General features: G+C 40.2%; 2 protein-coding genes across 2 annotated transcripts in view; one reads left to right on the top strand and one right to left on the bottom strand.

Moving 5' to 3' along the window:
- Positions 1–4,999, bottom strand: part of LOC149289237 (solute carrier family 67 member A2-like) — a 9,379-nt gene extending 4,380 nt beyond the window's left edge. Inside the window, exons 1-4 of the mRNA XM_089490951.1 lie at positions 4,982–4,999; positions 1,480–1,567; positions 479–522; positions 1–26 (exon numbers count right to left, since the gene is read on the bottom strand). The exon at positions 1–26 is cut by the window's left edge and continues 104 nt beyond it. Coding sequence (XP_089347077.1) covers positions 1–26; positions 479–522; positions 1,480–1,549 — 140 coding nt within the window. The 5' untranslated portion in view covers positions 1,550–1,567; positions 4,982–4,999. The remainder of the gene's footprint in view (positions 27–478; positions 523–1,479; positions 1,568–4,981) is intronic.
- A 5,559-nt stretch (positions 5,000–10,558) lies between these two features.
- LOC149289236 (transmembrane protein 182-like) lies at positions 10,559–17,596 on the top strand. Its single transcript, XM_089490891.1, has 5 exons — positions 10,559–10,693; positions 11,210–11,318; positions 15,105–15,212; positions 15,760–15,897; positions 17,373–17,596. Exons 1-5 carry the CDS (start codon positions 10,559–10,561, stop codon positions 17,594–17,596), a joined length of 714 nt encoding a protein of 237 aa, XP_089347017.1.
- The last annotated feature ends 52,984 nt before the right edge of the window (positions 17,597–70,580 follow it).

Genomic DNA, 70,580 nt, shown 5'->3' with positions numbered 1-70,580 from the left:
CTTCCAGCTACATCACTCCAACTTCCCTGCAGAGAAAACAAAAACATGCTTTTGGTTGATTCGCTTTAAACAATATATTATAAATTAAATGCACTCTCCATCCCTATTGATTAATATTTTAAAACAATTATATTCAAGTTTTCCTAAATTTAAGAAGACTTTATGAAATCATGCACCAACCCCAAGCATTTCTATGTTATATATAGGAATTAAATCGAAAAAATCAAAGATGGCAGATGAGCTTGCAAGTGAGCTGTGGTTTCAACATCATGAAGGGTCAAAAAGCAAAAGCAACCTTCTCCTGCTAGATGTGCAGAACTGGCCATGCATAATGGCTAATTTGCTGAATACACATAAGATATATTGTTTATTATTTCCACATATAAAGCACATTATGTCTCGTGTCATGCTTCTTTGGGAAGAAAACATAATGCAGACTACATGAATAAGAATAAATAACTGGGAGCACAAATCTTACCACTATAGAGCTAGAAAACAGCTGCAGTATGCCGTAGCAGGAACCTAAGAGAGGGTAAAGAGTACACATCAACACAGCATAACAGGATTCTATGATGAGTTGTTTTGAGTACTTTACATTAGTTATAAGATCTTTAATAGGCTCAAAATAGTAAACCTTTATGCCAACTGAAGCCTAGAAATCCATGTGCGTCTGTCTGTCAGCCATTTATCACCTGCCATTTCACAATACCATCAAGGTCACTTTCTAGACACTGGACAACTACATAGTCTGCAGGCTTTTGCTTAGCCCCCCTTCAAGAAAAAGACGATAGCAGCTCTAGAGTATACCCCTCTCATCCTGCTGTTTCAGGGTTGCTAGGTTGCACGTGGATATATTTTTGGATGTCTTCAAAATAAAGGTTTGGTCAAGAAATATGTTAGTTCATTTAAACCCAGCTGTTTCTACTTGATAGAATATGGTACGCTCACAAAATACACATTACCATGCTTATTACCATGTTAACCAAACAGGCCTTAGTAATTTGGTATATATGATCTCAAGTATATGTATCTGAGATTGTGGAGATAGAAACAAAAATGTCTGGACAGATTAAAACCGTTCGGCCGATCTAGTCTGCCTGCTTTTTTATCTGACTCAAACCTTAATCATTGGTCTCCTCTTAGATTCAGGATAGCTTTATGGCTATCCCATGCATATATACATTCCCTTACTGTATTAGCCTCTAGCACTTCTGTTGGGAGTCTGTTCCACTTATCTACCACGTCAGTAAAGTAAAAATCATCATCCATCACAAATCAATGTACAATGTACTATATTAAGCAAACAATTGCTTTGGTGTTAGGAGTTGTCAAGAATCACTCTGGCGCCTACATTTATATATAGTGTTTCCCAGATGGAGAGATGTTAGTGTACAAAATTCATACAGTTTCACAAGTTTTCCTCTTTATTGCATGTTGACCACAGTATCAGAAAATTGTAATAGCTGATTATTAATTTACCTATTATCCCTGCTGCAGTGTGGCTTGCTCCAAGTGATTTCACATGATGATTTAACAATGGCACAATCATGCTAACACCAAATAAATCCTATAAGAAAATAAAATGTTATGAGTAGTATACCAACACATCGTCACATAAAAAAAAAGTGTTGTGCCCCCCTCCCAGTAACTCACATAGCTACTGGCTCACTTTTCAAACATACACACTCACTAATACATGTTTATGGTTACACACACAACCACATTCATGCTCACACACAAATACTTACACTCTCAAGCCCACTTACAAAATCATACACACATTCATGCGGACAGTCCCTGAAAGCAGCTCCTTGGGGCCCAAATTTATTCACAAGGAATATGGAGAAGAGAGAACAAAACAGTGACAACTTATCAAAAAACAAAATAATGTATTATAAACATCTGTATCATTTAGTTCAGTTTGTATTTAAATATGTTGCTTGTGACAGGCCTCTAAATGGCATAAAAGCTGAAAACTGTTTTAACAGATTAGAATTCCCTGAGAAAAAAGGGCTGCAGAGTCGTGAAATAGTTGGAAATTAATTCATAACAAGATAACAAGTTTTGTAAAAAGTTATTTTTTTTTGAGTTCAGCAAGCACATTTCATTTTTATGATTATACTTTTCTTAGCGTACGTGTTTTTAACCTTTTTACGATTACAGAGCCCCAATGTGTTGCCCAATAAGTTTCCCATACCCCTTATCATCATCAGTCCTATTAGGTACCATTCTGTCTTCAAAATACATCAATATGAACAGCATGTGATCAGAGCAGACGAGAGCAGTGAATCCAAAATTCTTGCCAATCATACCCCCATACTGATAACAATGCGATGTAATAATCTTCTATAACAATATTTTTTCATTATTCAGAGACTTAGTCCCATACCCCCACTATTTGGTTATTTTATCCCCATTTAAGAACCAGTGGCTTGGAGTGTCTCTAGCCTTGTATTCTGTTAAGTCCCTTAAATAGCATCGCTAATAAAGTTTGGTTTTCATATGACAAGCAAAAAAAATTACAACCAACAGATGCAAGTGGATTTCTCAGACTATGTCCTAGAAAGGGAATAAGTCTAAAAGCAGGGCAACAAGAAAATACCTTTCATGACCTCTGTAAAATGTTGCGTCAAACAGCAAATATAAAAATATCGCTGTGCCAGGTCAGGCACAAGGTCAGGTATGCATACTGTGCCAGACCTTATCCAGCTTGGCACGCGCAAGAGAGGACTGCTTGTTAGTGTGCACTCTTAGTCACGTTCTGGGAACAAGAATGCCATGTACTACTTACTGGCACTCCAGAAGGAAATAAAAAATCATGTTAATTTACAAAAACAAGTATGTATAAGCATGAACCATGTCTTCTCTGTCGTATGAGACATAACAATTATGGATGGGTCAGGTATTTAACTCATATTATTAATAGGATTTACCTATACATTTGGGATACCACAGAATTTATTCATAATCCACTGTGAAATATTCTTATTTTTAATGGGAAAAAAACATCTAACTTCTGTTTAACCTCAAACTGCTGGCACTGTTCCTTAAAGGGGCAGTAATCCCTTTTTATTCTCACTCATCAGTGAAACAGAATACGTGACAGAACTTGTTTAAAGTTGGTTGCTGCCTGCTCCCACAAAGCACCACTGGATTTACCGAGCTTGCCCATTTGGCTAGCAGTATTGCTAATCATGGGCTTGGGCACCATCTGTATGGAAGCAGCAGAGCAAAGAATCTCAGTTTGTTTCTGAATTCTGACCCTTACTGATTTTTGTAACATTGTGAGAGGCCCATTGTGTCTAGTTGAAGCATCCCTGGGAACTTTTGGCCTCTGGCTACCCAGAGCCTTCCCCTGCGGGACACGGCCAGGACAGCTTACTGACGTCAGTGGGCAAGGTCTCGCTGACGTCGCTGGGCGAGGTACTGCTGACGTCTGTTGGAAACATCCCTATTTCAAGGCAAAATGGGTGGGGAGTGGGGCGTGTCAAGACCCAGTTCCTGCGACCTGGAGGATTTGGGTCTTGACCCGGAGAACCAGTGCTTCACCCGGCAATCTCTGGGTGAAAACCTGGAGAGTTCCCAGGTATGCACATGACCTTCCAATGCTCAACCATAGAAGCCCCGGTGGAAGTGCCGGCAGCAGCGGAGGTTGTCTGCACGGATCCCGCAGCCGGTGAACGTTTGCGTGATGTGCGCAGACAACTTCTGCTACTGCCGGCACTTCCACCAGGGCTTCTATGGTGGAGCACCAGAACATCATGTGATGCTGGCGCTCAGTCGTAGAAGCCCCGGTGGAAGTTCTGTCCACCAGCAGCGGAGGTGTGCATCGCACAGACGCCCACTGGCTACCCCATTATACACCAGGAAGCCTGAACATGGGTCACAAGTAAAGGGATGCACTAGTAAGTTTAGAGTGGCATGAGGGTGGGGTTCAATGGTTTTCTGGAGGCAGAGTGGCATATAGGGGGTTAAAAGGCATATCAGGGAGGCAGAGTGGCATATAGGGGGTATAAGGCATACTTGGAGAGGGAGAGTGGCATATAGGGGTTAAAAGACATGTCATGGAGGCAGAATGGCATATAGGGGATTAAAAGGCATATAGGGGGTACAAGGCATATCTGTGGGGCAGATGTACATAACTGGGGCAGAGTGGCAAATAAAAGGAAATACATATTTCTAGCATCCCCTTACAAAAAAACATGGTCTATAGCTGGCTCAAAAAAATCCTTTCTACGTACTTTCTATGCCGGGGGGGGGGGGGGGGTTGTGTCATTGAAGAAAAAAATAGAAAAATTTATATTTTTAGGATTAAATACGTGCAAAGCCTTTGGATACAAAGATGTTAAACTGCAGCTATTTGTGAGCAATTTAGGCTCAGAAAACACTACATTTCTACACTAAATTAGGATTTTAAGGTTTTCCGAAACACCTGTTCCTGTGTGTTTTAAGGCAACCTCCTCACAAATTACACAACATTCTCACAATGACTTACACTTTGTAATCACCAGTATCTGATGCTCTTTCTCTTTGGCTGCACAGATCTCTTTCTTATTTCCAGCACCTCCACCTCTCGCCTGTGTCAGCGCTTAATCACAGATTATTATTGTTATTGTTATTTATTATATAGCACCATCATATTCTGCAGCGCTGTACAATGGATGACACATTACTACCCAAAATGCACTCTCTATAAAAGGTAACCTATGTTAATTGTCTGATTATTAAAGTGGTCCTTTAGCTTAATATATACTTGTCACTGAAAATATTCGAATGGCCTACTAAGGGGATACAACATTAAAAATTAACAAAAAATATGAATTACTTTTTTGGCTAGCCGTAATTGTGACTCTTCTATACCCCTATAGTGACATTGGGAAGTCAATAATACTGATTGTCACCTAGTATTAATATTGTCAATGACAATCATTCATTCATTTACTCATTCATTCATTAACCCTCTCACACTCGACGCCCTCACCAGGAAGCCCACCACGTGTAGGCAGGTCTGCAAGCTCCGCCCACCCGGGCTCACACTCTCCCCTGATGTTTCGGTAGGTGTGGTAGTCCCCATTCTCCATCCTCTGCCACCAAATGCCCCAGTCCGGTGACACCGAGCCCGAGCAGGCGCAAACACGAGCGACCGATCCCTACCGCTCCTGCGCTGTGGTGACTACAGGCTACCGGCAAGGATACATCCTGCTTGCGTAATTGGTGTGTGGTCAGTGTGATGTAATCGCGATCCCGGAACTAGTAGTAACAGTTTATGCAGGAACTGGAGACGTGCGAAGCTTTGGTGTACGAGGTTGCTGGGTGAATGTAATGATGGGTGTATTTTCTGCCTCTGTATAGACATGTATATGAGCTTGGAATAAACCGTTTGCAGCAGCAGTGAAGTGTTTGATCTTTGAAGATTTGATTGAAAGTTTTCTGAAAAGTGTAATCTTAGACATTACATCACTCTCCTGGACCATAGGGCTGCACACCTCCTAATTTCTTCACCCACAGGGGAACATGTCCCAGTCATTTTACCCTACAGAAATAGACAATGGAAGACAGTAAAGATAAGAAACAAAAAACAAATGTGCCCTAAAAATTTAAATATGACAATGACATCATCATTTTAGGTAGTGAGTGTACTCACGTACCTAACTAGAGGGTAAGAGACTAGGCCAACCCTTCAAATCTCATCTTTGTCCATTTTAGAAGAGATTCAGGATTGGTGATAATATAGTAAATGCTTAAAAGGACAGTCTAATGCATGGGTCCTCAAACTACGGCCCGCGGAGCGCATTTACCCGGCCCGCCGGGTGTTTTTGCCTCAGGACATCCATGTGTTCCGAAAGATGCTTTCGGAACACAAGGATGCCTCTGTGAAGTCCCTGCGGCACGCGTTTACTTTAAAAAGTAAACGTCCCATGCGTGCACCCATGGCAACCGAGCGCCGCAATATGCCGGCATATTGCGGCGCTCAGCAGTGAAACAGCCGGCACCAGCAAACGGCTTTTAAACACTGATGTGGAGGAGAGAGAGGGGCGCCTAGCAACCGCTCGGCGCCCCTCGTTCTCCCCCGCATCAAAAAAAAGAAGACAGCCTTTAAAAGCCACTCGTTGGTGCCCGCTGCTTCACTGCTGGGCGCCGAAATATGGCGTCATATTACGGCGCTCAGCAGTGAAGCAGCGGGCACCAGCGAGCGGTGCAGGAAGAAAGAAGACCCCCAGACTTCAAGGTGAGGGGGGGAGGATATATAGTGGGTAAGGGGGGAGAGGATATATAATGGGTAAGGGGGAGAGGATATATAATGGGTAAGGGGGGAGAGTATATATAGTGGGTAAGGGGGGAGAGTATATATAGTGGGTAAGGGGGGAGAGTATATATAGTGGGTAAGGGGGGAGAGGATATATAGTGGGTAGGGGGAGAGGATATATAGTGGCTAGGGGGGAGAGGGTATATAGTGGGTAGGGGGGGAGGGTATATTTGTTGATTTAACTTTACTTGTTCTTCATTTTAAATATTGTATTTATTCCCGTTTTGTTTCTTCACTTCAAAATAAGATATATGCAGTGTGCATAGGTATTTATTCATAGTTTTTTTTTTTAACTATAGTCCGGCCCTCCAACGGTCTGAGGGACCGTGAACTGGCCCCCTGTTTAAAAAGTTTGAGGACCCCTGGTCTAATGTGTCTGACACCCCTGCACCCTGTCCCTATAAAAGAATGTACCCTGTGAGTACTTAAATATGCATTGAGCCGTCTGGCACACCTGACCTGCTGCTCCATACTCGCTGGGATATGCATGGCTGTACGCTGCATGAGCATAAAAATGTGAGCTGCAGCTGCGCATATCCAACTGGCGGCTGCACTTCCATCATTAGGCAGCTGCCTCGTCATCTCCAAGTCGGCCCTGATATCCATACCTGGGAACTTCTTAGCTCTGGCTACCCGAAGCCTTCCCTTTTGGGGGACGCAGCCAGGACTGCCCACTGAAAACACCCTGTTTTAAAGGGGAAATGGGCGGGGAGTGGGGCGTGTCAAGACCCCGCTCCCACGATCCAGAAGGTTCGGGTGTTGAACTGGAGAGGCCGTGCTTCAACCAAAGATCTCCAGGTCAAACCCTGAGACTTCCCAGGTATGCTGATATCGTATAGATTAACTGAAGAGTAAGATGGGATGTCAGAAAAGACCTGACTGCAGGAGTGCGACTAAGAGTGGGGAGGTAGCGAGAGGAGAGTCAATTAGTTAGGTTTCACTGAAGATTTTTTTGAAGGGTAAACTAGGGTAGAGTTTGATAAGCAGACTTCGTTATGTAGCATTCGAGCAGAGGACCAGTGGACATTGTATGTGCAGAAGGAACAAATATGTGAGTATTTGGAAATAAGTGAACAGATGTGGTTCTATGAAGAACTTTAAAGAAGAGATACCATCTCCCTCCTTCCCACCAGCCACCAATTCACATTTTGTTTCATGGCCCCCACTATGAAGTTTGAAGTGTTTAATATCTGTGAACATCATGCGTGTGTCCTTTTTACCCTACATGACTGATATAGTGGTATGGACACCATGGGCGTAGGAACCCCTAAAAATCTGGGGGGGATAGCTTTTTTACTGGTAGGGTATACCTGACCATTTCACCAACAGGGACTTTTATGACATTGCATTCTAAATACATAGACATTAATATGTAGTTGGTCCCCCTTTGCAGCTATAACGGCTTCCACTCTTCTGGGAACGACTTCCACAAGATTTTGGCGTGTTTCTGTGGGGAATTTTTGCAAACCATGCCTTTATGGACCTTGTTTTGTACACTGGGGCACAGTCATGATGGAATAGAAAAGGACCTTCCCCAAAACTGTTCTCACAAAGTTAAAAGCATAGTGTTGTCTAAAATCTCTTGGTATATCACCTTCAGCTCATAAAACGTTCTACTAGATGAATGGGAGAAAATTCCCACAGAAACTCACAAAAAAAGAAAAATCTTACAACCACAGATGGACCCCACTGGACACGGCCACAGAGACTACTATGATGTACTGAAGGAACCATCTAAGACTCCTAATACGTCATGCACACAGGAACATATCCGCACGCTTAAACACTTGAATAACATACACACACACATGCACACACTAACATACACACACACAATGGGTTAAACGTGTTACAGGGAATCATTATCTTCCCTTTAAGTATGACATGCCTGCTCATACACACATATGCACTGCTCTTACGCATGCCTGCCCACAAAAACACACATATACGCTGCAATTGCCTGCAGATACACACTTGCCAGTACTCACACAAATGCACTACCCTTATACACGCCTGCCCAAACATACATAAACTGCTCACAAACACACGCCTCCCCATAAATATACACTGCCCTTGCACATACTAACACAGACGTATACACTATAAGACAAATACACTCCTTATATACACACATATACACTGCCCATACAGACGTACACGTATACAATGCCCATACAGACGTACACGTATACACTGCCCATACAGACGTACACGTATACACTGCCCATACAGACATACACATATACACTGCCCATACAGACGTACACGTATGCACTGCCCATACAGACGTACACATATACACTGCCCATACAGACGTACACATATACACTGCCCATACAGACGTACACATATACACTGCCCATACACGCGTATGCACATACATGCACATATACACAGCTGCCCTATACACAAACACATATGCCTGCCCAAGTGCCCATAAACATGCCTCACCATATGTATATGCACACACAAATCTACCATCAGACCCCCCACCTTCGTTCTCCACATCAGACCCCCCCAAACCTTTGTTCTCCACATCAGACCCCCCCAAAGCTTTGTTCTCCACATCAGACCCCCCTCCACAACCTTTGTTCTCCACATCAGACCCCCCACCCGTTTTCCACATCATACCCCCCACCCACCTTCGTTTTCCACATCATAAGCCCCCCACCCACCTACCTTCGTTTTCCACATCATACCCAAGACAACCTACCCACCTACCCACCTTCGTTTTCCACATCATACCCACCCACCTTCGTTTTCCACATCATAACCCCCCACCCACCTTCGTTTTCCACATCATACCCCCCCACCTACCTACCTACCTACCCACCTACCCACCTGACCCACCTTCGTTTTCCACATCATACCCCCCACCTTCGTTTTCCACATCATACCCCCCCACCTTCGTTTTCTACATCTCTTACCTTTCTCTTCCTCCTTTCTGCTTTCTCTTCCTCCTTTCTGCTTTCTCTTCCTCCTTTCTGATTTCTCTTCCAACTTTCCTTTTTGCCGCTCGCAGTCTGTGCAGTGCGGCTGCGCACAGCTGTTTATGCTGAGCGCCGGGGCTGGATATAAACGTCATATCCCGTCGCCCCGGCGCTCAGTTACAGACAGCACGCTGGTGAATGTGACCTTAGTGCAGCTGCAGCCTGCAGGACTGGTTGGGGAGATCATGGATTTCCCTAACCAGTCCTGCAGGCTGCAGCTGCTGATCGGGCAGCTGTGAGTGCACTCGACTCACGTACAGCCCTGGGGGGGATTTCTATATTATTGCTCCCCCCCTTATGATTTCCTGGGGGGGATCCGTCCCCCCGTACCCCCCGGTTCCTACGCCCGTGATGGACACGTCAACATTGTAACCAAAGTGGTCCTCTAAAACCCTAGATTCAGATTATCCATACCTCTCTAATATAATCACAAGGAGATCCTGGTTCAGGAACTTTCCAAATAAACCAACAAATATGGGTTTATGTCATCATTATTTAAAATATTTCATTTGCAGAGAATGCAACTAAACAGCATAAATTATTCGTTTTGTTGTATATTGTCTGCTAATTTGAATGTTTATTGCAATAACTAAACAAATAATTGCTGAGGATAACAATTTTGAAGCAAAACTGATATTTATTTTGAAATTTTCTTGATGGGCATGTCAAGATTAAGTTATATATGATCTGTACGTCAACGAAAAAACAAAAATAAAAAGTGTTTAACAGCTGCTTGTTTTTTTTTTTATTCGTTTACTGAGAGTTTAAGTGTTCCATAGTTCATAGGCATAAAAGCATAAAGTATGGTTTATCCTTACTGTAAGGTTACTGTTGCTTGCATTACATTTTTTTTTTAATGAAAATGTGCACATATTTTTACAATTCTGCTTGGTGATAATGTAAACACTGTGTACTCCAGATGCTTCTGCATACTTATCTTGGACATTCGAGCCCACCTTCTCCAAGCATGTCCTAGCAACTGATCATCATTCATATCATTCTGTGACTCTTCAGAAAGGTCAGTTATTTTTGACTTGCCACACCCTGTCACAGCAACATAGCAATGCTGCTCAATCAGAGTCCTGAAATAGGTCCCTTTTGGAGTGTGCTTTGACCACTACTTTGTAACAAACAGTTTTGCCCATTTAGTGACTACAACACAGAAGAACTTCCATTACCAGCACTTCTTTGCACTAGCCCAAGGAATTGTTTTTTTTTTGTTGCCTTTGCTTAGCTATATTTGTTATTTTGTGGGTTAAAAATGAAGCTGAGTATTGGTATATTTTTTGGAGGTCTTTTTGGTGCACTAGGAATTTTGATCTTTTTGGTGGCATTTGGAACAGATTATTGGCTTCTTGCCATGGAAGTTGAGAACTGCTCTGAGAATAAAGAAGGGGTTAGTATTTGCTTATCCTTATTTTTTCTTTTAATTCCAAAATACCTGTTATAATGTTGCATTACGTAAAGCAGTACTTTTTAAACAGTGGTCCATGGATTTTAAATTCACTCAAACAACTCTAGGCTGAAGAGTGTTGAAATGTTTTTATTGATTTTGTTGAATGGATACCATATAAGAAGAAAAAAAGAATTCCTTATCTTCCTTATCTTGTATCCTGTAGGCTTCTAAACTATGAACATTTGTTACATATGACCAGTGGCACACAGTAGAGCCTTTAAATCATAATGCCTTTCTAATGTTGGACAACCTCTGGTCTAGTTAGAGACCTCAACCATAGGTAATTTGCAACGCCATGGATTTTCTTACAGCTCTCCAATTTGTGGGAACTTTAAAAAGAGCTTTCTAAGCTTTTATAATTTACGGCTCTTCATTTGTGCTAATCTATGTTTCTGCATTAGAAACTAAATATAGATTGTAAAGCTAATGTTGTTCCTTTTTCTATGTTACCTACAGGTCGATGAAAATCACCCAGTCTTCTTGCACCATGAGGGTTTCTTTTGGAGATGTTGGTTTAGCGGTGTTATTAAAAATGACACAAACAGCATGAAGACTTTTTGGTTCAGTAAGATATTTAGTATTTACCAAAACATCAAAATCGAGTTTAAATAATTTAAACCTATTTTTTGAGACGAACAAATGTCATATTTGCAACAGGAGACTTTAGTAAAATAACAAACCCTATAAATCAGGAGGAGGGGTTTATGTAGGGTAATCACTATATATGTATTTGAACTATTCAAATCTGGGAATAAGAAAGTGGAGCTGATCTTTAATATTTTATACATTCCTTAATAGACGTACCCTTTAAGGATAATGTATACACTTCCTAACAAATGTGTTTACTTTATAAAGTAGCAGGATAATTTTACAGGAATAAGGAAGCTATCTCCTGCAAACACTGTATTTGTTACAATGCTATAAAGTGTTTAGGAAAAGTTTAACCGGGTCCCGAAAACCACATGTTTTAAATTAATTGAGCTTTGAAAGGACCCTTTATGCCAGTTGAACTCACTCAGATTGCACAGCCCCGACATATTACAGCAAGCGTGGAAGTTGCTAATGTAGCTGGAGATGGAAGGGAGTAATGTTTCCCATTAAATCCCTACGGTAGAAGTTGAAATTCTTGTTTCAATTTATGTAAAAAGTGTTAGTCTCTGTTGTAATAATTGTGTACGTTTTTAATTGTGTACTTTTTAACTAGGCTGGCAAAGAATGAGTTTTAAATGTGAATATTTTTAAAGACAAGATAATTCATTATTTGAGGATAATTCTTTTCATAGCCATTACTAGCCAGTCCTTGTATGATGTTACTATTTCTTTTGTGAAAAGTAGTTACAAAAATATAAAAATAACCAAAAGAGGCGTCTGCTTTCAGTTGATTAAAAATTGTGCATATATTATGTTCAATTGCATTTAACCCCATAGTACTATGTCACAAAATTCCAGCAGTTGACCCAAGGGGTCTGAAGAGACATTGATCATTTGAATAATGACTATTATGAGTATTTTACACTTTTATGATAGAGGGATATCCCTATAGTGATGTCATTAAAATATCACAAGGGTTTCTCCTTTTTCAAACCCTTAGGTTTTTAAAGTCACTCTAGTTATGGTGCACTTCTCTCTTCTTGAGAGCAGTAAAAAAAAAAAAAAATCCCCTCTGCCATTCCATACCTCTCACCTAAAAACCCTCCAAAAAAAATACTGCAATATTTTTTAAATGTGCATGTAGTGCATGCCAAATGTATGCATGTAGGCATTGCTGCAGTTGGTGTTTGTTTCTGCAGTTGTACATATTCTGGACAAGATATCCAAAGCAGCATTGTAAAGTGCAAGTGCAAAAAGCAGATTTTTTGTTTTCAATAGCTATCTTTGCATGATATATTTAATATACATCTTTGCATTATAAATATACCTATAAATGTATAAATACATACTCAGATGTCATGGTTTTGTTCGTTAAGCTAATTGGAGATAGGGTACCACCATCATGCAGGATTTGTTTTTGATTGTGTAATGTCTTAAAATACGTCAGTTACCCAAGTATGCTACCGCTTAATACAGTACAGCTGGATAAGCCCTTTTCTTAGTTACGGATGTGATATAAGACTCCCAAAAAATTACCCATTTTATTATATATATTTCACTACTTCAAATAACACAATTTTCCTTATGTAAAAACATTGGGGATCTATATATATATATATATAGTGATTATACTTAAACGTTTGAAGCTCTTTTGATAGCAATCAATGCAGTTCTTACTTGAGTGAACTATTCCACTGAAGGTAATAAGATCACGTTTCAGATAAACTTCATATCTCCATTATGTTGTAATACAAAATGATGAAATTATTTCCTTCTCAAAGTCAACAGGCCTGCAGATAGCAAATTTACCCAAATTTAATATACCCCATTAAGTGAATAGTTGAGCTGGTTAATGGTTCTTTTCACAAAAGTCAAAAAGATTTTCTATAAATTAAAGTACATTGGCTCCTAAAAAAAAAAAGCTTTAAAATGTAATGGACTAAATTCACTGAAGTAAAAGATCTCCATTGTAAAAGACCTTGTTATTTCATTCCCAATGAGATGTAAAAGAAAAGGGCAGGCTCACAGTACCATATAAGCCGCAAGTATTCAAAATAGTTGTGTATAACCCGTATGCATGTTCTGTGTAGGCCTTAGCAAGGACATTGTGGACAGGTGTTTTCATTATAAACATTACAGTGAAGTTATAAAAGTTGCAGATGTCACTCAAATACAAGGTACAATAGTGATCTTAATGTCACAGATTTTACTTACTGTTTTTGTTAAGAGACCAGACCATTGTTAATTGTTTGTCCAAAAGATATACTTTTTTTGAACTTTCACTGATATAATACAGAGTAGTTAAATTAAGACGGGCATAGCTGGAAACTTTTTGGCTCCGGCTACAGGAGCCTACCCTTGCAGGACATGGCCAAGACTCCTCACTGACGTTGGTGACCGGTCCCGCTGACGTTGCGGGTGTTCCCGCTGATGTCAGTGGGAGTTCCTGCCGGCATCAATGGCCATTCCCGCTGACATCCGTAAGGGACCAGCAACCAGACACAAAAAGGTAAAATGCAAAAAACCTTTATTAAGGTACCAGGCAGAATAGCATACTTGTCAACAAAAAGCGAAGTCCAAATAACAAGCCAGAGTCAATCAAGCCAGAGCGGGTAATCAGATAAGCTGGGTCAGCAATATGAAGGTCGGCAAACAGAAAAGAGTAGTCGGGAGCCAGAATAGTAGTCATACAAAGCTAGGTAATACATGGGAACAAAGGAACAATGAAGTGCCCAGAAAACAAACACAAGGGTACGGAGGAAATGGGCCTAGCTGCTAAAATAGCCTTGAAGGGGATGGGTGATAATCACGCGAGTAACCCTGGTAATAAAGAAGTACCGCTGCTCATTAAGCAACAGCTGAGTCAGACTGACACAAAGGAGAAAAATGCTGCTCTTAATCCTCTGCTGAGGAACTATGACAACATCGCGGGGCGGGAGTGGGGCTCCCGCAACCCAGAGGATTTGTGTCTTGACCCAGAGAAGCTTCGAGAGTTCCTAGGTATGATGACGAGGAAGGAAGTGTACTCACTAAAAATTAGTCCAGTCTAAGGCCCGATCTCATCTAATACAAAAGGTCAAAACAGCGTGTATTAACTGCTCTATGTACTAACGCTAGTAAATTTTGCTGCTAACTCTGGGTAAGTGATTTTTTTTTTAGTACTGTGCTGGTGATAAGCAACAAATTCACTAACCACTTTGATGTATTATAGGGGTTAAGGTACATTAAATTTGTAACTGAGGTGGACTGAACTCTTATTTGAGTGACATCCAACAGTGACATAACCTACAATGGGGAGCTGCCAGGTCATCATATAAATTAAACCTGAAACATACTAGACTATATATTTATCACTATTTCTATCATATTCATTATGCCCCATCTTACTACAGTAGTTAATGGTTACAGAAATGGTAATTTCTGCCTCCTCAGGGAAATTGCTGCCACACCTGTGAGTTGGCTTGAAATTTACTTATTAAATGTTTGCATGAATTTTCACAAAAAATAGAACATTTGTAGTAAAAAAAATCTGAAGAAACCGAAAGCATATTAAACTATACATCTTTTTTCTACTTTGGCCCAGCCAAAGATATTGCTTCAACTAATCTAATTTTAATTTTAGTTCAAGGATTCCTGCAAAATGTGAGTCCATCGTTATTCATAAATAAAGCAATACTAAAGGGAATCTGTTTCATGTGCATTATGTTTTACTATTTTTTGAAGAGTGTGCTAGTTGTTTATTTGGTATTCATTTTCTTAGCCAACCAAGCACCAACCAAGAACTGCACCCATGCTTACCTGTCGCCGTTTCCCATGAACAGAGATGATACCAATAACAACACCTCAGCAGCTTATCATTCTGCAGTCGGTATGTTTAGAGTTCCAATTACCTGTAAGCACATGATAGTTGTATTAATACTTCGACCAATCACATACATATCCATAATAATACAATGTCTTCTGTTAGTAGTCCTAGGTCCTAGGTACATCTCTGCACTAATTTTCCTTCCCTGCCATTGCTCCATTTTCTTTACTCCTGAATTACATCATCAATACTCTGTCTTTCTTGACTATAAAACTTTACACCTGTTACATACAGTATGTTAATGCCATGTATCACTTCATCAGACCCATTTATAGTGTCACAACATACAGTTGGCTCTCTGACTCACTCTTCACTACATATTAACTTAATATGTCACTAAACCACCATAGCTACTCTCGTTGACATCCAAATGTTTTTTAATATCACCCATAGTGACAATACGATAAGAAAACCAGAATATTAAATGAGATCAAAAGTATTTGAAAGGCATTGTAATTTGTGTTTTTCTTTTTTATCAGTTCGAATGTATTTAGATTCTATAACTTGTCTTGGTTTAGGTACTTCTGAAAGTAATTTTATTGTCTTCCAGTGTACCGTGGGTTCTGGACAGTATTCATGCTTCTTGGTGTGGTCACTGTTGTAGCAGGAGGTTTCTTTATTATTTGCGCAGCTCCATTTACAAATCACAGACTCTATAAAGCAGGAGGAGGCCTTTTTATCACGTCGGGTAGGTGACTATTTTGCACATTTCAGTGAAATAAAACTAATTATTGTTTGATGTCTTGAATTCATCTACTTAATTTACAAATAAAACTTATAATGATTCTTCTTCAAAGCCCACTAGTGGTTCTGGATTTAGTGGTTACCCAGTTGCATTCCAAAAAGGATATAAGCAAAACCAGAGGCATTATAGCTCACTAATGGCAAGCTGTAAAGACACTTGTATAAAGACTACAAATTATGTGCTTATTGGAATAACCCAAAAGCCCCTGGTAGGCTATTGCCTAGGGCTCCTAGCCATCTGTTGCTAACATGGCAGTCCCTAATTAGGTACACTATCTAGGACCATGAACGATCTTTGGAGTTGGAGTACAACTCTAAGCAGTGCCTTGCTATGGTCAAGTTCTGCCCCTACAAATATTATAGATAGTTATAGAAGTTTGTATATAACAGGGAAAGCAATGGAATGATCAATTGGAGTTGCCATACCAAAGGAATGCAAGGCATTTGTGAGTGTTTGCTGGCAATAAAAATACAGATTTCACATGTTGCCTCTAACACACACAGGTATATATGACCACTTAAGATAACAATCCAGACTGGTATGTTAAATCACAAAATGAAATAAAAAAACCCAGACCATTTTGGATGTTAAATAAGAATATCTTTTTTGAGTATATTTTGTGTAGTTATACATTTATTTTTTAGATATTTGTATATTAACACCAAATACCTAAACATTCATCTTGAGGACTAACGTCAGAAATTGATTATATGCTCTTAGATTTAGGTCTTTATTTTTAAAAAGTGACCATTTTGGGCAAACCCATTTAAGTTCGCTTAAAGTCACTGTTATTATCTACTTTAGGTGCTCATAAAATATAAATGACATTAAAATAGAGCGAACAGGAGGTGAGACATTGGTTTTAAAACTGAGAATCTAAAGTTCACACTCATTACTTCATTTAAGTCTTTAACATTTCATGAAAGATCATTAATGAATTATCTGTTTACATCTTAGGCCTTTTTAATGAAATGTCAACATCTTTTTGGGGTCTCGGCTCATTAGACATGTTTCCACTAGCTTTGGCAAGACAGGATAAAACATTTTACAGTTAGTGATGTTTTTGAAAGGAAACCCACTAACAAGTATATAAAAAGAAATGTATTTAAAAGCCATACTAATTAAACATTTCATGCCTTCTTTTTGAAAACATTTCAGACTTCCTCTGTCGTGTGTGTTCAAATAGTCCATTTGATTACTTTTTTCTAAATATCAATCTTAATTAATGGTGATGGCATTAAGAAACTCAAGAAATTATTGGGTCACAAGAAGGCTAACACTCTCCCCTTTTGCCTTACAGGGAGGTAGCCATTTAAAAAGGCAACTTGAAAAGAAATGATATTTTTATGGCAATACTAATAAAAAAAAATTTTGTATGGATTACCTAAAGCTGATCAGTATTCATTTTTCTATTTTAGGTATATTGTTCACTCTAGTTGTTGTCATGCATGTGATTTGGGTCCAGAGTGTGTCAGATTTGAAAAGTTACCAGGATACAAGACAACAAGACTGCTCCCAGTTTACTGTCGTTACCCGTTACGGATGGTCCTTCATGTTGGCTCCAGTCGGAATTTTTTTCTCTATTTTTGCAGGAATGCTCTTCTTGTTAGTTGGGCATACCATATTGGTGCATGCCAAATAATGCTTGAAATTGAAATCTACAAGACCTCACATCCTCTGGACACTAAAGCACACAGTCATCATTCGACATAAAAAAAGGTTGCCACTACCCAATCATTTATCTATGTGTATGTAACCTAAACTATAAATACAATCATATACTTTTTTAATTCTCTAATTTTATTGGAATTAGACCAAAGCATATAATATATATAATATGATTCAATATACATGTTAATGCTCTTTTAAAAATGCAGGATAGAAACCGTGTCTTTTCATATGGTCATTTGTTACTAGCCAGTCTGTTAGCCTGGTTCTTGCCATGGAATTCACATAAACCTACACAGTGCTTAAAATAGAATACAGTTGTTCAGCTGGTCCCTGTGTCAGCAAGAATGAATCACAAGTGTAATGGTTCTGAGGCAGGATGCCTATGTATAGTTAGTATTTAAGTTTGTCTGGTAATGCAGAATTAAAGAGACTTACATTAGTGTAGTATTAGTACTGTAATTTTCTGTTTGTTCATGAATACAATTTTAATATATTTATATTGAAAAAGTAAATTAGATGTTCAAAATAATTTTCTTTTGGCATAAATCTTACCTAAGCAGAATACTTTTTAATACATACATTAACTTGCAATACATAATATTTGTTAAGTATTAGTTGTCTGTACAAATTTTTTGTCATTGTAAAACCAATATTTAGCGATTACTTGTAGAATATTGTAGTCTTTCAAACTAATTAGGTAGAAATAGGAATGCTTTTGAAAATGTTACTTTAAAGTGGATCTGTCTCAACAGTTTTCCACATTTAGGGCTCTACATGATAAATAAGCCCAAAATGGTTCACAAATATTGAAATAAACAGTATGAACAACATGCATACCATGGGTTAAGTTATCTTCTTGTTCTCAAGCTCTCCATGATTATTTTCCCTATGAAGTTACCTCTACCTTATTGTTAAGTTGCTGAGTGTTGCCAATTGGTTCATGAAGCCTTTGTAAAGGAAGGTGAAGGGAGAGGAGATTGGGAGTTGTTTTAAGGACAGGAAATAATGCAGACTATACCTTTGGCTGTCGCTGATCCTGTTTTTCATTAAGCTAATATTAAAGCAAACATTTCTAAAACAATTAAACTGATTGACAAACAATACATGCTATGGGCAGCTTCAATTTAGTACATTTAGCTATGCTGAAAGCTTTGAAAGTTTCCATTTAAATCTATCAGCAAAAACCATTATTATCTCACCACTTAAATCTGAGAATATCTAAGGAATAATATATGTGTAACTGGAACGAGGGGGTCTAGTGGGACGTCTCTGGCTGCTGCTGCTGCCTTCCTTGTAGTGATAGATGGCTGTAAGATGGGTAGCAGCTCCGGTTCTTAGAGTAAAGGTGATCCTCAGCTCCACCAGCCCTGACACACACCAGTCAGAATGCAAGAGAACGCGCTTTATTGGGCTTGGACATAGTTTATATAGCTACTATACCAAAGGAGGGGAAATTGACAAACAGGAAAGGATTAATACAATCAACACAACACAATGTAGGATTATACAGACAACATCAGCTACAAACTATTCTCCTCAATCATTCTACTGGTGAATACACAACAGAGGTGAAGGGAGTAGGGAATTACAACTAAACCCTGTAAGTCAATGTAAAATTGCAGTCCCAATAATTTTCAGAAAATGGTCCAGCATAATTTACAATATGTATAAATTATATTCTTGTTTCAGATAGGTCTGTATATTGAATATTGAATGTCTGCTGTATTCTGCTGTAAACATGATTTCTGATAATAAAAAAAGGGTTATAGTCCTTTTTGTGTTAATCTTCATCTCTTTAGTTCATTTATGCTAGTTTTTATTAGAATCAAGTAACGCAAATGATCACATTTGAGAAAGTCCTCCTAAAAACAATGCTGAACAATTCATGTAGGCCTAAAGTGTTTGTAAGCCATGAATGCATTTTCAAACTCCCTAAACAATCCCTAGAAAAAGGGGTGCCCAGGAACAAAATCAGAGCAGACAGTGTGCCACACCATGTATGCAAGGGGTTAATTTATTAAAGCCTGGCAATTGCAACCCCCTATTCCATAACATTAAAATAAACCCTACCATTACATATTGAAAAAATGCTCCTGCTGGTCCCTCTCAGTTTCATATGACCTCTGTGTCAGTCATGTTACCTTACAATAGTCCTTGGACTCTTAAGTATAGCAGAGTGTTATACATTTGCTCAAAAGAACTGACACTCTGCCTATAAGGTTATGTAAAATATTCCTTTTGATTTTCTGCATTAAAATATGTCACATCATTGTAGTAATATATAGAGGAAGTCTGAGAAAACACATGACACCAAAGTGTGTTGGTTGTTCATTAACGTGATAAACTGGAAACTTAAATATGCAATACTCACGTGTGAAAATATATAACCCCCCTTTCTTGTAAACTCAATATGGCTCGTTTTGAGAATACACAAAGTTCCATAGCCACATCATGCAATGTTCAAAAGACTACTCGTATCTACTGTCAGAGCCATACTGACCAAATGGAAAGTATTTGGGGCATTAAGAAACTTGCCATCAGCTGCATTGAAAGAACCCATTTGCTGTCAGAGAATTCTTAAACATCTGGCCATTCCACTCTTTTCTGAAGTGCAATTACATCACACCGCAAAACTAGCTAGTGTGCATTAGAAGGTTTAAACAATATATATATTGAAATAAGAAGTTTTGGAGTAGCCTATTCAAAACCCAGGCCTAAAGCCCTTTTTCAAACAGCCACACTGGATGTAAAAATTGTGCATTGTTTCTTTACTTGGGTTTTGGTTGAATGATTGGTTGAATATCCACTAACCTTCAATGCCAAAAAAATGCAGCAATGTCAAAACATTTCCACACTGCTGTATATATGCAGGGCCGGCCTTAGGGGTGTGCGACCTGTGAGGCCGCACAGGGCGCCATGGCAACAGGGGTGCCTGCCCGGGACTTAAATTAAAGCATCGTTTTTTTTTTAACATCCTCCATATTAAATAAAGTTGTTTCAATTTAAGTCCCGGGCAGGCCGGGGGGCCGAGCGGTCGCTCGTGAAGTTTTCAGCGACTGCTCGGCGCCCCCCACTCTCCGTGATCGGGAAGACGGGCGCCTCCGACTCCCACCGCAGGACTCCGGCAACGAGGTAAGTAAGGATAGGGAGAAGGGGCAGAGGGGAGAGGGCAGGGAGAAAGGGCAGAGGGGGCAGTGAGAAGCAGCAGAGGGGGGGGCAGTGAGAAGGGGCAGAGGAGGGGGCAGTGAGAAGGGGCAGAGGGGGGAGGCAGTGAGGAGGGGATGGGATAGGGGACGCCAGAGGAGTAGTTCGCACAGGGCGCCAGAACACTTAAGGCCGGCTCTGTATATATGTACTACATTTTCAGTGATTAATATAAAAAAGAAAGCAAATTTGAATAATGCAAGTGAATTCTGATTAGGCTCTTACAAATGGGCCTTTTTAGATCTCCATTTGTCAAAAAAGTATTCCATTAATCATATAGTTATTGATGGGAATCTCCAACTAGCCAATCATAGGAGGAAAGAGGTCATTCATCCACCCATAGGAAGGTACAGAAGTCCTTGTTTGTCTGACTGATGTATATCTCCTAGAAACTTGTAGAGACATAAATAGCCTTTATTCTAATAATAGGCACCTAAAAGGCATATCTTTGAACCTCCAGTCTTACTTCAAGGAAACAGTCCAGGCATGCATTGCTGTAAAAAGCATTTGCCCCTTCCCTATTTCTTCTTTTTTTGCATATTTGTCTCATTTAAATGTTTCAGATCATGAAACTAATTTTAATATATGACAAGGACAACATGAAGTAACAAAGTGCAGCTTTTAAATGATAATTTCATTTAGTTATGGTAAAGGGTAATGCCCTAATAACAATCTGTTCCTTAGCATCTCTAAGAATGAAGTAAATACAACCTAAGATGTAAAACAACACAAGACATATTACACCATGTCAATGTGTCCAAAAATAAGTACACACTTACTGCTTCCATAGGAAAAAAGATGCTACGTAGAAGACAGGTGCTGCTAATCAAATGCCAAGAATAAAATGCATCAGCAATGATCTTAGAGAAGCAATTGCTGCTGCCCACAAATCCAAAAAACTTAAAGTCCATCATTCTACAGTCAGAAAGATTATTCAAAACTGGAAATACAGTTGCCAATCTTCCCTGGAGTGTGGACCAGCAAATTACCTTTTGCAACAGCATTGTGATTGTTTAATGGGCGTATTCAGTAAAGATGTGAAAGATTATCATTGTTTTTGTGTTATTAGCACATTGTATTGTGTTTGCCTATATTTCTGACTTATAGATATATAACATTGAAGCTGTAAAAGTAGCAAAATACAATACTCAAACACTTTCTATGTATTTTAATAATAACATCAAATTGCACAGTCGTAGAAAAGCTTTATTGCAGTGTTTTCTATTTTTCCACTAGGTGTCACTCTTGCATGATGAAATGCATTAGTATGCTTGGTATTGAAAATGAATTGATTTTTAAGTGATGAGTCTTGAACCATAAACTACAGCTATTCCTATTCAGAATATACATCAGCAAAGTCATAAAAATAACATAGCTCTAACATTTCAGAACTTTTACTATTACTAATTTTGATGCATACATAATTTTACTTCCCATTTGCACATAAAGTAGCAAGGTTCATTGCACAGAGCTTTTTATCATTCTCTAAATGAATTAGAAGAACCAGATGGAGTGCTGCAGATTCTATAGATTGTTCACCTTAAAAATTCAATTTCTAAGCTATTAACTCATATAAAAGATACAACTGTGATGATCAGTTCATTCTTCTTTTAAGGCATATCACCTGTGTTTGCTCAGTAGAAATAATTTGTGCTTAAGTCGTAATATATGATGTCAATATTGAAAATGGGTATAATTGGAAACTTCAAAATATTACATTCAGCGTTAACATGAATCTACACTACTGTGAAAAAGTGCTAGGTGTACTAACTATTTCAAACCTGGGCAAAATTAAGTGTATAATGGTATTATAGAATAAAGTATGTTTTTTTTCTTTTTCAATTCAATGTAGCCCTATGCATGGAAAGTTTATATGAAATATTTAAAATCTGAGCACGATATTAAACTGGGCTATATACTGTATTTGCTTGGTTATAAGACGACCCCCCAAAATCTGAATATTAATTTAGGGGAAAAAAAAGGAAAAAGCCTAAATATAAGACGACCCTATAGGAAAAAAGTTTTACTAGTAAATATTACTTCATGTAAACTATTTTTTCATATTTAATGCCCCCAGGCTTGCCACTATGCCCCCAGAAATGCCTTATACCCCCCTATATGCCACTCTGCCTCCCTGATATGCCTTTTAACCCCCATATGCCACTCTGCCTCCAGAAATGCCTTCTACCCCCTATATGTCACTCCCCCTCGACTTACCAGTGTTTCTGACTCCCTGGTGTCTAGTGGGGCAGCGGGTGGAGGCCGGCATTAGTTCTGCCGGGGCTTCTATGACTGAGCACCGGAAGGTCATGTGACGCTGGTGCTCTGTCATAGAAGCCCCGGCGGAAGTGTCAGCAGTGGCGGGGGTTGTCTGTGTCCATCAAGCAGATGTTCACCGGCTGCCAGAGAAGAGAATTCTCCGGTGATAAAAGCCCCGGTGGAAGTGCCGGCAGCAGCTGAGGTTACCAGACAGGAGAATCCAGGTTCCCTGCAGTGCTGCGAGGGATCTGGATCTTAGTCTCATAGTCAGACCTCTATTTGCAGTCTGATTATAAGACAACCTTGATTATACAGTATTTTAGTATTGAGTGACTTTTTCTGCAGGGAAAGATTTTATTATAAGCATTAAATAAGGTGTGAAATTATTGGATGGGTTTTGTTTGTTTTAATATCAATCCTTCCTTTTGTATTATATAGTTGAATGTAAATAATGCTTATTCTCCTCTATTTATTAAATTAATGCCTGCCAGTTACTGCAAAAAGTTATCTTATTTTCAAAATTTTCAACCTATCGTGATGAGCAGATTGGTATTTAATGTACCAAAGCATACTACAACTGTTTGCGGCAGGGGGAAAAGATGTTATTTTGTACTATATAAATAATCGTACCTGTTACTTCGGGACCTAGACAACACAGGTAATGGAACCACCATGCAGAGACGTATGCACGGCACGGAGCGTACAGGCAGAAAGTCCAAGGCGGAAGAACGATACAGGGCCAGAGGCAGAAAACCGCGGTCAGGAGATATTGAGGTCGGGGCAGGCAGCACGGGAGCGAGGTCAAGAAACAATCCAAGGTCGGGGCAGGCAGCATGGGAGCGAGGTCAAGAAACAATCCGAGGTCGGGGCAGGCAGCATGGGAGCGAGGTCAAGAAGCAATCCGAGGTCTGGTACACAATTATGGCAAATGAGATATATAGCAGTGAGCACAAACACCCAGAGTAACATACAGTGACTCTTTGAACGGGCACTGTGAGAACCAAGGAGTCGGTTTAAATAAGGAACAAGGGCGGGAAAACAGACTGGGGACCAATGGGAGAGGCCGTGACGTCATTGCGACCGGCGCCAAAGAATGGCGTCGGTGCAATAAACAAAACACGTAAACGAGTGCTAAACCTGCAAGTACCGCGGGTCTGGCACCCATCAACATTTCAGTCTGTAATATAGAATGTACTGTATATAATATATGACACATTTTGCCAAACAAGACAGACTGCAAATATTTTTTAAAGGATAATAATCATGTATTTGAGAACTATTACATTTTAAAGTCTAGATTTACAAATTGAAAACAACATTGAATAATCCCCTTTACTAACCCTTGCTTTAGAAAAGTCAAAAGCTGACTTGTGGAAGAAGACTTTTATTAGCGATTCCATTTGTGCATTTACAAATGACGTACTAAACTCACCAAATGTTCCGTTGCACTTAATCCCATTAAAGGACTAAGTAAATGATTTTATTAATAGTACGACATCAATCTAACATCCTAGACGTTATCCAACTGAATGAAAGGTCCTGCCCTATAATGAACACACATCTGCTTCTGGGAGATCAAGCATGCCCCTCACCTGGCAACACCTGGGGCAACTGCCACTTTTGCCCCATGGAAGTTATGGCCCTGCCAACTGCAGAAAATATATGTTTTGAACTACCATTCAAGAACGTTTGGGATACGCAGAATGTTGTTTTTGGTAGAAATTAGAAAATTAGACTTGTGCATTCGTATTCGGGCGAACATTAAAACGAACACGAAGGGTACGTTTTCGCTGTTCAGCCCGAATACCGAACATACGAACATGGCGGCGTCAAAACGTAGACGAAGACACACAACACGAAGAATCTTTGTCTTCATCTTCGTCTACTAATCTCCCTGAAGGCGAACCTATGGAATTCTTGACAGTGGTGGAGGGGCTAAGAATGATAGTGAACAAATTGATCTTCTTTAGAGCAGTGTACACTATTTTCAGCTAGAACATATTATACTTGCCACTAATACAACTCCCAACTTCATCAATGGCACTACACCCCACCTCCTCTAGATTGTAAGCTTATGAGCAGGGCTCTCTTTACCTTATGTATCGGTTTGTGTTAGTCTGTCAATTCTAGTTTTGCAATACCTTGAATGTTTGTACTGTGACACACTACATAAATTGTTGATGAAAATCAGTTCTTCTTAACAGCATGGTAACATTCCAAATACTTTTGTGCCCCACACACCTGATCATAAACCTCTCTGTATATTGTGGAAGTAATCTGAAGGACGGTAGCAGGAAGTTTCCTCTAATGCTCTTTTTTTTGCTGCCTGGCAGTCTACATGTGTGGAAACTGACAGTGTTTGGTGATTGGTTTTAACCTGTATCGATGAATCTGAGCAATGAATATGTCCCCCAGTTAATGCCTTTACATTGCAGTATACACAGCTACTGCTGTGGCTCTTGACTTGATCCTGTTCTTATGCTAGAAACTTCCTACCTGATTGTGTTCTTCTGTTAATGTCCCGTGTGCCTTGATGACTTGGTTGCCTGAGGGCTTCCTACCATGTGCCTTGCCTGAGGGTCTCCAGTCCCCCGCCAGTACGGCTACAGAGAGCGGACCCCCCATCAGTCTGGCTACACAAAACAGGCCCCCGCCAATCTGGCTGCAGAGTCCTGTCCAAGGTATCTGTCCCCAATTATGAATCTGAGGTGCGATCTTGCCACAATGGTTCTCAGAATAGTTCAGCTGTGTTCCCAGCCACATCGGCATTTCAAGAGATTTTGCAACCTGTGTTACATACAGACTGTATCCTGTTTGTGCCACAGCGCCCTGTCAAGAGACTTTCCAACCTGTGTGCTGCCTTCAGCCTGTATCCTGTTTGTGCTTTGTTCTGCTGTATTAACTAGTCCCGTTTGTATTATCTGATCAGTCAGCACTCATCTGTATAGTCTTTTCTTGTAAACCAGCTGTGTGTGTGTGACCTTAGTCTCTTATCTGCTGTCTTACCTGTCTGTCTCTATGCATCATGGGGTACAGATGGAGCCTCAGGTATCCCCTGCAACTGTGATCCTACCCGACCTGCTTACCTAAGCTTTGCTACTGTGTCACCTGAAACACAGGTGCTCCTGTTCTCCCATTAGACAGACAGAGGTAGAGGCCTCCAGCCTACCAGGTAGAGAGATTGCTTTTGCATATGCCAGCATTCTCTGTACCTTACATCAGTAAGAATTTAACTTTTGGCATTGTTCATGCTGCATGAATAATGGATTGCAAACTTTGCCTAGGCAAAGACTTGGAGCCCAAGAATTGAATATATATGAAGGTAACATGTGGTTCTAAAAAAAAAACACACTTAAGCACAAAAGTGTGCAAATGGTTTGAATAATCAGTCCAATACTGGTTTACAGCATCCATGCCATGGAAGAAGGTACCAATGGAACATGTTTGTGTCTTACCTACATCGCTTTACACCACAAGGACATGGAATTGTGGCCTGAATCTGTGGAGTTTTGTCTTTTAGATATAATCCCAGGACATTGAAAGAAGCATTGTTACAACAAAATATTCAATATATTTTTGTTTGTTTTGCTTACTAGTAAACAACAAACTCTAAAATAAAGAATCCCTTGTTCTTAGCTGTGGTATTATCACAGTCAATGTAATGCTGTATGCCATTGCTCCCTTCTGCCAGCCAGTCATTCATTAATTACAAGACAAATTTGATATTTTGGATTAAGCGTTAATACATCATCTGACTTCTGCAATCACTGATTTTATAAAACTCTTCTGACAGATTTATTACTGAATGATATTCAGAGCTGCCAGAATATTTTCTCTTCAAATATTACCAATTGTATTTTTCTCTAGTTGTCTTTATTTTAATCTATTTTTTCATGTGAGAAAGACAATGTCTATTGCAATTACATTATTATCATGTAATATAGCACTAGCCGTGAATTCTACGTATATTGTACCTATGGCTAAATTATTAACTGTCATCTTTATTAAATGAAATTCTGTTTCCTTGAGTGAAAACCATCCTTTGTTTCTGCTGGCATATAAAAACAGAGGTACCAAATGAGAATTTATATGGTTCAATAGCAAGTTATTTTGCAAGGGAAACATTGATTGCATGCCTCCATGGCTTTCTTTACCATGGCAGCAGAGGCAACTGAAATGGCACCATATACCATAAGCTATCCTTTTCCTTTGCTGTACCAGTTAGATGTTCACTAGTTTCGGTGTAATTTTTAATGATTGGGGTGGTAGAATCTGGGAACTAAATGATATAATAGAGTACATGTGTCGTGCTGCAAGTGAAAGCTTGCAATCTGTTCTTGACAATTTGAATAAAACAGTTCTACTTTTTGTGTTCTACTAGAAAAAACAGCCTGACTTCATATTATACTGCCTGTGGCAAATAATAAAATGGCCATAAAGAATGAGATCAGTGTGGTGACTGAGCAGGGAAAGTCACTAAAAATATCACATGGCTGACAACAATGATGGCATCCATGTCTGGGGATAAAATAAGTTAATTGAAACAAAATGTGCTAAAACCATGTCAACCTCTATTACAATATACAACACCGTATTTTATATTCAAGGATATATTTTTCCCATGGGGACTTATTTGGTAAAGATGGTCTGTATTGTAATATATATATATATATATATATATATATATATATATATATATATACAGTATCTCACAAAAGTGAGTACACCCCTCGCATTTTTGTAAATATATTATTATATCTTTTTATGTGACAACACTGAAGAAATGACACTCTTCTACAATGTAAAGAAGTGAGTGTATAACAGTGTAAAAGTGTACACCCCTAAGTGGAAATGTCCAAATTGGGCCCAATTAGCCATTTCCCCTCCCCGGTGACATGTGACTCGTTAGTGTTACAAGGTCTCAAGTATGAATGGGGAACAGGTGTGTTAAATTTGGTGTTATCACTCTCACACTCTCTCATACCAGTCATTGGAAGTTCAACATGGCACCTCATGGCAAAGAACTCTCTGAGGATCCGAAAAAAATAATTGTTGCTCTACATAAAGATCGCCTAGGCTATAGGAAGATTGCCAAGCCTCTGAAACTGAGCTGCAGCACGGTGAGCAAGACCATACAGCGCTTTCACAGGACAGGTTCCACTCAGAACAGGCCTCACCATAGTCGACCAAAGAAGTTGAGTGCACATGCTCAGTGTCATACCCAGAGGTTGTATTGCTGCAGAGGTTGAGAGCAGGTAGGGTCAGCCTGTCAGTGCTCAGACCATACGCCGCACACTGCATCAAATAGGTCTGCATGGTTGTCGTCCCAGAAGGAAGCCTCTTCTAAAGATGATGCACAAGAATGCCCGCAAACAGTTTGCTGAAGATAAGCAGACTAAGGACATGGATCACTGGAACCGTGTCCTGTGGTCCGATGAGACCAAGATAACCTTATTTGGTTCAGATGGTGTCAAATGTGTGTGGCAGCAACCAGGTGAGGAGTACAAAGACAAGTGTGGTTTGCCTACAGTCAAGCTGCAGGGCAGTATTCCAACATGATAACGACCCCAAACACACCTTCAAGACGACCACTGCCTTGCTAAAGAAGCAGACCTAAACCCTTTTGAGCGTCTGTGGGTCATCCTCAAATGGAAGGTGGGGGAGCGCAAGGTCTCATCCACCAGCTCCGTGATGTCGTCATGGAGGAGTGGAAGAGGACTCCAGTGGCAACCTGTGAAGCTCCATGCCCAAGAGGGTTAAGGCAGTGCTGGAAATAATGGTGGCCACACAAAATATTGACACTTTGGGCCCAATTTGGACATTTCCACTTACGAGTGTACTCACTTTTGATGCCAATGTTTATACATTAATGGCTGTGTGTTGAGTTATTTGGAGGGGACAGCAAATTTACACTGTTATACAGGCTGTACACTCACATTACCTTACTTAATACACTAGCCTATAGAAAATGTATTAACAGTCTGTATTATAATGCTATATTAAAGCAGCAGCTAACTCCAGAATAAACAAAATATGCTTTTCAAGTAACCATTCTGAAAATTACTATCTTGGAATCATTTTAAGTGATTTTTGTCATTTTAAAAATGTATTTCATACATGTTAAAGTGAAATTCCCATAAATCATGGTAACTTTTGACTGGTAGCATCTGACACATTTAAAATTATATTCTCATGTTTTTTATGTTATGTTTAGTTTTATGTTATGTTGCAATACATAGCAATGCTATGATATTTAACATTGTGGGATGACTAAATGTCTTGTCTAAATCAAAACATATTTTGTTGAAACAATGAATTTGCCAGTGAGTAGTATTAATATTCAAATACTCAAATACGTTAAAGGGACAATTTAGTGTCCAAAGCAGCCTCTGCATATTAAAGTAATTTCATATGCAATAATCTAATCTGCCAAAAAAAAGCACTCACTATAGAGAGAAGCTGCAGCAGAACACCCTCTCTTTTGTCTGGAATTTCACAACACTGATTGGCTGCTTAAACCCACCATTTAGTGGCGTGAAACTTCTTGCGTTGAATTCAATGGGCGCTCTTTCGACGCATATACACAGGGGTCCAGGGCCGGACTGGGAGTGAAAAGCAGCCCTGAAAACATTTGGACCAGCCCCATATATTTTATCTTGTGCTCGAGCTCTTGTACCCACGCACACCCCTCATACATACCCGAGTCACACTATTTGCCATCCAAATAACTATAAATCATTCTATTTTATCACATTATTTATATTAAAATCCCAGAAACCAAAAGTGTTAAAAGGCCCAAATAAAAAACATTTGCTACTGCAAAAACTTTTAGATGAAAAAGTTCCAGTACTGCCAGTCTGTATGTAAAAGGTTCTCCCTTAAGGGGAAAGGACTGTAAAACCAAAGCATGGGAATTGTCCAGTGTAGAGCTTAATGAAATCAGGCCTTAAGATCTGCTTATTGAAATAGAGTAAATAACACAAAACCTTTCCTTTTCCTCTCACTGATTTCTGGGCCTAGGAAGTTTTGTCCTCTGAAGTGACTACAAATTCAGGAGGGCGTTTTATCTCCAGATAACTAAAAATGCAATAGTTCAATTTATTCCTACAGTAAGTAAACTGCCAGGAAACAGATGACCAAATACACACACACCTGGACAGGCTCTGCCACACCGACACCCAAACACACACACCAGGACAGACTCTGCCATACCAACACCCAAACACACACACCAGGGCAGGCTCTGCCACACGGACATGCAAACACACACCAGTACAGGCTCTACCACATCAACACCTGCACACACACCAGGACAGGTTCTGACACACCGACACCCATACCAGAACAGGCTCTGCCACACCGACACCCAAAAACACACACGGCAGGACAGGCTCTGTCATGCCAACACCCAAAAACACACGTCAGGACAGGCTCTGCCACACAGACACCCAAAAACACACATGCCAGGAAGGCTCTGCCACACTGACATCCACAATAGGACAGGTTCTGCAACACCGACACCCAAAAACACACACATGCCAGGACATGCTCTGCCACACTGACACCCAAAAACACACACATGCCAGGACAGGCTCTGCCACACTGACACCCAAAATCACACACCAGGCCAGGCTCTGCCACACCGAAACCTGATGCCCCAGCCATGCCCCCCTTCAGTATTGATTATTGTGTTCCCCCACAAGCTTGTGTATTGCCCTCCTTTGTGCATTTATGCCCCCACACCCTTGTGTATTGATTTATGTGATGCCCCAGCCAACCTCCCTCTCTTGTGTATTAATGCCCCCACCCCTTTTGTATTGGTTAATGTGATGCCCCCACACCCTTGTGTATTACCCCCAGCAACCCACCCCCCCTGTTTATATTGATTTTGTGATGCCAGCCACCCCACTTTTGTATTATGTAATTATTAATGATGTCCCAAGGGAATTCCTTCCCCCCTCCCTTTACTATGTGTCCACTTTCCTCTAACTAGTCTTTGGAAATACATTTTTGTTTTTCTAGTTTCTTGCTCTCCTCTGATATGAAAATGCTCTCCCTGTCACGAGGAGCTGTTCCGTGTGACTCCGCCCCCTTGACCATCACGTCTTGAAAAGGGGGGGGCGAAGAGCCTCACTAAGGCATTACCACTAGGCGTCATGGTGCGTGCACAGCGGTTGCTTTGAATCTTGCAGTCACACAGTGGCCGCTTTGAATCTTGCGGTGGCACAGCGGCTACTTTGAATTTCACGGGGGCACAGAGGCTGCTTTGAATCTCGCGGTCGCACAATGGTCATTTTGAATCTCGTGGCCACAAAACTGGCCCCCAGAGTGACCGGCCCATTCTGGCCCTGCAGGGGTCTTGAAATACCTCCCCAGAAACCTCAAAGAGCCAGCACTGAAGCTGACTGGTGGTACGTATATCACGTGTTGGGAGGTATGTTCAACTGAACACATTTCCTGCATGGCAAATAGCTTGAGGTAGGCAAATGCATATGAGGGAACATGCAGTTAAAGAGAGTATTCCTTTAACTTTGTAGTTATAAAAACGTAATCTTTGTATCATATATAAGATAAGTATTTCTGTTAATAGACATATTATGTTCAAGTAACTACCTAGAATAAAAAGAGCTCACAGCACTGAATTATTGTGAGTCAGACTACATATGACAGAGGATGAAAGATCCTTTCATCCATAGTTTTAACTAGATGGGCATTAACTTAAAGCTTCCTCATAAGATATAAATCTATGTGTTTTAATGTTGGTGATGTACATATCAGGCTAGGGCACATCTGATAATGTAGGATAACGCCTATAAAGCTCATTTTTCTGCAAAGCATGTACTATACTTACAAGAAAAAAAAAAAAACAGATGTACACTGCAATGCTACTTAGCCTGTCTGCGTAAAGGAACAACAAAGGAACCCAGAGTACTTCTTTTTTTCAGGGAAAATGACAAAATGGTCTTGTTTTCTAAGGAAAAAAATGGTAATTTATTCGTATTTTTAAAGCCCCGATTCTTATAACACAGTGCCAGCTGTGTCTTTAACGCTGGATCATTATCGTAATCAAGGTCAAAGGTGGCACAAAAAGCACAACTCTGACTGATTACTAATTAATCTCATGCTACAAGTAAGTAAATATAATATCACAGTGAGAGATCTGCTATTTCAAGCAGCACTGCTCCCATTTTTTCGAAAAAGACTAAGCCGTCAAATTATACTTCTAAGTACAATTATTCTCTGTCTTAACAGCAAATGTTGTTCATTGACTATGGGAAAAGACCAAAGAACAGGGTGGTATAAATGAAACAAACACAACCATATGCACATTTTACATGGAGTACTCATATTTTCCCATTGTTAAACCTAAATCCATATGTACATCAGGCTGCAAAGGCAGTGTTATATGGATCAGGTTTACTCTGTGCAGTTTATTCCCATACTGAACATCAGAAATAAGGAGAGAAGCCAAACAGAATCAATCAAACCCTAGTGTTAATACATGCCCTTTTACCCAATTATAAAGATATGTGCCTGTTGGTTTTCATTTACCAAGAGCATTCACACATGTTTTATCTCCTCTTCCTCCAATAATACTAATAACAGTAAGACACCCAAAATAAATAAAACATTTTATACTGGTTAGAGGGGGCAGTTACGCTAAAGGACACAAATTGTTGTTAGAGTTTATTCTTCAGTGCTTAAAATCACCAAATTATGAATACGAACAGTTCTATTTGAACCATAATAGCTATAAATAATCATAGGCTTAGTTGTTAATATGTGATGTGGACTATGCCAACCCTAGGATTACCAAGTGAATATATGCAGGTACTTGCAAATTAACAATAGGAAAGAACCTCACGGCAGTACCTCCTATCAGCTCAGTGCCATGGGCAGGCAACAAGTTGGCCTTTAAGATACATCAGGCTCTGAATGAGGGATGTAAACCAGGCCAGGCTCCCCAAGGTCCAAGGATGACTGCATTCTCTCCGCTGCACAACCTTAAGCTTTAACCAATCCATGCTTTGTAGGCAAAGCATGGATGGATCATTCTTAAAATGCATAAAGTTGGAGCAAATACACAGATTTTAGTTTTTAGTGCACAAGTACCTTCTACTACTCATTTCTTAAGAATAATATACCTCTTTGTTGCTGGAAGGGTTAGTGTATAATTCCTCAAGTCAGTATATTAAAGGTTTTTTTTAAAATATTGTCTCCCTGTACTGCAGGTTAATGCTGATTTGGAACCTCAACAAGCAGCTGTTAAACATGTCATTAGTACCGCAACAGCTACAAATGGAACTCAGCTATTGGGATTATACAGAGAGCTCTATTTTTATGATGAGCTTTGTCAATCACCGTTGACCTGCTGTGTGCAGAATGAAACTTAGATTATCTTCTTTCTCTCTCATACGCTTGTCATTTTTTTTTTGCTTAGAATTACTATTCTACTCCCCGAAAGATTGATTGCTTGCACAAATAAGAGAGTTTTAGGCATTAATACAAAAAATTCACAGGCTTTTCTTTATCTCAGACCTGCAACCCCCTCTATATTTCCTCTTGGTAATTATATTAGAATTGTGTACTCTAAGTATTGCCATCTGATTATTATGAAGCTAGTTTTGTCATGACAAAAAATGAGCTTAAATCTTGTATTTTTTCTCATTTTTTTTTGAAAATGATCAGTACAGTGCACTGGATGCAAGCGAAGGAGATTAAATCCAACTTGCTTTCATCCATGAATGCTTTCATCTCTTTTTCAAACACAGGAAATGATTACCACTGCTATAAGCTGCAGTTCATATGAGTGACAAAAAGGATAAAAAAAAAATATTGAAAAGACTTTAGCCAGCACTGGGGCATAATATGAATCCCCTGTAACCACACTTTGACATATACTTTTACATTTTTAAATATTGTGAACAAGTTGATCCTCCTATGCTTGGAAGGGCAGTTTTATTATAAACAAGCTCTTCCCTCAGAAACAGATGTTTCAATGAACTTGACAGTATGTTGATTAATTTAACAACCATATAAATTCCCCTAGTCCCTAAGTCATGATATGAATCATCATTTCACAAAACATACTAAAATATTTGCTTCGGTATTATTTAAACAAGCAGTGGGAGTTACTTTTGTTACATACGTTGTGTTGTAAAAGGGCCCCAATGAAAACTTTTGGTTCTGAGATTTTATTTAGCCTGAGTCACTAACCAGGCCTTGAAATTTGTATCATAGCCAGTCCAATGCATAACTTATTCAAGATTGACAAAATGTGATGTTATCCCACAAATTACAACATTACATGGATCAGCTGATCCTGCTCAGACACTTTGGAGAAGTTGGGTAACATGTACATTTGCAAGCACATTGAAATGGGGCTATAGGCACCTTGTTGCAAAATTCCTCATCTTTTCATCTGAACTTTTAGGAACCTCCCAATACCTTTAATACTAACAACTAGAGAGAGTCATGAAAGGAATAAAATATATATATAGCTTTTAATTCAATATTATCTATATTTTAGTATAAATACTTCTTGCTATATTTAATGTTGGAATATGGAAAATGGTTTACTTTTCTCCATGTTTATTTCTTGAACCTTAAGCCTTCATTGAACATGTTGAAGAGCCAACACTCAAATAAGGATAACAAAGCGATGAAAGGATTTACAACATGAGTTGAACAGGAGTGCGAGGACAATTAAGTGCCATCTGGTGATAAATAAAAAAGTTTAGGTGTCATGACACGCAGTTGTCACAGGCTAACTATGATTGTGTCTTTCATCTCACATGCGCATGCTGGCCTGGGGGTGTATTATTTGCAAGACTGTGTATCTACAGTGAAGGAAAAAATTATTTGATCCAGTGCTGATTTTGTACGTTTGCCCACTGACAAAGACATAATCAGTCTATCATGTTAATTGTAGGTTTATTTGACAAAATCCTTGTTGGCAATCAGAGGCCAGCCGTTTCTTGTAGTTGGCCACCAGGTTTGCACACATGTCAGAGGAAATTTTGTCCCACTCCTCTTTGCGGATCTATTAAGTCATTAAGGTTTCGAGGCTGACGTTTGGCAACTCGAACCTTCAGATCCCTCCACAGATTTTCTATGGGATTAAGGTCTAGGTCAATTCAGGACCTAATGTGCTTAATCTTGAGCCACTCCTTTGTTGCCTTGGCCATGTGTTTTGGGTCATTGTCATGCTGGAATACCCATCCACAACCCATTTTCAATGCCCTGGCTGAGGGAAGGAGGTTCTCACCCAAGATTTTACGGTACATGGCCCCATCCATTGTCCCTTCGATGGGGTGTAGTTGAAACTCCACAAGGTGAGATCTTGCATGGAGTCCCAGACCGAGGCAGATTGACAGTTATTTTGTGTTTCTTCCATTTGGGAATAATCACACCAACTGTTTTCACCTTCTCACCAAGCTGCTTGGCGATGGTCTTGTAGCCCATTCCAGCCTTGGATAGGTCTACAATCTTGTCCCTGAGATCTTTGGACAGCTCTTTGGTCTTCACCATGGTGGACAGTTTGGAATCTGATTGATTTCTTCTGTGGACAGGTGTTTTTTATACAGGAAACAAGCTGAGATTAGGAGCACTCCCTTTAAGAGAGTGCTCCTATTCTCAGCTTGTTATCTGTATAAAAGACACATGGGAGCCAGATATCTTGCTGATTGATAGGGGCTCAAATAATTATTTCACTGAGTAAAATGCAAATCAATTTAGAACTTATTTGAAGTGTGTTATTCTGGATTTTTTGTTGTTATTCTGTCTCTCGCTATTCAAATAAACCTATCATTAAAAATATAGACTGAACATATCTTTGTCAGTGGGCAAACGTTCAAAATCAGCAGGGGATCAATTTTTTTTACTCCATTGTAAGTGGTTTCATGCAACACTGCACTCTGTGGCCAAAAGGGATCCACTTTAGACTGCTAACACTCAATAGGTTCCTGCACAATGTATGGTTATCCATGGTTATCTTACCTATTCAGTTTTTTTCAGAGTTTGCTCAGGCTTTCCTATATGATAAAATTAATAGGACAGACTCTTCAAAGTGCATTGTTAAACTGTTGAGTGGAAATGCTTCATGTTACCTCACTTGCAACTACAGTAACTAAAGTCATGACCATTCAAACTTTCTTGTTATCTGAATTGTGTCCTTAGAGCATAATTCATATATTTGGTTTCTATTCCTTTCTCTCTTTCCACAGCCTGTAAACTAAACAGAACAAAATGTACATTGTAATATTTAGGTGTGGGACTGGCAGCATTTTGTACAGCTTCCTTTGGGATCTCAAGCAATAGATGATACCACAAGGGATGATCCTAAATTTAAGTAAAAAAGACAATCCAATGCTGAGAGCCTACAGCAAAGGTTCATATACAAGGTGAAGGGAGATGGATCAAGTATCTGATATAAGAAATTGAGGGAAACAGAAGTGATGAAAGGATTTACAACATGAGTTGAAGTCAGATGTACACAACCACAAGCACAACTGAGTGCCGTCTGGTTGCATTTGGGAAAATGAATAAGTCTAGGTATCTTTCATCTCACACGCGAATGTTGGTGTGAGGATGTATTGTTTGTAAGACTGTGTATCTAAGTGGTTTCATGCAACAAAAGACATCCAAACAGTGAGGTTCCTTGTAGACTGTGACATGTAGGTAGACGATAGGAAAGGACTGACTGCATGGAGATGAGTTCATAGGGTCTGGATGATCTGAAGAAGTTGTTGATGGCTTGATTAGGATGATGGTTGAGAGTGTTAGGAAGAAAGTTTGTACGCTTCTCGTAAAAAGGTGAGTTTTCAGAGAGCTTTTGAAAGTTGCATACCAGGGAGAAAATCTGATGGGATTGGGAAAGAGAATTCCACAACGTCTAGCGAGACTTACATTATGAATGGAGCATCCATTATGAATGAACCGTCCCCTTCTCAAAGAACATAATGCTCCATTTATGTATAATGAGTGAAAATATACATTTATTGTGAGTGTAAACATAAAGAAACATTTTAAAAAGTAGACAAAAAGTAAAAATAAATAAAATAAAAGCAAAAAAAAGTGTGCCTACCAGTTGCAAGTTGATCTATATTTAGATCATGCAGGGGATTTAGACATTATGGCACAAACAGCCGCCACCACCCCCTGCCTGCAAATCAAATCAATAAAATAAATCACGAAAAGTACGAAAAAATACACTACACCCACATTAAATAAACACTTTATTATTATTTTTTGGAAATGGGCAGATGACTCTTTGTGGATTACAACTCCCATCATCCTCAACCAAACTGATGATAAATGGGATGAGAGTTGTAGCCCACAAAAGCAGCTGCATGAGAAGCAAAATCTGGTATATTATCTAAACTGTGCTTATATCATCTAACCCTTTTTTTCTGTGTGCCTACCTTGCCCTATTTTGATTGCTATTGCGGAGGGAAATGAGCATGTTGTATATTGAGCCCTGTAGATTTCGAAATATATACAAAAACCTTTGCATATGGAGTAACTCTGTAATCTGGAGATACAGATGAATACATTTTGGTGTTTTTTCTGCAGTTACATGTACAGTTGCATGATAGGTGTCCAAATGCTCCCAGTAAAATACCCTGGCTTGTCATCTTTCCAAAAATATATACCGTATTACCCTGATTATAAGACAACCCCCAAAATTTAGGAAAAAAGAAAAGGGCAGAATATAAGACTACCCTATAAGAAAAAAAGTTTTACTAGTAAATATTAATTTACATGTAAACTATTTTTTCATATTTATTAAAACCTATGATTGAGAAAAATGCATTTTTTGTTTTATTTGCCAACCTGCCCCCCAGATATGCCGTATACCCCTTTATATGCCACTTTGCCCCCCAGCAATGCCTTATACCCCCCTATATGCTATTCTGCCGCCAGAAATGCCTTATACCAAATTCAAGACACTTGCCTTAATATATTTTGTGGTGTTTGGTCAACTGATTTGGTTTGCGGACTATTTTCATAGTAAATTTTTTTTTTTCAAATATTTTCATTATTTTAATGTATTATTCATACTAAATGTTGGACTGTACATCTAAAAAAATGGTATCAAATAAAAGCTTTATCTGTCCTTGAATAAACAATAAATAATTTGTATGGGCGCACAAAAAAGGAGAATCATGGTTAAGGAAAGATCGTGTAAAAAAGCTAAAAAAAAGTCTCAGGTTTTTGGGTACAAAACATGTATAAAGTATTAGATCCCATAGAGCAGGTATGAAATGAAAGCTCCAACTCCTCAATTGTCAAGGCTCGAGTAAGCAGGTCGGGTAGGAGCCCAGTTGCAGGTGATACTAGAGAGCCTGTCTGTACCCCTTGATGCATCTTGGTAGGTAGGAACAGACAGGCACACAACAGATCGAAAAGCAGGACTGGATGGTAGCTTGCAGGGCGGACGGCAGGAAGCCCTTCTGGCGGGGCACATGACTTGGAAGCCCTTCTGGTGGTGCACACGACTTGGAAGCCCTTCTGGCTGTGCACACGACTTGGAAGCCCTTCTGGCGGGGCATACGACTTGGAAGCCCTTCTGGCGGGGCACACGACTTGGAAGCCCTTCTGGCAGGGCACATGACTTGGAAGCCCTTCTGGCGGGGCACACGACTGGATGTCTGGAACAATTCAGGACCAGGTAACTGGCGGGGCACTATTATGCTATTTATTAGGAGTTTTGGGCACAAAACACCTTCAGTAAAGAAAGGCTAAGGAACAGTAAATATTTACAATAATACTTTATACACAGTGAACTAATGTTTTGAAATAAAATCACAGTTGCTGTTATTATTTATCACAGAATACATAATACCTAATTTGTGAGACTCAAGTTTTCAGAACTGTGCACTGTATTCTGATTGACTTGAAAGTCTCCATATCATGGGTGTATATATTTATGTGTGGGTATATGTATGAGTCAAACTATGTGCCTAACAAGAAAAAAAACAACTTAATATTCTCAATGAACATAAGGAGCCACAAGCAGATGTGCAAATAAGTCGGCAACCACAGCTATTTAATCAGCAGTGTTTGTTGATTTGAGCAGAACCCTATGCTGTGAAATGAAAAAAGAAAACCAAATTTTCTTGAGCAATCTTGCTGTTCCTGCTTCAGGTGCTAGGCCATTTCACTAAAGCAGCTCAGACGAGAATGTCATTAGTTCTTAAACCCCAGGTGAATTTGCCACTGTTCCACATGATTAAGCCAGATAATTGTGTGTTGATAGCGTATGTGGCTCGTGAAATACAATTTCTAGGACCTTCCTAAACAAACTCGATGGAATAGTGTGTCGAAGTGCTGTCATTTCAGTTCCTTTGTCGCTATTGCACTTGCAGATGTGCCTATTGAAAGCTTGTGAATAACATGATGAAAGGTTGTGTTTTTTTGTTAAAGTACCCTTTTTGGAAGATGTTGATGACCCTCCAACCTTCTCTCAATTATGTAATATATCTTCGGGTACCTTTGAAAATTAGTTGTACTATATTTTTAACCTTATCACTGATGTTAATGACCAACAATAAAACAACATCTATTGTTAAGGGTAATATAATTATATTTTGTTCTTAAATATTGTACTCAAACAAGTGAACTAACATTGTACATGTGTAGAGATCAGTTATGCTGATTTTGAGTGTGTTTTATATTTAAATACATTTACATTGAAAATGTTTCTGTTGTAGCATATGGAGAAACATGGCCTTTTCACACCCCAGCCTTCAAATTTTACATAGCTAACACATGTAAGCATTAAGGGACTTCTCAGTTATTGTATGTTTTAAATTTTGTGGTCACAATGCCAAACAACTCAACAAGTAGGTAAAAAGGCCTTAGTCTTAGTCGGTAAGGTAGAGATGAAAAGTTGAGACAATCGGCTGGAAAGGACTGCAGGCACAGACAACACTAAATAATAATTTGTGGTGCTTTTTCCTAGTAAATAGGAGTACAACAGTATAAACAAGATTTTCTGTGGAAAAAAGTCATAATGGAGTGCTATCAGCATAATATGAGCAATGAAAAAATATACAAGAATAGCAATGGAGAGTGGTGCAACACATTAATGTAAATAACAAAGAAATAGAACATGAGCCATGACAGACACCAACAACATCCATACATTGAGGAAGTTTGTGTTTTCAGATCTTGAGCCAGAACCACACCTGGCAGCTGAGTTATGAAAATATTGTAAAATATATAAAGACTACTTTCCTTCAATTAGAAATGTTTGACAATGACTTGATGAAACAAGGTGACCAGAAAACTTATCAGACAATCAGGAAGCCATAAAATACATGAATAATATAAGCTAAAATAGGCTATGAACACACAGCTTTTTAAAATTAGATAAAATAGTACATTATAAAGTTAGATTTTGGCAGATAAAATATACAACATCATCAACTGATTTTCATCAAGCAGGAGAAGAGAATGTTGATAGTTTGGTATCTAAGAGACAAGTTAAATGCTTAGAGAATTCATAAAAACCCAGCTGGTTATTGCTGGATGTTACTCTCAAACTTACTGATTTACAGGTGCTTTTTATCAAGTAGCCTTTCTGAGCAATGACCAGGCATTTATCGAGAACTGATTTAACTCACATCATTAGTAATCTTTCACTCTCATCAGGATTCAGTGGTTGCTATTCAAATAAGACAATAGATCTTAGATGCTTCAAGACATCTCCATTGTGAAGAGTCCATTAAAGAAGGGAATTGCATAGCACCCAGCTGCCTTGTCCCTCTCTCATCCCACTTGAATTACTAAGTGTTTTATTTTTTTTTTGCTAACATTCATTATGTTGTGTTAAGTTAGAACTGAAGTATAAAAGTAAAATCTTACTTATTGTTACAGCAGAATAGCTCTTCATTAACATAGGTGCCGAGTGACAGATCAGAATTACAGACAAACCTTTTAACAGAAAATATGCCTACAATATCCACTTATTAGATCATCTGATTAGTAACACCTAGATAAATAGCAATAATATATTAACATTTTCTTAAATATACACTGTAAGCTATATTGTGAATATGAGCAGTGATGCATTTCATGCTCATAAATGAACATATTTACTTTAGAAAGGGGCTGTGGTTCAAAAACATACATAATTTATGTTAAAAAATATTCCAACATTGGAGAAAACGAAATCCACATGGTCGTACTCAATATAAGAGTGAGGGGATCTTGATTGAAAAACTGGTGGTTGTCCTAAATGTGGCCTTTTCCTTCCTTTACATGTACTTACTAATGTATATGGGGCCATTGTAGTCCACCTAGCTGTAAAATTGGTAAACAGGATATACGGTAAGTTGTACATAACATAACAATTTGGATTTACAGAAAGATGGGGCCTCTCTTTTCCTTCTCTACCGTTTGTGTTGTTTGCTCGTGTTATTGTCCGTGTGTACTCTCTCTTCATTCTAATAGTATTATGGAATCTGCTGACACTCTGTAAATAAATTGTAATAACAAATTTATCATAATACCATATTTGCTTGATTATAAGATGACCCTGATTTTAAGACGACCCCCCAAAATCTGAATATTAATTTAGAAAAAAAACCCCTGAATATAAGACGACCCTATAGGGAAAAAGTTTTACTAGTAAATATTAATTCATGTAAACTATTTTTTTATATTTAACCCCTTAAGGGCAATGGGTGGTCCCTAAACCCATCGAAAACAATGTATTTTGTCATTAAGTGGTTAATAGAAGCTATGATTGAGAAAAATATTTTTTTTGTTTTTATTTCCTTTTATTTGCCAACCTGCCCCCCACGTTATGCACATCTGCCCCAGGCTTGGCACTCTGCCCCCAGAAATGCTTTATACCCCCCTATATGCCACTCTGCCTCCCTGATATGCCTTGTACCCTCCTATATGCCACTCTGCCCCATGATATGCCTTTTAACCCCCTATATGCCACTCTGCCTTCAGAAATGCCTTATACCCCCTATATGCCAGTCTGCCTCCAGAAATGCCTTATACCCCTATATGCCAGGGCCATATCATGGGACATAGTGGCATATAGGGGGGTATAAGGCATTTCTGGAGGCAGAGTGGCAAATAGGGGGTTAAAGGGCATTTCTGGAGGCAGAGTGGCATAAAGGGGGTTAAAAGGCATATCATGGGGCACTCTGCCTCCAGAAAAGCCTTATGCCCCCCATCTAACACTCCCCCCAACTTACCAGTGCTTCTGACTCTCTGGTAGAAGCACGGTGTTAGTTCCGCCGGTGCTTCTATGACTCTGTAATAGAAGCCCCGGCGGAAGTTCCAGCAGTAGCGGGGGTTGTCTGCGTCCATTGAGCGGTTGTTCGCAGGCTGCCAGAGAAGAGAATTCCCCGCAACACTGCAGAGAATTCTCCTCTCTGGCAGCCAGGGAAGGTATGCGCGATGCGCGTAGACAACCTACGCTGCTGTCTGCACTTTCACGGGCGCTCTTTGATAGAAGCCCCGGTGGAAGTGCCTGCAGCAGTTAATCCATAAGCAGGGACCAGCCAACTCCTGCATCATGGACAACACCAAGAGACACCAGCCTCTGCAAGTCGCTAATCTTCCTCCACCATTTCTTCAAAATCTGCTGAATCACGAAATCTGACCCCGTTCCTGATGCAACCGCCATAGGAACCAAGTGGCAAAACTTGTCCATCTGAAAACGGGACAGTGCATCAGCAATAAGGTTCCTGGGAACAGGATATACCTTGCTGTTACCAAAACTCTAAATCTGAAACTCAACAAAACAAAGTGCCGAGGCAGTACTAATACCTGAGGAGATGAGGATGTACTTCTATTAATAATGTGCATCATGCTACTATTATCCAAAAAATCCGGTGCCCCTCAATTCCAAAGCCAAAACTATAGGAAACAGTTCCAACCTTCAGAAAACCAGATCTACTTTAGTGTCATCTTTGCCTCCAAACTGTCTTGCCAGTGCCATTTTGGTCCCAAACAGGTCATCTGTGATATCTTTGCCCCCCAAACAGCATTACAGTAAATGTGTCAGTTGAACTGAACAAGAGCTGAACAAGAGCAGCAAAGCCTTACTATATCTTTACAGAGGTTATTTTAATGAAAGTAAATAAACAATGAAATTCATGATTTTAGAACTGCGGAGTTCCCCAAACCCTGTGATTTATTCAGATTTTGACATATAATGAGTCTGACGGTGGTATACCACAACTTCCATCACCACAACCGCAAGAGTATAACTCCTATCATTATATAGTGATTCAGACACTGAGGGTTATACAGTGCATATCTTTTTATAGCAAGATAGATACAGAGGTTGGTACAACATATCTCCCAGCACTATATACTGTGTCAGGCATTGACAGTGATACACCATAACTCCCATTATCCATATAGTGAGTCAGACACTGACGGTAATACAGCATAACTCCAAATATCACATCAGTATATGAGTTTAACTTTTTAATTGTATTTGCTGGGCCATTGGGGAAAGCATTTTACCAAGTAATTGTAGGTAAAACATGTATGCAATAATTAGACATTTTGAGCGGACAATTTAAATATATAAAAGGACCAGCTACACCATGAATGCAGAACAAACTATAAAAGGTTGGCCCATCAGAATGCACAATTAAGAATGTTAACATCGATTCATCACAGATCAATGCATTTTTATGGTATAAACAAAGAATAAAAAACCAGAAAACTACCAATGCGATCAACTTACAAATCCACATTAGTCTTCACTTACCCACATAGCTGGCATAGATCACAGGTTAACACCTCAAAGACCAGCCCTGGCACCTAGATTGCATCCACAGGACTTACCTAGCATCCAGATTGCGCACATAGAACTTGTCCCAAAACACCCAGATTGCACACATCGGAATTGGCCCAGTACCAACATTGCACAGACAGGACTTGCCCCAGCACCCAGATTACACATACATGACTTGACACAGCACCTAGATTTCACTCATAGGACTTGCCACAGCACCCACATTGCATCCACAGGACTTGCTCAGCACCCAAGTTACATCCAAATGACTTTTCCAGCACCCAAGTTACATACACAGGATATGATGCAGCATCTAGATTGAACAAATAGGATTTACCCCAGCACCCAGATTGCCCACATGGAAACTGCCACCTCTCTCTCTCCTCTTCATTATCTCTCCCCTTCATTATCTCTCCTCTATATGTTTCTCTTTATTTTAATATTTTTACTAACTCTTTCCCTTTTCTCATTATGTACCCCATTCTGTTTATCTATCCCTCCTTTCTCACCATCTACCCTCTTTCTCATAATCTCTCTACCTTTCTCACTATCTACCTCTTTCCCCCTTTTCTCACTATCTAACCTCCGCCCCTTTTCTCAATATCTACCCCTTTTCTCACTATATCCCCCTTCTCCTTTCTTATTCATGGAGGTTTCCTGCGGCCTCTGTCTCGCTGCTCCATCGCGATGCGCGATGCTTCACTGCTAAGCACCGGGATGTGACCTCATATTCCAGCCCCCAGCATTAAGCCCCGGGAACCTGGCTGGGACCGGAGGAAAGAGGTGCAGAATGGTTGCTGAAAACTTTTTCATGAACGACCACTCGGCGCCCCTCTCTCTCCTCTGCTCCCTGCTGTCTGGGTGCTGTGCACCCTGTGCACCCAGCTCCGGCATGGCCCTGTCCAGTTCTATTTCAACACAGCCTATACCCTGTCCAGGTAATTCCCAGCAGCTGACATACTGTACAAATCACTCTAAAAAAGTTTTATAAAGAGGTGCTAAGCAATAGGTAACATGTCAATCAATCAATATATATATTGTTATATACAGGGAGACGTAGGAATGAGTAAGGAAGAAACTATTGGCTGCAGCTGACCCAACAATCCATTGCAGATGTGGGCAAACTGACCACAGCATGGCTCTAGTTGATGAGAGAGCTAGTCAGACCCCCAGGCCTGCTTGATGAGCTGCACATCCCATAACAAACAGAATGTCTCAAACATGGATTTGAAGAAGTATTTTACACAGCTTAGTGTGGGCTCATACTCCTCTCTCCTCCAGATGGTACCACTTCAGCTCACCCAGCATCTATAGCCATTTGGTTAGTGTTCTCTGTCTGTGTTTTTTACAAAACATAAAATATGTATAAATGCAAGTTTTTACAACATGCTGTTGAGCCTAGATAATGTACAATATTCAGAAAGTCTCTGTTGGAAAGTTCTTTATACCTGTTTAATATAGGTGAAGGTGAAAGTTGCTAGAGTGTGAAAAATAGTGCAAGTAATGGCTGCTCTGAAATAGGGTTGTAAAGTTCTTTTTTTCAATGGGAGATATCTTGTTGCTAAAATGCCGTTATTCCGCTCCATCACTTTTAAATGTTATTCTCATTAAGTGGAAGTTAAATATAACCCTATGTAAAAACAGGAAGGACAGCACATAGTTGTCTGCTTTAACAGTGTGGACTTAAAGCATAATAAAGCACTTGTTAAAGTATTTTATGAGACGGAAACTCCAAATATAAAGATACATTAGTGAAATATCTCAGAACTATTAGACAAGGATATATACAATTTCAGATGACTTTATATTATGCTTTTATGAGCATCTCAAGAAATAAAATAGCCCTCCACCTGCTAGGATTGAAGAGCGATGTAATTTTGCTTAATACTGGTGATAAAATTAATCTGATTGAAATCGCTTGCGATTATCATGTGGAATACAGAGTACCAGTACAATCACTTACATTCCTTTTTTTTATATTTTTTAGTTAAGCCTCATGCAGATGAAAGCTAATTACAAAGTAGTGATGTGAAACATTAAGGAAATAGTTTGTATAGCATAGAACTGGCACGGCTAATTGGGATTTGTGATTACATAGATTGTTGTTAGGGTGGATTAACCATCAGCAATCTTTCCTGCAGAAAGCCCCTTCATCAAGGGAAAAGCAGAAATAGACACTGGGCCTGTTAAGGCTGTTATTTATTTAATTATGCTGTGAATACATTTTGTGATGTTACACATTATCATAGGTTTCACACAGTAGTTACACGGATGCGGCGTGTTTTAATTCTATTTCGATGGTCTTAAGAGACAGCAGGTTAGATTGAATATGTCTGCTACAGATAACTAGTAATCAGAGAAGGAGAAATGTACATAGTGGGTTCACTGCATAATTCAAAAGCTGAATATCATTACCCCATAATTAGTTACTACACAGGAGAGAAGTCACTATCATAACCATGGTTTATAACATGCCACGAGTTGGATGTTTCTTCTGTTGGCAAACAGGTTATAATAGGTTAAGTTCTTAAATATTCATTATTCTTGGCCCAGGAAATAAGAAATGAGAATTCTAGCAAGGATTGATTTAGATGAAAGTGGCACATCACATAGAGAAAATATTTGTTAAATTTAATGTAAGCATATCATACACATTTAGTATTAGGTTAATATTGGAGTCTATTTCTATAATGTACAAAGAGGTTCTAGCTATGTTTCAATGAAGTGGGGTCTTGTAACCCCCCTTACGACAAAGCATATAGCTGTTCCTACTGTTTTAAAACCGCCCACTTCCCCTCTGACCACCACCCACTGATGTCAGATGGGACTGCCCACTGATGTGAGTGCAACTGCCTACCCGCATCCCGAAAAGGGAGGGCTTCATGTAGCTCGAGCCTGGATGTTCCCAGGTATGGTGTGCCAGGAACCACAAACCAGATGGAAACAGAAATGCAGTGCAATCACCTTTATTTATATACAAAAAATAATAAATAAGTGCAGAGAAATAATGTCCATATAACATAATCATAAGTCCAAGCCAGGGGTTGAGAGCCAAATCAGGAAGTCAAAGAAGCTGACGGCTAAGAATAATATCAGAAAAGTTGTCGATATACTTGTCGATATACTTGATGTCTCTTCGCGTTCGGGGGTCAGTTGGGACTTTCTGGAACATACCTTAGAAGCCTATGGTTTAAAAGGATACATCTTTGAGGCTATCATGGCCCTTTATACATGGCCGTCTGCAAGAACAGTTGGTCCGGGGATAGATTCACAATGGTTCCCAATTACTAATGGTACGAGACAGGGGTGTCCACTATCACCCCTTTTATATGTATTAACAATTGAACCCCTCGCCTCCGACATTCGAGGAAACCAGGATATATATGGTTTTAGAATTAACACGCTAGTAAGTAAGATCAGCCTATATGCAGATGATAACCTTCTCTTTTTAGAACAACCTAGAACATCTTTACCTGAACTAATGCGAGTAATAGAAATCTATTCTAAATACTCTAATTATAAACTTAACATTAATAAAACTGTTCTCATGGGAAATAATTTAAGTCAGGAAGAATTAAGATTCATAAAATCCAATTTTGACTTTACCTGGGCTAAAGATAATATAGAGTATCTAGGGATTAAGATTCCTAAAGATCCTTCAAGGACAGTAGAGATTAATTTTCTACCGTTATTAAGATCTACAAATAAAACTTTAAAAGACTGGAAAAGGAAAGAAATTTCCTGGACCGGTAAAATAAACACTATTAAATCATATATTCTTCCCAAATGGACATACTTATTCCAGATGCTACCTGTACAAATCCCTAAAATCTGGTTACGTATGATTCAGACAGCTTTTAACAACTTTATCTGGCTTAATGAAAAACCTAGAATAAGTCTAAAACTCCTTTCTAAGAAAACCAGAGAAGGAGGTCTTGGAATACCAAATATTGTGGAATATCACGATGCATGTATGCTAGCCCATGTAATGGCTTCCCAGACAAAGGAAGCTAGAGATGAAACATGGTATCAAATTGAAGGAAAAATGATTGGCAGTAGCGATATTGCATTTTTACCATGGATTATAAAACCTGGAGGCAGGGAAAAAAAACGAGAAAGATCTCTGGTTCTAGAAAGTATATTAGATATATGGGATAGAACCAAAAAAAAACTAGGCCTACATAATATGTTAGGGAATTTTCTTCCCTTAGATGTAATCCCAGGCAATATAGATAATCTAAACTTAAGTGCATGGAAACAGGCAGGTATTTATACTATCCAAGATCTATGCCTAGATAATGAACCTAAATCTTTTTCCCAGCTACAGGAGGAATTTTCCCTACCCTCCAAAGAGATATTCTCATATTTAAGAATAAAAGGCTTTATTTCAAAATGTAATCTACTGTATAAAGGAGAAGATTTGAAACAACTTAAAAAATGTATAGTATGAGGAATACTAAGGGTATGATCTCTAGGTGCTTAACTCTCATTAGAACCCATCAAAACTACACGCAGATTCCGGCAATCAAGTCATGGGAAAGGGAGTTAAGGAGGATAATACCCTGGGAATCTTGGTTAGACTCTATACGGTGGGTTAATAAAGCGATACGCTGTCTGAACACTAGGGAAAATTTCTATAAAGTAGGCTATGGATGGTATTATGTCCCTTCCAAGCTAGCAAAAATGTATGGAACAACAGAAGCATTATGTTGGAGATGTGGAATTGAAAATGGGGACTATATACACACATGGTGGTCATGTCCTCAAATAAAAGATCTTTGGAGAAAGGTCCTTGATCATATTGAGAGATTGATTGGAATTAAGCTGCCTTTTACTCCAGATTTTGCTCTACTACATTTGGACTGCCCGTCTGGTCCAAAGGTAGATAAAATTTTAATAATTCATATACTTCTGTCCACCAAGATACTGATAGCTAAGTATTGGAAAAGTAATAAGATCCCTCAGTGGTCAGAGATAAGATTATGTTCATTATACCACTGCAAAATGGAATTAGGTATAACAAAATTAGTTGGATATAGTATAAGTAAGATTATAAAATGGGAGAAATGTATACAGCTCCTGGAAATTGAGGAGTAGGAGATACATTAGTTCGCCATATTTGTTGCATCCCAAATTAGAGGTCTATGTGTTATTGTTTGTCGATTGTATGTATTATTGTTCAATGTAAAAACTGTTTCTTTATGTATGGAAAATTAATAAAATTTTGATATGAAAAAAATAAAAAAGAAGCTGATTTCAGGATACCAGAGGTCAAGCTGAGTCAGGGATATAAGCAGGATTCAGGAACCGGAGAGGAAATTAGCCAAGACCGGAGTCATACACAGGAAACTGCAGGAACAATCAAGCAAGAGGAGCGGTGGAAAGGTGAAAACCCTGACAGTACCCCCCCTTAACGATCCCTCCCCCGTGGGAGAGGACCAGGTTTAAGAGGGTACTTAGAGTGGGACCCCTTGAGGAGAGCGGAGGCATGCACATCAGTGGAGGGAACCCAGGAACGCTCCTCGGATCCATAACCCTTCAAGGTACGAGAGTCGGCCCCTGCAAGGTACCACTGTAGGGGCCTACCGTCAATTGCCTCAATAGACAGTAGTGTGGTGCGTGGCACTATAAGAATACCATGATCACAGACAAATGTACTGTCTATAAAGTATCCCACAGCACCGGAGTCAACTAGGGCCTATCGAGAAGTCAGCCCAGGAGAGGATAATCATAATGATAGGTTTGTCACTACATGGTTCTGGGGACAAGGAAAGTCCACCCAACAGCACCCTAGGTGCGAGCGTTTCCTGGCCATGTAGAGCACAAAAGTCCTGCAGAGAAGCAACATCAAAGTTAGCCTGTATTATCTTACCTAAGTTTGTGTCATCAGCAGCTGAGTTTGCTCTTAATGCAATATGGGAGATCATTAATAAATAATTTTAAAAGAAGAGGAACCAGGGAAGACCTCTGAGATACTCCCCTTAATACCTTAGTCCAGTTTGAGACTTTCATTTACAACCACTCTTTGCATTCTGTCTTTTTGTCAATTTCCAATTCAAGTACATGCATTTGCCCCTAAGCCTATTTCGGACAACTTGTACCTTTTGTGTGGAACCATATGAAATGCTTTAGCAAAGTCCAAATAGATCACATTTACTGCCACTCCTAGATCTATATTTTTACAAAATTCTTCATAGAATTCCTTACTCCAGTCTATTGGTACTATACTTGAACTGAAAGAATCCCTGAAAATCAAAAATAGGGGTTTGGCCAGAATTAGGCTTATCTCCTTAAGTATCCTTGAGTGTATGCCATCCCTGGAGGCTTGCCTACCTTAACAGTGTTTAATTCCTTAAGCACGTTTTCCTGTTTTAGCCAATCCCATCATCCAGCAGGGGTTCAGCCATCGATTCTTCCTTGGTGTAAACAGAAGAAAAAAGTTATTTAAAACTTACAGGTATCCTTTGATTAGGAATCATGAACATTGTACAATGTTCAATTGATTCGTTCCCTCCTGCGGAAGGATGCTTGTTCGCTTCGCATGCTGGCGCGTGTGGTGGGACTCCTCGCCGCGCCCATTCAAGCAATTTTTCTGGGTCCGCTGCACTACCGGGCTCTCCAGCGCCTCAAGGCTCAACACCTCCGTTCACTTCTTACGACCAGCCGGTCCATCTCACACAGGAGGTTCGTCAGGAGTTGAGATGGTGGCTTCGCCACATGGAAGCCTGGAACGGCCGAGCCATCTTCAGCTCTCAACCAGACTTTGTCCTGGAATCAGACGCCAGCTTGCTGGGCTGGGGCACAGCCTCCCTCACCGAAGCGACAGGGGGACGATGGTCCCCAGAGGAACGCTCCCTACACATCAACTGTCTGGAGCTGATTGCGGGTTCATTTGCCATCCGCAGCCTGGCGAAAGACCAGTCGGATTGCTGTCTACTCCTCCCAATGGACAACGTCTCGGCGGTGAGGTACATCAACCGTCTAGGGGGCACTCGATCCATACTCCTTACGGAGCTGACGAAGGATATCTTCGACTTTTGTGTAGCTCGCAACATCACATTGCAGGCGGAATACCTCCCGGGAACAAAGAACCTCTTAGCGGACTGGTTCTTGAGGCATTGGAGGGATGCAAGCGATTGGAGGCTTCACCCGTGGGTCTTTCAGGACATCCTTTGTCTCAGGGGGCCTCTTCACTTGGACCTCTTTGTGTCCCGGACGAACCGCCAGCTGACTGCTTTCTTCAGTTGGCTTCCGGACCCGTTGGCTCTGGCGACAGATGCCTTCACCCAGATTTGGCCAGTGTCCGGCGCCTATGCTTTTCCCCCCTTCGTGCTCATCCCAAGGGTCATTCATTACCTTTGGCGCGCTGGGGGCTCCTTGGTTCTAGTGACCCTGCTCTGGCACGCGCAGCCCTGGTTCCCTGCTCTGCTGGAGATGTTGATTCTGGATCAGTTGGCCCTTCCCTCCTTCCCGTCTCTTCTTGCGGGTCCGGAGGGCCAAGCTCATCCGCTCCTCCTGGAGGGGTCGGCTGACTCTGGTGCTATGGACGATCTCGGGGAACCCCGATCTGTCACGGTCTTATCGGAGGTCGCTTAGTCCCTGCTCAGGGAGTCTTGGACTCCGGACACCCGGGATTCTTACTGGTCAGCTTGGGGACGTTGGGCTTCTTGGTGTTTGGGCCAACAAATGGATCCCCATTCGGCCCCTCTAAATTGTGTCCTCAACTTTTTGGCCGGCCTGTTCCGTGAGGGTAAGTCGTATCGGACCGTTAACCTTTTCCGTTCGGCTATTTCCGTTGGCCATGTGGGTTTCTCGGGTGAACCCGTGGGGAAGGCCCCCCTGTTTGCCGTTTTCTGCGGGGCATTCGGTTGTCTAGGCCTCCGGCCCCTAGATACGAATCCCTGTGGGATGTGGCGATGGTCGTGCACTTCTTTTGGTCCTGGCCGGATAACGATTCTCTCTAGTTACATCAGTTGTCGGCTTAACTTACCTTGCTCCTGTGTCTTTTGTCGTTTCGCAGGGTTTCAGATGTTCGGGCTTTCCATGCCTCGGCTGTCTCCTTTTCTCCTGACAGGATCCTCTTCTACATCCATAGGAGGACCAAGTCTCTATCCGCCTCCGTCTCTTATCCTTACCTGTCGGATGATCCTAAGCTTTGCGTTGCCAGATGTGTGCATACTTACCTGGCTCGCACGTCGGCGGTTCGGGCCTCTTTCCGCTACTCAGTTGCTCATTTCTTACGTTAAGCCATTTCGGGCGGTGTTGACCCCCACGTTGGCCAGGTTGGTTCGCTGGCTCCTTTCTCTGGCTGGCGTTGCGGCCTCTTTCGGTGCCCACTCGGTCAGGGGTGCGGCGGCCTTGGGTGCCCTTCTGGCTGGTGGGGCCCTGAGTGATATTCTGCGGGCTGCGAACTGGTCTCGTGCTTCCACTTTTTGCACCTTTTACTTTCGCCCTTTGTCCTCAGCAGTTTCTGCGTTGGTGTCGGGCGTTAAAACTGCAAAATAGGAAGCCCCCTGTCTTGCCTTAAAATTGGAAATTATTCTAGCCTTGGTGCCCGAATAATTATAATTTTAATAAAGACAGGATGCGAGTAGCTCCTCGGGTGAGTAATTGCGCTATGTTGGATTTTTTCCTGTCCATGTATGAGATTTTGATTTGTTTTCTGTCATGAGTGCCTATGTATTATGTTTCGTCATCCCTTTACCTATAGTTGGGATGTGGTCCTGTTACGTTCTCTCTTTTCTTTCCACCTTGAATGCATCTCCTTAATGTTGCGGAGGTGGTCTTTCTGGTCACGGTGTTTCGGCGCTTGCCTGTGAGGACGTTCATCCTGGTTCCAGTTTCCTGTTTGGAGTTCCAGTTCGGTTATGGTTCCTGTTGCCAGATGTTGGCTGATGTTCTTCGGCTCCGATTCTCAGCGGTCAAAAGAGGAAGAGGAGGGATTGGCTAGGGTTTATATACCTTCTGTATGCTGTGTTATTGGTTGTTTTCTTTTTATTTGTTAACTTGTTCCTGCTGTTGGTGAGTAGTAAAGGAAGATATGCAAACTACTCGCCTCCTGTCTTTATTAAAATTATAATTATTCGGGCACCAAGGCTAGAATAATTTCGAATTATCCTATCCCACTGCAAAGTACTGTATGTTACACAGAAGCTCATGGATCATCTTGTTCCTGGGAAAAGACACACTGGCATTTTAAAGCTGGTTGTGTTTACATGGTACTTATACATGTATACATAGTGGTAAGCCACAACATTAGTTGAGAACTAAAGTATTTTCACTCAAAATAACAGTTTGCTTTGAGTAGTTGAGTTATTAGTAGACTTGGGCACCAGGGGGCTCTTCGTGTTCGTCTTCGTGCTCGTCTTCGGGGAAAAAAAAATCTTCGTATTCCGCGAATATTCGCCCGTTCCTGTCTTCTCTTCGGGCGAATATTCGCGGACATTCTTCGTGCTCGTTTAATCTTCGTTTTCCTCCTGGTTGCCTAGCAGGGGTTAATACGGGGTTAATAACACATCACAGCAGCAGCAGCTGCCGTGAAGGTACGTGTGTGCAGCTCTATTGGTCGTTTCGGCAGGGGGCTGGTCTGGCATCAACGAGTGAATTGCAGAACTGCAGAATGCACTTCATTCGTTGATGGCAGGCGAGCCCCCTGCCGAAACGACCAATAGAGTTGCACACACATACCGAGGTGTACTGTCCATAGATGTTTAATAAAAGAATAGGGAATATTTTACATTTTTAAATTGATTTTGGACCACTTTACATGCCTAACATTTGCTACCTATTTACAATGGCATACTTTGCAACAACCCAACTTACTTATTGGACAGGACTGGAAAATAGCAGGACTGTCCACCAAAATCTTGGGTGTGTTGGCAGGTATGCTGATGGAAAAATGTTGGACAAGAACTAAAAAATAGCTTAGGGTTAATGTACGGTTATGTTTAAGATTAGTAGCAGTGCACTGGTTTGGTTAAAGATGGATTATGTCTAAATAATAATAATTTAATTTTAATGTTTTTTTTAAAAAAAAAATAGGGGTTTATTTAAATGTATTTTAAAGTTAGATTTATTATTTAGTACTTGATTATATTTATTAAATGTTTATAGTAGCGTTACCTACCGAGCTATAACTACCTATGTGTATTTGCATTTTGCATACCTAGTTTAGCTAAATTAGATGGGACAGGACTGGAAAAAAGCAGGACTGTCCCTGAAAAAGTTGGGTCTGTTGGCAGGTATGTGGATGGAAAAATGTTATAGGGTGAAGTGTGAGTTATAGTGTTAATGTAATGCTATTAGTGAGTGAAGGCCAGGGCAAATAACAAGGAAAAGGTCCTTGTGTTTTGTGCATTGTAAGTGTGTGTGTATGTGTGTTATGTGTGATGTCACTGTGTGTTATATGTGTTATATGTGTTATTGTGTGTGTTATGTTTGGTTGGTTGTGTATCAGAAGGAAAATAATGAAATGGAAAAGGAAATGGGAAAGGCAAATGAGTGGGCAATTGGCGACCCGCTCACCTGTTTCACCCCAGGGCAAAGCACCCAAACACTGTCAGTCTTAGACGTTTGGCAGCAGACTTCCAGAGCTCAGACACAAGGCCCTAGCGTAAGCTGGCCACTCCGGCGGAGGTAGCAGGCGTTGCCACACCGCAAACAGAGGCAGCCAGGGGGGAGAAACTGCCCTTACCATTAGGGACATTTTGGGCATGACTCTAGCCAGGAAGCGAACTGGCAGAGAAGAGATGCTGGCACCACCACCAGCAGCAGCATTGAAAAGGCGAATGAGTGGGCAATTGGCGACCCACTCACCTGTTTCACCCCAGGGCAAAGCACCCAAACACTGTCAGTCTTAGACGTTTGGCAGCAGACTTCCAGAGCTCAGACACAAGGCCCTAGCGTAAGCTGGCCACTCCGGCGGAGGTAGCAGGCGTTGCCACACCGCAGACAGAGGCAGCCAGGGGGGAGAAACTGCCCTTACGATTAGGGACATTTTGGGCATGACTCTAGCCAGGAAGCGAACTGGCAGAGAAGAGATGCTGGCACCACCACCACCACCACCACCACCAGCAGCATTGAAAAATTGGAAAGGCGAATGAGAGGGCAATTGGCGACCCGCTCACCTGTTTCACCCCAGGGCAAAGCACCCAAACACTGTCAGTCTTAGACGTTTGGCAGCAGACTTCCAGAGCTCAGACACAAGGCCCTAGCGTAAGCTGGCCACTCCGGCGGAGGTAGCAGGCGTTGCCACACCGCAGACAGAGGCAGCCAGGGGGGAGAAACTGCCCTTACAATTAGGGACATTTGAGGCATGACACTAGCCAGGAAGCGAACTGGCAGAGAAGAGATGCTGGCACCACCACCAGCAGCAGCATTGAAAAGGCGAATGAGTGGGCAATTGGCGACCCACTCACCTGTTTCACCCCAGGGCAAAGCACCCAAACACTGTCAGTCTTAGACGTTTGGCAGCAGACTTCCAGAGCTCAGACACAAGGCCCTAGCGTAAGCTGGCCACTCCGGCGGAGGTAGCAGGCGTTGCCACACCGCAAACAGAGGCAGCCAGGGGGGAGAAACTGCCCTTACCATTAGGGACATTTTGGGCATGACTCTAGCCAGGAAGCGAACTGGCAGAGAAGAGATGCTGGCACCACCACCAGCAGCAGCATTGAAAAGGCGAATGAGTGGGCAATTGGCGACCCACTCACCTGTTTCACCCCAGGGCAAAGCACCCAAACACTGTCAGTCTTAGACGTTTGGCAGCAGACTTCCAGAGCTCAGACACAAGGCCCTAGCGTAAGCTGGCCACTCCGGCGGAGGTAGCAGGCGTTGCCACACCGCAAACAGACGCAGCCAGAGGGGAGAAACTGCCCTTACCACTAGGGACATTTTGGGCATGACTCTAGCCAGGAAGCGAACTGGCAGAGAAGAGATGCTGGCACCACCACCACCACCAGCAGCAGCATTGAAAAATGGGAAAGGCGAATGAGTGGGCAATTGGCGACCCACTCACCTGTTTCACCCCAGGGCAAAGCACCCAAACACTGTCAGTCTTAGACGTTTGGCAGCAGACTTCCAGAGCTCAGACACAAGGCCCTAGCGTAAGCTGGCCACTCCGGCGGAGGTAGCAGGCGTTGCCACACCGCAGACAGAGGCAGCCAGGGGGGAGAAACTGCCCTTACCATTAGGGACATTTGATTCATGACACTAGCCAGGAAGCGAACTGGCATCGAAGAGACACTGGCACCACCACCAGCAGCAGCAGCAGAATTGGGAAAGGCGAATGAGTGGGCAATTGGCGACCCACTCACCTGTTTCACCCCAGAGCAAAGCATCCAAACACTGTCAGTCCTTGGCGTTTGGGAGCGGACTTCCAGAGCTCAGACACAAGGCCCTAGCGTAAGCTGGCTACATTGGCGGAGGTAGCAGGCGTTGCCACACCGCAGCAAGTGCAACCAGGGGGGAGAAACTGCCCTTACCATAAGGGACATTTGAGGCATGACACTAGCCAGGAAGCGAACTGGCAGAGAAGAGACACTGGCACCACCACCAGCAGCAGCAGCAGCAGCATTGGAAAAGGCGAATGAGTGGGCAATTGACGACCCGCTCACCTGTTTCACCCCAGGGCAAAGCATCCAAAAACTGTCAGTCCTTGGCGTTTGGGAGCGGACTTCCAGAACTCAGACACAAGGCCCTAGCGTAAGCTGGCTACACCGGCGGAGGTAGCAGGCGTTGCCACACCGCAACAAGTGCAACCAGGGGGGAGAAACTACCCTTACCATCAGGGACATTCGAGGCATGACACTAGCCAGGAAGCGAACTGGCATTGAAGAGAGACACTGGCACCACCACCAGCAGCAGCAGAATTGGGAAAGGCGAATGAGTGGGCAATTGACGACCCGCTCACCTGTTTCACCCCAGGGCAAAGCATCCAAGCACTGTCAGTCCTTGGCGTTTGGGAGCAGACCTACAGAACTCAGACACAAGGCCCTAGCGTAAGCTGGCTACACCGGCGGAGGTAGCAGGCGTTGCCACACCGCAGCAAGTGCAACCAGGGGGGAGAAACTACCCTTACCATCAGGGACATTCGAGGCATGACACTAGCCAGGAAGCGAACTGGCATTGAAGAGAGACACTGGCACCACCACCAGCAGCAGCAGAATTGGGAAAGGCGAATGAGTGGGCAATTGACGACCCGCTCACCTGTTTCACCCCAGGGCAAAGCATCCAAGCACTGTCAGTCCTTGGCGTTTGGGAGCAGACCTACAGAACTCAGACACAAGGCCCTAGCATAAGCTAGCTACACCGGCGGAGGTAGCAGGCGTTGCCACACCGCAACCAGGGGGGAGAAACTACCCTTTCCATTAGGGACATCTGAGGCATGATTTCAGCCAGGAAGCGAACTGGCAAAAGATACTGGCACCACCACCAGCAGCAGCGTTGGAAACGGAAAAAGGTGAATGAGTGGGCAATTGACGACCCACTCACCTGTTTCACCCCAGGGCAAAGCATCCAAAGACTGTCAGTCCTAGGCGTTTGGGAGCGGACTTACAGAGCTCAGACACTAGGCCCTAGCGTAAATTGGCTACACCAGCGGAGGTAGCAGGCATTGCCACACCGCAGCAAGTGCAACCAGGGGGAGAAACTACCTTAAACATTAGAGAGAAAAAATTTAACTTTCCAAGCTAAGAGCTGGGTAACCCAATTTGGGCAGATTGAATTTAAGAAAGGCAATCTGCTCCATCAGATGAGGTGCCATGCGTGAGCGCTGTGGACTCAGTATGTTTCCAGTCATAGAAAACACGCGCTCACTTTGAACAGTGGTTGGCGGACATGATAGAAGCTGCTGCGCAACCCATGAGAGTGCAGGCCACACACTCTTCTTTTCATCCCAGTAGCTAAGAGGATCAACATTAGGAGCAGAAGGAACTTCACAGAGGTAAAGTTTGACCATTTCAGCAGCACTACTCTCCTTTCTGCTGCTAGCTCTGTCAGATGGTCCAACTATACTGCCAAGTGCCTCTTCCCAAAACGCAGCTGCTCCACTCAGCTGTGTTGTGCTGCTTGTGGCACTGCTGCTGATGCTGCTGCTAGGGGTAGCAGACCACATCATCTCTTCCTCCTCCTGCACCTCACCCTCCTCGGACAGCATTCCCATTTTACGCTGCCAGTCACGCACCTTGTTGACCAATTGCTCCCGGTAGCTACTGAGAACATTGAATTTCAAAGCTAGCTTTCCCTTAATTCTTGGATCACAAAGGCACGCTAGCATCATTTCGGGACTCTCTTCCATTCGCTTGCGAAGGTGTACTTTTAGCAGATCCTTCAGCTTCCTGACTATGGCTGCTACGTCAGGATGTAGAGTGCCACCTTGAACAGCCTCACGGTTTCCAAGGAACACATCCATCTTGCTGCCTAGATGGGAGAACACTGGGATTACCTGGGCCAGACTGGCAGTGTTTGAGCTTAAATTTTCTGTGGCATCCCTGAATGGTTTAAGGACTGCCACTAGCTGGGCGATCACTGTCCAATCCTCCCTATTCAATGGAGAGGTAATCCCAATATTGTGCTCTGAGGCAAGATTATGGATTGCCCTCTGCTGCTCCAAAATCCTCTCTAGCATGTCTAACGTGGAGTTCCACCGTGTACTGACATCCTGACGTAGGCAGTGTACGGGAAGACCTGACCTCTCTTGCTCTTCCCTCAAAAGTTGGCTAGCCTTAACACTATGGTGAAAGTGCCCAGCGATCTTTCTGCAGCGGGACAGAACTACTGCTGCCACATTAGTTCCTTCTGACATTGCTGCCTTCACTACAAGATGGATGATGTGGGCTGCACAGCGCACACCAACAATATGACCATCTCGCAGCGCTTTCACCATATTGGCACCTCCGTCAGTTACCACAAAACCAACTTCAACATTGGTGCCCGCCTCTGCTCCCACCCAAAGGCTAAACATTTTCCTAATCGCATGCAGAATATTTTGGGAAGTGTGCTTTTCATCCATCACTTCTGCATGGAGAAGGAATGATCGGTAGCCTGCTGCAGCAACTTCCTTAGACACACCGGGCTGCCACCAGTGTGCTGTCAAAGAAAGAAAGGCATGCTGGGCGCTAGGTGCACTCCACAAATCTGTAGTGAAATGAACACACTGACCAGCAGCCTTGGAAAGCTCCTCTTTCACTGCTGCAACACAGGACCGATACAGCGAGGGGACAATGTTCCTGCTGAAAGTGGAACGTGACGGAACTGTGTATTGTGGAGCCACAGCCGCCATCAATTGTTTGAAAGGCTCCCCTTCAATCATGGAGAAGGATGCCCCTCCAACAGCAATGAACTGACCAATAAGTCGCGTTACTTTATTGGCCTGCTGTTTGGGCATCGTTCTCTTGGAGTGGAATGCCCCAAATTCTTCCAGGGTGGGCTGGGCATGCAGTGCTCCAACCTGCCTTGGTCTCTGGCTGCCAGCACTAGTTGCTGCTGCTGCTGCTGCTGCTGCTATTGGCTCAGAAGAAGAAGCTGTTGGGGTTTTTCCACGGCCACCAGCTATGCTGCCTGCACTAAGTTTTACCTCTGCATCTTTCCCCAATAGCACAGCGTTGTGTTGAGTGCTGAGGTGATGCTTCATGCTAGCACTGGTAAAATGGCCAGACACTTTCCCTCTGCTTATTAGCTTCCCACAATGTTTGCACTTTCCATAGCGCCCTTCTTCAACATTTTCAAAGTGCTCCCAAATTGGGGCGCGCATAGCCTTGGAGTGTGCCTTGGGTGCTGCTCTTACTGCTCGGGGTGGATGAACAGAGGCAGAACTAGTGGTGGTGGGACTGGTGGTAACAGTACTGGCCATAGTGGGACTGCTAATTGCTTTAGATTTGCTAGGTTTTGCTGCTGCTGCTGGTGGTGGTGATGGTGATGATCGTAGCGGAGAAGGTGGAGGCTCAGGGGAAAATTGTGCACTAGTCATTTGGACACTGCTCCCTGAGGAATCTGATTCCTGACCACTCATCTCCTCTACTTCCTCTGGCTCATAGTCTAGCTCTTCATTAGCCAGATCGAATGGAATTCCTGCTAGGCTGGAGCTAAGACTGATATCGTCGTGAGACTCGTGACTAGTAGTAGTGCGAGCAGGAAGAATAGACTCTGCACTTGGCCTCTCAGTCTCAGGCTCCTCTGCTACCTCGCTAGGTGGAGTTCCACTATGTGTAGCCCTCTCTCTAACTGTCTTTACAAAAATTTTGTAAGGACTTGGTGGCTTGCTAGAGGTACTAGGAGGACATGGCGTGGCGGTACCAGTGGGAACAGTAGGCGCAGCACTAGTGGTGGTAGAGGCGGGGGTGGTGGTGGTGGTGGTTTTCCCTACAAAGGAATGAGATCGCTTTGGTTTGGGACCCCTCTGAGTCTTGCTGCTAATTTGGCTCTGCTTGGTACCTTGCATGCTGCTGGTGGATGGGGAAGATGCTGCTTGGGGCAAAAGGCACTTCTTTTTAGTCACTGGGCTGGTACTACTTGTGCTACCCTTTAACTTTGAACGTGCTTCTGGTGCTTTAGGCTTTCCGTAAAAAACCATAGAGCTTGTGGGCCTAGCCGCACTACTACTGCCTGCTTTTGGTGCCTTTCCTTTACTTGATGATCCTTCAAGCAATGCTTCCCCAAATGATAAGCGAGAGCTTGGCCTACTTGGCCGACTAGACTGACGCAAAGGCTGCATCTTAGAGCTGGTGGTGGTGCTGGTGGTGGTGCTGGTGGTGGTGGTGGTGGTGGTAGATGGAGCTTGTCCCTCCTTAGTCCCAAAAGGAGGATCCATTTCAAATTTTGTGTTGTGTGTGTAGTGTAGTGTAGTGTAGTGTAGTGTAGTGTTTAAAAAACTATAAAAAAAAATAAAAATAAATTAAAATAAAAAAAAGGAAAAACGAATTAAAGACAAAAAAATTAGAGGAAGTTCTCTTCAGTGCTACTGCTTAAAAAGTAAAACTATGCACTACTGCACTGTGCTGTGTGCAATCTGCCAAAATCCTAAAGTTATTGAAATTATTAACTCAAGATTAACTATTTAATAACTAGCAGTATTTTATTTTTAATTTGAATTTACACGGGCCTAAGAGCTTAGCCTACCACTATGCTAGCCTAAAGCTATATTTCCTTACTATAAGTCTACCTCTAGGCAGACGCTCTCAAACCCACTAAGCTAAAGTGAGGTTAAATCAGATTCAGTATATGATTTATTAATTAATATTAAGTTATATAATATTAATAGATTAGAACTAATTTACTTATATATTATGTATTATAGATAGAAGAATATAGATTATGAATTAGAATTTAGAATTAGAATTACTTATATTATAGATTATGAATTAGAATATTATTATTTATAATATATTATAGATTAAGATTAAAGAAGATTAGAATTATTTTAGTACTACAGCTAGTAGCTTGAAGCTTTGCTTAGTACAGCTCGTCACAGTCAATTTTTCTTGAAAAGAATTAGAAATAAAATAAAATGTCACAGCAAAACAGTTATCTTCACTGCTTGCTGCACTCACTAGCCCAACAAGTTCACTTCACTGATGGACTGAGGTGAGCAAAACACTAAGGGTACTTTTAATAAAATTGAAATAAAATGTAAAATAAATGAGAAAATCTTTGCAAAACAGTTAACGTCACTGCTTGCTGATCAAAAAAAAAACACAGCACTTATGCGGCTGCACTCACTAGCCCAACAAGTTCACTTCACTGATGGACTGAGGTGAGCAAAACAAATGAAATAAAATGAAAGATTAATTAAGAAAAATTGACTTGGTCTCTTACTGTTGCTAAAACAAAGCACAAACTATAGAGCTGCAGCACCAGTACTAATAAGATTAGCTGAACTATACGCTAGTAGTAATTAATTAATATTATTACTTTTATTTATAGCTAATTTAATTAACTATTAAGATAAGAAAGAATTAGAGAATTATTGATATTACTGATTTTAGATTAGACACTAGTAGATGTTCTGAATGTCTACAGTACACTCTACACTAGTATACTATTACTAACTATAACTGACAAATATATATATAATTTTATAATGAATTCAATTATTAATTATATTAATTAATATTACTGATTTTAAATTAGACACTAGTAGATGAATGTCTACAGTACACTCTACACTAGTATACTATAGTATATATATATATATGACTGACAAATATATATATATATATATAATATTATAATGAACTATTAAATTATAGATTCTATTAAATTGTAATTTATAAATTCTATTTAATTTATTTAAGCAGGACAGGCAATAGGCACTAGTGCCAGCCCAGGGCAAGGGCACCCCAGTGCCACTGAGGCACTGGGTGCACTGTCAACTCAACAGCACTTACACTAAAGTTGATGACAAATTAATTTAAAAAAAATTAAATTAATCAAATTATTATTATTAAATATATTAATTAAGTAGCACTGAAGTGAGGATGAAGTACACAGTGAGAAATGGCAGGCTAAGGCTTACCAGTCTCACACAGAACAGAACAATCTCTCTCTGTAACGCTCGGATGCAGCACAGCAGTGTTGCCAAAGCAGTCACAGCGAAAAATGAATGGATCTCTCAGGCAAGCTCTGGTCTTATAAAGGCGCCTTCAGAATTCAAAAAACAGCAGCACAGGCATTGGACGAGACCCTTAGCGTGACGTCACAAGAGTGAGCTGATTGGACAGACGAGGATCAGCTCACTCCTGTTTGAAATTTTGGCGGTTGCGCGGCAAAAACGAAGACGATCACGAAGAATCTTCGATTCTTCGTGATTGTGAGTCTTCGTCTTCGCCTACGGTTTGCCGGCACTGTATTCTGTTCTACGTTCCTTCGGAACGAACAAAAAAACGGCCTCTTCGTGCTCGTTTTCATGTTCGCCCGAAGACGAATGCACAAGTCTAGTTATTAGTTATTTCAACAGCTTGAGGTCACACAGCAGCTACCTGCTCCATTCATACCAAGTACCTTTATCTTTTCCTATATTTTGATGTCCAATATATTTATCTGTATCTCTTGAAATGCATGTAGAAGGCTGGGGGTCCACTGTTAAATGTATGTAACCATCAATGCAACATTAATTCAATACAAACCAAATAGGTTATACCGTCACTAATCGCAAAATTAATAAAATCTGGGTGAGCCACATTTTTAATATAAGACATGGTCCTTAAAATGAAGTTCAGAAGAATTAAGAGATAAATGGCATAATGTTTCCTTATAGTATAAAATAACTGTGAAAATGTCTGAATAAATTATATAGATTGTTGATCTATATCAGAGGTTTATGATGATATTCTTCTCAAACAATATATATATATATATACAAAAAATAAAAATCAATAGTTTTAACTGTTCGTGAAAGGGGGGATTGTCAATAAAAGACCTACCTTGAGCTTGAGCGATTATAAATAATTATACTTGAAAGCAACAGATTGACCATAATTGTATGTCTAAATGCAGATTTTAAGTTTTATAGAATTTTTAACCCATAAAATTCTGTGCATCTGTTATCTTCTGCTTTATTAAGCTTTCTTTATTGAATTTGCTAAGCACATGTGGGAAGCAAATAGGAGCTCATTTGCTGTACAAAATCAGGTAAACAAATCAATTTTCAAGCATGTTTATTTAAAAATCCAAATCAGAATCCCAATTGCTGCCAAAAGCGTATTAATGCATTGACTATTAACTAATTATTTGGTACAAAGTATAAAAAGATAAAACATTAAAGAATAATGCTCCAAAAACACCAATGTAATGGTGTTTACCAGCATTACCAGAATTTCTTGTATATGAAAAATATCCTAATTATGTAGCAGCAGTGATTTTAGTTCTTTGTTTTATTGCTTTACAACAGTAGAGTAGAGTAGTAATGTATTCAATATAATCTTTACTATATCTTCTTTCTGCATAGAATGTAATATACGTTACATTGCTTCATTGAGCTCTAATTAGCCTTTATGGAATATGTAAAATTGTCAGTTTTGAATTTGTAAAGCTAAAAGCTTTAAAAAATATAGAGGCTGACAGTCCTAAACTAGAGTGACTTTTTTCAGGGATAGGCAAAGTGTCCATACAAGGACACCAGTGTCTGCGGTAAGGTTTGTGAAGGTCCATAGAACATAATTAAAATGTCCACCACAGTAAATGTCCACCGTGAGCAATGTTGGTGCCTACCCTGACTTTTTTTGTATGTATAGAAGCAAAATATGTTATTATTTTAAAATAATATCTTAAAGTTTCTGGTTAAAACAGTACGCACACCTTTTATGGCACAAGGCTTACATAAAAGCTTGGCAAGAACCAAGCTCATTGATGAGTGTGTCTTGACTTTTTGGGGGGTTTCTTTTAGTCCAGACTATATAATTTTATTTTGGAGCTTCTATTCCAGCTATTAAAGAATCACTTATAGAAGTGGTCTTGTAAGAATAGAAATTAGGGAGGATATGGAGATCACATGAGTAGCATTTATGGTTGCGCTTCTGTCTCAAGGATAGTGGAACTTTGATGTGTAGAAGCCTTCAGAAATCGCTTTTGTATTCTGGTACCATGTGGCTCAAAAGATCTAGAGGTAACTTATTTTTGTTTTGTATATGTTTATGTGTGACATTGCTGTAAATAGGCAAGACAGTATTTTCTCATTTCAAGTAACAATGAAAGAAATGGAAACAGAAAAAAGGCAAATGGATAAGGTGGTGCTGGCGGGGGACCAAACAAGAAAATAATTTAGTAAAGATTTAGGGTGAAGAGCCTGATCGTTTATCCATGATGTCCAACTCTTCTAAAAAGATGTGGGTATCATGGGTTAGCACTTTCATGAACTTCTGACATGCAAATGGTTCTAATAAAATGATGTTCATGGACATAAATCAACTGGTTTTTGAATCACTCCTGTAGGCAGCAGAATAGTCCATCACATATGTGTACGAGAGCCATTATGACTGCACCATTCCCCTATGGGAGGAACCCATACCACAATTCATAGCTAGTGTTCTAGACCAATATAATATATTTTTCTGCTATAATTCACACAAATAGAAATCAATAAGGGTGCCTCCCAGATGCCCTTCCACTCCTTACCATCTAGGGCTAGATATATTGGCAACAGGTAAAGCACCATGGAGGATTTTCTACTTTAAAACCTCTCTATGCAGTCACTTCTGGTGTAATTGTTTGGTTAGACTGTATAGTAAGGGCTGAGTATTTTGTCCATCAAATGAATTTTGAGCCAACCTATTTCTGGGGCATATGGCTGATAATGTCCCTGAACTATTTATTTTAAACACAACTCATTACCATACTTACAATAGATGAATATATAATTTAATATTGACAGCACATTTCAACTCTTATGTGTCTATTGAAACTAGCAATATTCTGGAAGCCTTTTGGAAATTATTAAGAAGTAAATATTATCCAGAAGGGCCTGGGCTATTGTACCAATTTACCATTTATTATTGATTTATATAGCACCATCATGTTCTGCAGCACTGATAATGTCAATGATTCTCATTTACTGTGCCATTGTCTACCTTTAGTATCAGGAAGTAATGATTTAATGATTTAATTCTTTCTGCTGTAAACTGAAATGTATCCCTAGAGAATAATTATTTAATCTAAATTTAAAAGATAATCAAGCTTCTTTCATTCATTGGTACTGTGCCTGGCTCTTCACCTTTTTACCCAGCAATTGTGCCTTTTGAAGTAAGACAGTTATAAAACGTAAAGTTATAATCATTTATTAAATTTGTCAGAAAAATGTCTTCCATTGAAGTACTGTATTTGCTCGAATATATATTAGTCTTATATTCAAGGTTGTTTTATAATCCGACCTCAAGACTAAGATCCAGATCCTCTGCATCGCTGCAGGGGACCTGGATTCTCCTCTCTGGCAGCCGGTGGATGTCTGTACGATGACGGAGCGCCGGCGTGACATGACCTTTTGGTGTTCCACCACAGAAGCCCCAGCGGAAGTACTGGGTAGCAGCGAAGGTTCACCAGCTGCCACCACTAGACACCAGGGAGTCTGAAGCACAGGGACAAGTCTAGGGAGTGACATATCAGGGGGTAGAGTGGCATATCGTGGGTATAAGGCATATCAGGGAGGCAGGGTGGCAAATGGGGTATAAGGCATATCTGGGGGGCAGAGTGGCATATCAGGGATATGTCAAAGCATTGAATGGACAGCCCAACTGAATAGGTTAATAAACACCTACCTTCAATCAGATCAGGGTGTCATACATCATACATCAGGGTGGCACTTGCCAAAAGTGAAATACATCTACTGTATTAAGAGGCATAATTGCATAATTCATTTAAAAGGTTCTTTCAGAAAGGTTTAGCGTTAAGCATCCTAACCAAATACATATTATTATTTTTTTTATACTTGTCTGTTTTATTTGTTGTGTTTTGATAAAACCATGTATTTGGAACCATGTTTGGATATAATGGAGGTTATACAGTATAAGAAGAATGATTCTGGCACAAAGTAAGGGCATTGGAGCAATCACCTTAATGACAATCCTACTGATTACTACATTTTAACCATTTTTTGACCATTTTAATAATATTATAGGATATTTGTATCATTAGCGTTTAATTATTATTAATTATATATAATTCAGTGGTGACCATGTAATCCATTTATGCATAAGCATTCTTGTTTCTGGATTCCAGTATAGAAAGATGGATAGTTGCCTACATTGTTTGGTCAGATAATTTTGTCATGACCAATGTATATGGGGTCATTTGCTAAAGAAAATGAGACATACGTCTTTATACATGCCTTTCAAGTGGCCCTCTTTAGGAGTGACAGTCTCTCTTATGGTCTTGCGTGTCTGTTTTTTTATTGTCTCAAAATGTTCATCCCAGTGTTCTGCAGCCCTAAAAGACACAGCTTTATAGAAAGTTGTATAGAAACAGCAGAAAATGTGTTATAAGGTTGGAATTATAAATTAGATTACTTGAATGACAATAGGAGGTAATTGGAGTAAAAAAAACATCAGAAAATAGAGAAAATCAAATTATTTAAACAATATTTTTTGGGATGCGGTAAACAATATTTATAAGAAAATATAATTTACAAAAGATTTTAAAAAATCCCAAATGTTCCCTGCCCTGTTTTCTGAAGAAAAGAATTTTGAACATATGTGTCTTCTCAACCAGATAGTACAGAGCTAAGCGGTTTCAGGGCTTCTAATCCTGCAATGGGGATACCAGGGTTACCTTACTTGTGTATGCAGTTTCTCTGTAATAAAAGACTACGTGGCTACTTAATGGTCCAAAGCCAAGTATTTCACAATTTCTTGGAGCCTTGTACGTATATGTATTTCTCCAAGCAATGCTAACAAAAGTTGCTTAGGATTGCAGCTTTGATTGCCCAACTATAAAGGTCATCTGAAACACAATGAATAAAATATGTATTCTTGGGGTATAATATAATTTTTGCTAGTTTTTGTTGAGCGGAAAATAATTTCTTTTTAAATCTGATCATATATCTTGTTAACATTTATTAACTTTCTCTACCACAAAAAGTTCCCCTAAGCCCTAAGCAACCGTAATACAAATATGCACTTTGAAATGTAAGCCAAGTGTTGTCACTTACTAATTGTTTTTGTTGAATATTGTTGGAACATTATTATTATTTATTGCTTTATATAGAGCCATCATATTCCATAGTGCTGTACAATGGGTTTATAGGACATTACAAGTATTTAACATAACAATTTGACTTACAGAAACAACATGCGAGGAGGGCCCAACTCAGACTAGTTTACAATCTAGTAGAACATCTCTTTTTTTATAATTTTTATGTCACATAAGGTAATTGTAAATTCCCTGTCCTACTCCAAGTTTCCATAATTGTTCTTCTCTCCAATCATGTGTGCTTTTATTATTGTTCATTATTACCCTTACCAAAAACAGTTCCAAAACAGATAAATCCCAGTGTCTACAAAAAGCATTCACCTAATTGTACAGTGAAGCAGAAGGAAGTCTTACAAAGGGTATACAATTTTCAAAGTGTTCCAAGCCTTAGGCAAAAGTCTTTCAAATGTGTCTAAAACTGAATGATAAAATATGTTGTACAAATTATCTGTGAACAGGAAACATGTGGAAATGGCAGGAGACTGAAATGTAACACTTGTAAAGAAATAAGAACTGCCACTCATGTAAACCCCTCATACTTTCCTCTCACTTGCACATTTTTAAAACATTTTTCCCCATTGCCTGATAATCAAATTGTATCAGGCTGCTTTCTTCTGGATTTCCATTTCCAATTACAGCTGTATACGCATAGTAAATAAATAATCTTTACACTACACATAAATATTCATCTTGAAGAACCGTTAACCCTTTTACTCTTACGGTCTGCTTGAAGAACTGTATTTAATGTTGACAAAAAAAAATTCCTGTTAACCTCTTAAGGACCAGGCTGTTTGTACCCTTTGGGACAGAGGCTGTTTTAACACTTTTGCGGTGTTCGTGTTTAGATGTAATTTTCTCCTCAACCCCTTTAGTGTACCCACACAAGTTATATATTGTTTATTTTTTCAGGACAAGAAGGGCTTTATTCAAATAGTAGTTTTACCTCCAAAAGCATCTTGTGTGCCTTTCTGGTTCAACCATTAAAAAATGAAACCTCTTTGCACTCTCATGATTTGAAGGTCTCTTGTAACAGTGTAATACTGACATATGTATAGGTATTCCAGGGAGCAGTATCCACCCCAAAATGATATGGAAAAAAAAACCAAATTCTGTGTTCCCATTAGATTTGTGTCTGCAGTGGGCCACCTAGAAAGGTAAGCAGGGTGTCTTTGAAATTCTCAGGTAATGTGCTTTTATATAGTTATATAGTTTTATGGAGTTAATTTGAAATATGGGACTTTACTGTTTCTCAAATGAGACATGGTCCCAGTAAAGTAATCTGTCAAAATTCCAAGTTTGAAAACTAAAATGCGCGTGTTCCAGTTTTGACCCAACAACATCTGAGAAACATGACTTACCCATTCATGTGGGGTATTGCTGTACTTTGCGGATTACATATCAAGAACTTGTTTATTCTTTGATCTATCCTCTCCAAAAAAGGGGTTAAAGGCAAACAGTACATTGGATATATAATTTCTAATGAAGTGCACATTGTCTTTTAACCTTAGAACACTAGTTTTGTAGCAAAATAAAAGGCTAGTTAATAGAAACATGAATATAAAACACACTTTTATCAACAAATTACTTTTGTCTTCCTTTTTTGTGATTCAGAAATGTACACATTCTCTTTCATAAGATCACTTATTACAACATTTCAAAGCTACAGGTGGTCTACAAGTGCTTTACTTCAAAGGCAATTTTGATTAAATGAAACAATGTTTGTGTATTGCAGATCTCAAATGTTTGAACCATTTTGTTTCAGCTCAATTCATCCTGCAAAGGTTCAATTAGAGGTGATCACCATACTATTATACCAAATGTTTTTTACTGTGCGTTATATATATGTATCTTTGTCCTCAAACTTAAAGGCACGTATAAAAGCAATCTGATTGTATTAATTGCCTAGCTGCAATCTTTTATATATGAAATATAGTTTTCAATGAGATGGTGGCAAATTTCTACATGAAAATATAAATATTCCCTCCTGGATAAAACTTAACCTTTATTAAAATTGTATAAATTACTATCATACCAAAATGTGTAAAGAAACTGTGCATGGTAAAACTATGATGTGTGACAAAGAAAAATGTATAAATTTAAAACCAAATCTGGTCATGTGAATTGTATGTGTAATACCCGCTATTTCCCATATATAGAGGGACATATATATATATATATATATATATATATATATATATATATAATGTATTTGGTTAGGAAGTAAAGAATATTAATATCCAATATTTTATTATATAAATATTTCCTTTTACTATATTTGTAATGGATGAGGTGAGGGTTCCACATTATGGAAAGAAAAGAGTGATATTCAGAAAAATGCCAGATATCTGGTGTAATGACACAACTTAAACAAGTATAATACCTTGGTGCTGCAGAACCAACACACTGACCAGAAGCGTGTAAAAGATAATACATAAAACAAAGAAATAAAGTGCTGCACAAGTGTGTAAAAGATAATACATAAAACAAAGTGCTGAGGGTTCCACATCATGCTGATCCAGGTGACAATTTGTAGGTAGATACTAAAAGATTTGTAAATTTAAAAAGTTTGTAATTTATTAAAATGATGGATATAACATAAAATAATTTGTTTAGAAACCTAACCAAATACAGTATATATACATATATATATATATATATATTTATATATATATTTATACCTCTATTGTATATAATACCTTGTTTCTATTATTTTTCCTTCATACATCACAGGATTACCATACACATTTTTGTCTTTCTTTACACATTTAAAATACTTTTTATCCAATTTTAATAAAGGTTTAGTTTTATCCAAGAGAGGATATTTATATTTTCCCTGATACAGTATCTATATTTGGGTTACTCCAATTTATATTCCTTTGTCTTCAAAGCTCTTCAAATACTTAATAGCAAATTTCTCCAGCTCTCCAGATATTTTATGTTACTGAATTTCACCCTACTGTATCTTATGGGTTTTGGCTTTTACAAAATAAAAACTGATCCTAACAGCTTTTATAGGTGTTAATTCGAACCATATGTCAAGTAA

This window comes from Sceloporus occidentalis, unplaced genomic scaffold (assembly GCF_023333645.1).
Source record: "Sceloporus occidentalis isolate IW3139 unplaced genomic scaffold, rSceOcc1.0.p SCAF_47, whole genome shotgun sequence".
Taxonomy (NCBI): Eukaryota; Metazoa; Chordata; class Lepidosauria; order Squamata; family Phrynosomatidae; genus Sceloporus; species Sceloporus occidentalis.
Note: the sequence above shows the minus strand (reverse complement) of the source record. Positions and strands in the feature narration are given on the sequence as shown.

Bases quoted from the DNA above. Each gene is read 5' to 3' on its own strand.
- LOC149289236 (XM_089490891.1), top strand. From the start codon at position 10,559: ATGAAGCTGAGTATTGGTATATTTTTTGGAGGTCTTTTTGGTGCACTA. The intron at 11,319-15,104 runs GTAAGATATTTA...TCATTTTCTTAG, and splicing joins CATGAAGACTTTTTGGTTCA to CCAACCAAGCACCAACCAAG. The intron at 15,213-15,759 runs GTATGTTTAGAG...ATTGTCTTCCAG, and splicing joins AGCTTATCATTCTGCAGTCG to TGTACCGTGGGTTCTGGACA.